At 48.2% G+C, this 66,308-nt stretch overlaps 2 protein-coding genes across 2 annotated transcripts; one reads left to right on the top strand and one right to left on the bottom strand.

The window, feature by feature from the left end:
- The first annotated feature begins 36,857 nt into the window (after positions 1-36,857).
- Positions 36,858-43,703, top strand: LOC136569132 (serine/threonine-protein kinase PAK 3-like). Its single transcript, XM_066569458.1, has 12 exons — positions 36,858-36,936; positions 37,877-37,914; positions 38,353-38,475; positions 39,429-39,573; positions 40,255-40,318; positions 40,948-40,996; positions 41,306-41,418; positions 41,678-41,795; positions 42,555-42,654; positions 42,936-43,132; positions 43,230-43,364; positions 43,602-43,703. The coding sequence occupies exons 1-12, from the start codon at positions 36,858-36,860 to the stop codon at positions 43,701-43,703; spliced, it is 1,263 nt and encodes a 420-aa protein (XP_066425555.1).
- Positions 43,704-60,902: 17,199 nt separating this feature from the next.
- On the bottom strand, positions 60,903-63,739 carry LSM5 (LSM5 homolog, U6 small nuclear RNA and mRNA degradation associated). The gene is made up of 5 exons (XM_066569006.1): positions 63,587-63,739; positions 63,033-63,128; positions 62,777-62,804; positions 62,097-62,169; positions 60,903-61,172 (listed from the first exon to the last, which is right to left on the bottom strand). Exons 1-5 carry the CDS (start codon positions 63,630-63,632, stop codon positions 61,140-61,142), a joined length of 276 nt encoding a protein of 91 aa, XP_066425103.1. The 5' UTR covers positions 63,633-63,739; the 3' UTR covers positions 60,903-61,139.
- Positions 63,740-66,308: the final 2,569 nt, after the last annotated feature.

The raw sequence follows: 66,308 nt of genomic DNA, 5'->3' as shown, positions 1-66,308 counted from the left end.
TTTCCTTTTTATCCATAACCAATTGTTACACGTATCTGAAGGGAGTAAGCTCGCATCTTTTCCAGGGTCAGGGTTGAAAGAGTCCAGCTCCCCTTCACTGCTAGAGTCAGTGTCTGTCGCATAAGCCATAAGAGCCTGGCAGCTCTGGGATGGCTGGCGGTGTGGCGGTGGGACTGGGGGTGGCGACCGGGCTCTATCCCTGGCACTCGCTGCGGAGGGCGTGCGGACGGGGGATGGGAAGCAGGATCTGGGCAGGTTTTGATCCGGCGCAGTTGCTGGGGCCGTCTCAGGGTAGTCTCATAATTTGTAGCCTCACAGTCTTCCCTGCACCCTCCCAGTTTTTAATTGCGTCCATGACCGCCTTCCAAGCAGGAAGCATTCGGAGCTCTGGCTCGTGGACAGGCAGCATAGCAAGGTCATAGAGCTTTATACCGACCTTGTCCCAGAAGTAAATACGGGGAGTAAATACGGAAGAAGGGGTAGTGTTGGGGACCATGTGTGACACCCATCGTAGAAGTGAATTAAGGTCATGCTTTGGGATGGGGGAGCCACGCCTGTCCAGAAGGGCAAGCATGGTTTCATAGATGTCTCTCTCTTTGGACATTTCCTTTCCCATTCCTTTAGATCCCCTGGCTCACCTGTCAAGTTGCAGCAGACAGGGATTGCGGGCCCAAACGCGGTTCTCTCACCGTCACAATCAGTTCCAGGGCCTCACCGACTGGCCGCCAGTCAGGCCGGGTTTTCTTCCTCACTTGGGGCACCGAATGTTGGCGATGGAAAGAGATGGGGAGACTGAATCAGTGATCAGAATCCAATTTCATTGTGGGATACAAGTACTTATATACTATTTTAGGGAGACTAGTAATGTGTACTACAATGATTAGGTTGAAGTCACATACACAAACTTATGCATATAACAACATCTCTTGCTTGCATTGTTTAATAAGATTTTCTTTTCTGGTAAACCTATCTAATTAAACCTTCTGACTATCTAGATCTAATTTTCAAACTTCTGTTTGCTTCTGCTGAGGAATTTTATCTATTGTTCTCATATGCTAATAAGGTCCAAAGTATTCTCTGTCTCGTGCACCCCAATAGCTGCTCACGGCAGCCTTTTCATTCTGCAAGTTCTGTCTGGAGAGTCAGTTCCCCCCCTGTTTGGTCCTGGAGACCAGGGCCTGTCATCTGCAGTCCCAGGTGGCACCAAGGGCTGCCCAGTGCCTCAGGCTGGTGTGACCCTAGCGCAAACAACAGGAGACAGTGGTAAGCAGTTGTTCCTAAAGTCACATTCTTCAGGGACAATGTGCTGCGTGTGTCCTTTGTCCAGCCAGCCCCAGACCTAGGGATCAGATGCAGGCACTGCTGCTGCTGCTGCTGCTGAAGTCAGCGAGGATTTGGTAGTTGGTTTCCGTCCCCACAGAACGGGTCACTTATGAAGCCAGGTGCTGATGGTGCCCTGCAGATCTTTGGGCTGCACGGCTGTGAGGGAACTGTCCCTTGTTGTTATTCTTCATCAGAGAAAGCCCTGCTGGCAAGTTTTGCGTCTATGGAATATTAATCCCAATATTTCCGGGTGGGACGTGCCTGGCCTCGTCTGACCCTTGCTGTTCGGCCAAAGGCGGCAGCTGTGCTGTTTCACCTCAGAGATACCTTTGGCCGGCTGGATGCTGCAGCTAGGCACTCGGAACAAATCCAGGCATAGTAGAAACTCAGTTTACCTCTGGTGGAAAAGGTTCAGGCGACAGTGAAGAGAAAAAGGAGAGGATTCTATCAAAGAGTTTTCATCCAGAGTTTTATTCCAGGATGATAGACCTCTGAATCTTGTAACAGCTCCCAACAGAATCCCGACTGCATAGTCCCGTCTCCTTTTAAGCCTGGGGACAGGGGGAGGGGAAAGCAGAGGTTGGCACACCTGGGGGGTTGGGATAGGTGAAACAGGAAATGGCATCACACTGAAACATGCGTCAACAGAGCAAACCGGGAGTGCGCGAGTCTCTTCCATCTGTGTCTGTGAGAGTGGTGACCTTTGAGGTTAAGTGGGACAAAGTCAATTGCTTGTGGTCCCTCTGTGTATCTCCATGTTTGGTAATGCTGCTTGTTTGGTAAATCTGCCCGTAGCACAGCAGCAGGGGAAAAAGCCTCTCAGCTCTGCAGGTGCGATAAGCTGCCACTGATGCACAGAAAAACTGCATGTTGTCTTTATGAGGAAGAGAAGAACTGGTTTAGCAGTGAGAGAAGGTGGAATGATTCTTCTGATCTTTCCTTCTGTCTCGTACAGGCAGATCTCTGTGGCTCATAGGTGTGCCCCCGACTGGCAGCAAACGGGGGAATCCCCGGTGCCACAGCCAGCTGGGGCCATGAGATGCCGGGACCCACCGGGAGCATAGCCCTGGGTGGGCTCAGCTGCAAAGTGTGGGCAGACTGTGTCTTGGAGGTAGGTGCCACAGGCAAATCCATCAGTTTTGCCTCACCAGTGGCCAGGTCACGGAGGATGCTCTCTGGTTTGATATCAGCTGCAGGACCCTACAGCTCCTGCAGTCTTGCACAGTCTGAGCACACCTGGAGGAACAGCCCCTGCACCACCTCCTCCAACACGGAGCCCCCATGCCAGAAGGAAATCAAAGTGGTCCTGTGACCGCTCAGGGCACTCCATCACCAACAAGAAGTTCTTAGGGAGCTCACATCAATCCAAGAGCTGAACAACACCATGGAACCCAGTGGACACTTTGTCCAGCAGCTCCATCTCTCTGGGTACGTGGGTTCCGTCGGGCTGCAAGAAGACCACAAAGCTGTCAGTGAGGCTGATGCCGTGCCAGGGGTCTGGAAGCCCTCACGCAGCTCAGGATGCTCTGAGCCCTCCACTGAGCTCACGCCGCTCTCCCTCCAGGCGTCCTGGCGGCTTCCACTCTGCCGGGCCTGGGCTTACCCTTCCTGTCTTGTGCCGGGTTCTGCCGCTGGCCCCGGTCACTCACCAGCTCGCCCTAATGACGGATGCGATCCCACGGCACACTTTTGATGGCCACCTGCGAGCCAAGGGGAGCAGCGGGCTGAGCTCGGATCCCGGCCTGCCGAGCCCCGCCCTCCATCTCCTCTGCCCGCCGCCATCCCCTCCACCCACCCGGGTACCGTCCGCCGTCCACGTCCCCGAGCATACGGTGCCGAAGCTGCTGTGCAGCAGCAGCAGCAGCAGCGAACCCAGCGGAATCGCTCTTGCAGGGCCTCCTGCGCTTTCCCTGCGGGTGAGACACGGCTGTCGGCGTTCGGGCCGGGGCTGGGAACGGTCCCCGGCACCCCCCTATGGCTCCCCAAGTGCCCTGGGCCGGGCTTCCCCATCTGAACGGGGCACCGGCGGCTCGGGGTGGGCGGCTGCTCTGTCCAGCTGCGGAGCTCGGTCTGGGGAAAGCGCTGCCGACTCCTCCATGGACTTCATCATTTGAGCAATGCTGCTCCAATCCGCAGACCATGAAACAAAAAGGGAAAAATCACCCACTTGCAAGAATGCCCAGAGTGTGCAGTGAAAAGAGGAAAAAAATGGACCCTTGCACAAGTAGTCCCAGACTTAGATGCAACTCAAATGGAAAAATAAAGATGCTTGCATGACTTTGCAGGCTGTGCAAAAAAAGGAGAATGGAAGGACACTTACACTAGTTCTCAGACTGTACAGCAAAACAGGGGGAAAAAAAAGGGACACCTGCACAAATCCCCAGACTGTTCAAGAGAAAGGAAGAAAAAGGGAGGCCTGCATGTGTCTGCAGACTCTACAATCGCAGAGAACAAAAAGGATGCCTGCACACACCGTGCTGGGCAAGAGACACCCCCTTTTTACCTGAAGCTTTTGGCAGGAGCTTTACCAAACATTTGGCATCTTTATGCCATTTTGGTTTCAATATGCTGCCCCAGCAGAAAACTTCTACTTACCCGTCGCACCATTAAAAACTTTGTGCGATAACACCAACAAGAAAGCCCTGCCAACTGCTCTGTGGATTCACTCCATCATTTGATCAGTGCTGCTCGAGTCTGCAGGCCAGGAAACAAAATGGAACAAGAACCCACTTGCACAAGTCCCCAGACTGTGCAAGGAAAAGGGGAAAAAGGGGACACCCGCAGCAATCGGCCGACTGTAGAAGAAGAAGGCAAAAATAAAAGACACCTGCACATATCTGAAAACCCTACAATCAGAGAGGATGGAAAAAAGGATGCCTGCATTTGTCCACAGATTTTACAACATCAGGCGACACAAAGGACTCCTTTGACAGGGCACACACTGTCCCAAAGCAGCACAAAACCTGCTTGCAGTGCATAACCCATAGCTCAAAGGATCCAAGAGTAACACAGAACAGGCACCAAGCCCACACCCCCCTGTACTTTGGCCACCAGTGCTTCTGACTAAAACTAGCTCCCTAAATTGGAATGCCTGTCATTCCTGCCCATTTCCTGCATGGACTAACATCAACCTAGGGCTCAATGAAGGAAGAACGACTTTCTACTGGGGAAAAAATGCTGACTAACAAACCACCCATATGTGTTTGCAGGACACTGGAGCAGCGTTTGTGTTGTCAATATGGCAGGGACACGTCCTCTGCATGGGGCAGTGCCCATGTCCCGTGCATGGCAATCGGTGCCCTTGGAGCAGCCCTCACATTGGGGCTGCACCCATGGGCGCATTTGCCTGTTCTCTCCACTTCCACCAGCTCCCAAGTCAGCCCTTCTCTGGAAAAAGTTCTCTATCCAACACTGAGCTCGTGGTGCCTTTGCAAAAACCCACTTCCTTTGGCTTGTGGGAAACCTGCAAGTTCAGATTCCTCCGTGGATGTGGGTTTGAAATCTCTGTCATGCCCATTTTGGATACGTGCTGCACAGTACTGCATTTTTCAGTCATTTGCTGCACTCTCATTTCTGGCCTGCAGGAGCTGAGTCAATTGATCCTGGTTTTCCTCAGCTAACTTAGTCTTTTCTTTTCTGGGCTGCACAGCTCACTGAACCCCAAACTCCACGTCTACCGAGGACAGCTGCAAGCACCAAATGGGGCAGACGATCCCAAGTGCAGGTTCTGTGGAATTCTCCTCCGTCATTTCGTTCTAGACCTCCTCAGAACGTGCCTCAGGCGCCATCCTCACGGGTAACAGGAGAAGGCCGCAAGTCAAGAGCAGGAGTTCAGCCAATGGCTACAGGAAGCAGTGGAACAAAGCCCTGTGACAGCAAGCAGCATTCTCAGGCTGCTCTCAGGGGAAACAAGCTGAAGACACCTGGGTAAAGGAGTGAATACGATTGTGAGCCATGCTGGCCTGCAATAGCAAGGTCCCAGACATGAAGGTAAGGGGCACGTAGTGTCCTCATGTCCTGTTTCTGCATCTTTCTGGGAAGCAGAGGAATCCTGCCTCCGCCTGTGAGGAATTCAGCCTGGGAACAAATAGTTCCCTTCTGGTTTGGCTTTTGCCTTTTTTCCTTTTGGACAGCATTGCTTTGTAACATCAGCTGAGCCTGTCCCCAGGGTGCCTGATTTGACCCTGTCAGCAAAGGAAGTGCAGGAAACCTGGAGAGGAGGCACCTGTGCTTGAGGAGGCTGTGTGGCCTGCTAGCTCAGCACAGGACTGGGAATGAAAACAGCTAAATCCTGCACTCCATGGGAAGGTTCCCTTGCCGGTCAGCCTGCGCTGAAGCTGTGCTTTGCCGTGGGGCTGTGCCTTGCGGACGGACAGTCCCGTTCGTGGCTGCGCAGCTGCCCGAGGCTCTCCTCCCTCACAGAGGGGCCCCGGCCCGCCCCGGGCGCCCCCTGGCGGCTGCCCCGCCCCGCCCGCCCCGCGCAGGGGCGCTCCCTTTTCATGGCGCCGCCCAGCGGCAGCTGCCCCTCACTGCAGGCACGGAGGAGGGACCGGGCCCTGCTGCTCCTCCTGTCACGTGTCTCCCTTCTTTTCCAAGACAGAAGAAGGCTCCAAAGGAAGCGTTTTCCAGCTGTGTCCCTCTGCTTTACTTGCTGCGGGCCGACAGTCTCCCCTGAAGGTGGCCCTAGTGCGTCCATAAGTGCTTGCGCAGGAAAAGGCGCCTTCCTTCTCCCACCAGCTGTCATTCCTGCCTCAAAAGCACCGCCCAGCTCTGGAAGGAGAAACAGCCCGCGGCACAGTGGTGCCATCCCTGTTCTGCCGGAGCTGTCTCGCACAGCAGCAGCAGCAGCAGCAGCAGTGGCAGCAGCAGCAGCAGCAGCAGGGCTTGCCTTGGCTTCACCTGGGAAGCCAGAAGCCTCTGTAAATCAGCACGTTCCCAGGCTGCGTCAGCTCCTGATGCTGGCTGAATCCTGCTAGCTCTGACCATTTCCAAAATGTTATAGAGGCAGAAGTGTCGACATACATGCAGAGCAACCAGCGTCCAATAAATGTGTATAACTATGGGGGTTTCTGTGGCATTATTAGGGCTTTCGTGCTGATAGTGCCTCCTGCACAGCCTGTGTGCAGTGCCATTGCTGGGCCAGCTTCCTCCCCAAGCTGTCACCCCCATTCTCTGGCTGCGGTTGCATCTCAAAGCACAGTTGCCCAAGTTCCTGAGTTCCAGCTCTCAGGCTGGAGCACCAATCCGTGCTGTTGCACATGAACAAATGATCTGTCTCCACTTCACTTTGCTGACAGAGACCACTTTTGCTAAGACATAGGATGTAGAAAGTAGAGGAAAAAATTGTTTGGAAACTCTTGGGGTGGGGGCAGGCTGCTAGAGCTTTCTGTTGCTTTCCTTTGAGGAAACGGCAGTGTTTTGTCAATGGCGGGCAGAAAACGGTATGCATGGCACTGGGGACAGTTTTAAGAGTGCTGCATAAGTGAAACTCTTCCCTGATCTCTAGCCTAGAGGAAATTGAGGTCACCCAGCAACATTTTAAAGCTTGGGGATTATGACACCAGTAAGGCGCAAATGTGCTGTCTGTGGATCCAAAGGGGTTCCTCATCTAATCAGACATTTCTTGAGAATTGTCCTGACTTTCAGTCTGACACGCAGAGGGAATCTGCATCAGGACAATATGCAGCCTCCCACATGTCACATGTGGTGCCTGACCAGCTGCTCTCTCCGCTACACTTGCTGGGCTCATGCCAGTGGTGGTCCTGGGGCTGGGAAACACCTGGACTTGTGTAGAGCCCTTCCAAAATGCTACCATGGCTGCAAAAGCAGGCAAAGAGCAAAAGCCCAGATCTTTCTCCATTCTTTTTAGTTTTTAACTAAGAAAGAAAATCACAAGTGGTTTTCCAGGCACTTGTTGCTAATGCTGAAGCAATTATTTTTAGGAGGGAGACAAAAACTGGTTTCAAGGGCAGAGGAGAGGAGGGGGAAGGAAGCTTCCGAACTTTGGAAAGCTTGTGGTGGCTCTGTTTTCCTGAGCCTGCCTTCCTCAGGTGTGCCCACCAGCTGAGCTATTTGGTCTCTGCCTCATAACTCCCTTTTAGCTGGGACTTGCCCATTTTGGTGCACTGGTTTCCTCCCCCCACCAGCTTCTACGTCGTCCCACATTGGGATTTTACGTTCTTTTCCTTCTTCCTGTGCGTCCATTAGAGTCAGATCCCTGTGACTGCCAGATGCCTACTCCAGGGAAGCTGCCAGAAGTGAGGCACAGGCCCCAAAGGCTTCTTTGAGGTGCCGTCATTGTGCAGCAGCAGTGTGCTGCGTGTGCAGCAGGTTGGTTACTTGGCTTTTTCTCCCACTCAGGTGTCATTCTTCCTTCAGCGAGCCCTACAATTTGCTGGTTGATGTTAGCCATGCAGCAAATGGGCAGGAATGACAGGCATTCCAATGGAGGGAATTCTCCGGGATAAGAGCAAAGCACAATTTCATCCACAGAATTTAAGCAATTGTTCTTGGTTTTAGTCAGAAGTGCTGCTGGGCAGAAGGGCACGTGGCCTTTGGTTTCCTCACATCCTGGCTCTTTCTCTGAGTCCAGCTTGGTGCACAAGGTGTATGGGCTTGGTGCCTGTTTTGTGTTACTCTTGGATCCTTTCAGCTGTGGGTTACGGACTGCAAGGGGGTTTTGTGCTGCTTTGGGACAGAGGAGAACTTTCCAGGCTTTTCTTTTGCGTTAGCTGTAGAGAAGGTTTGGTTGCTATGCATGGATTCACCGACCAACCCAGAGCAGCTGCTATTGTGATGTCAGCAGAGCGCTGCCATGTCACGGCCTTGTCAGCAGGAGGTTGTTCTGCTGCCTGCAAGGCCTCAGCGTCCAGAGCAGCTCTTGGCGCGCTCGGTGCAGGAGGATCACCTCAACTGAGCTGTTCTCAGCTTACAGCGGGTGTCCTTCTGCTTCTGTATTTTCTTGCACAGTCCGTGGACTCGTGCAAGTGTCCTGTTTTTCCCTTTTTCCCTTGCACGGTCTCAAGACCTGTGCAAGTGGGGTTTTGTTTCCAGTTTTGTTTCCCGGCCTACGGACTCGAGCAGCACTGCTCAAGCGATGGAGCGAGTCCGTAGAGCATTCAGCAGCGCCTTTTCATTGGCGGCTTCTCGGAAAGCTTTTCGTCATTTGACTGGTAAATAGAAGATTTTTTTCCTTGGGGCAGCGTGTTGGAAAAACAAGGGCATCAAGATGCCATAGGTTTGGTAAAGTTCCTGTCAACAGCTTCAGCTGAAAAGGGGTGTCTCTGGCCCAGCAGGGTGTAGGAACTTCCAAAATGCAGACTGGGAGAGCTTTGCAGGCGTCCTTCTAAAAACTGTGCGCTTCTCTGCAGAGCTGAGGAAAAGCATCTTTTTCTGCATTCCCTCCTTAAAGGATGTGCCTGTCTAACTGGGCCCCTCTGTGTGCTACAAGAGCCACTGGCTTTGCGCTGAAGGGCAAAGTGCCGAGCAGTTTGTGTGTGCTCCTGAAGCCCGGAGCTGGGCCTGTGCTGTGTCCCAACAGCGCTGCAAGTGCTAAGAGGGGTTTGCTGGAAGCTTTTGTGGGCAATTGTTTACAGCAACCATGAGGGACATGCTGCATGCAATGTACAAAAAGAAAAAGCAAGTCCAGGAAAGAGAGGAGAAAAAAGCTGCTTTAGCTGTACGCTGGACAATGAGCTCCCATGCAGGCACTGACTGCTAAGGAACAATTTGCATCTTCACGACCAAGTTCCTAGTTCCTTAGTGGCACAGCCGAGCAAAAGGTAGACACAGCCTAGGGTACTGGTTTGCAGTCCTGCTTGCTGTGCTAAAGAAGCGTTGCTCCTGGAGGGATGTTGTGAAAGGAAAATGCTCTCTGCTTGGGTGGACTTGTTCTGTGGGATTCCTCAGCACAAACAGTTTTCTAACAGTGCCTGGTTCATTTTCCCTTGCCCCCGGCAGGTTGCATCAGGCGTGGAAGGAGTGAAGTCCAGGGTTCGGTGAGTGGGAAGGGCACCCTTGACATTCCTGCTGTCTGAGGATTTGGAGAAAGCTGTGGGCTTGGCCTGGCAGGCCAAAGGAAAGTCCACATCAAAGTCTGCATGAACATGACCAGAAGGATTCCATCAGTTTCCTCCTTTTCCACTGAAGAGCTTTGAACTAATGAAAGTCAAGCTTTGCAGACAGGAGGCTGCATGCTAATTATAGCCTAGCTAAAGTAGCTCCTTCAGAAGCATGTGCAATCCTGTCTAAACATTCGTCTCATTAGCCCACTTGAATTGAGTTTTAATGAGTGAGCATCCCACTTTTATCCAAATTCATGACTTCTCTTCAGGACATCTGGGGATAGAGCTCAGGAGAAGTCAGGTTCCAAATGACAGGTTCCTCCCTGTCCCTCATGCTGCTGCCTGTCTGCAGAGCAGCACCGCAGCAGCAGAACCTGCTCTGGCTCGCTCTCTTCCTCCAGAGGCTAAAGGGGAGGCAAGGGACAACAAAGGTGTTGTCAGTCCAGGGCCTGAGCATACTGCAGCAATCAGTGGCAGCTTTGGTTGCTTCAGTGCAAAGCTTTGGTGCAGTGCAGGGCTGCAAGCTTCTGAGCAGGCAGCACTTGCCCTTTGTGGCTGAGGATGCTGTGGGCTGGAGTCCTGCCATGACCTAGCTCTTCAGCCCAGCCATGGACCACCCACGCGAAATGGCATCTGAACTTTCACATGCAGGCATCATTGTCCTGGCATTCTCACAGGGACTGTGAACTTCCCTTGGTGTCAGATATGCGGTAGCATGATGTCCTTTAGTGCCACTGCTGTGAAAGGCAGCCCCTTTGTGCCCAGAGTCTGTGCAGGCTCCCTGCTGTCAGCAGAGAGAGAGGTCCCAAGGCGCAGTTCACAGCCTTGTGGGGTGTGGCGGAGCCACTGTTGCCTGCAGGGACCTACCCCTCTCCACGTCCTATCTAGGTAGCTACAGGCACTGCTTCGACTGCACCCTTGACTTTGACGTGACCCAAATTGGTTGAGAAAACTCCTGAGCAGCTCTGCGTGGCAGAGACAAGGTCTGTCTGTGAAGGGCTGGAATGCAGTTCCTATTGGCTGCTCTCTAAGGCCTGAAATCCTGAGGGGAAGCCACTTGAGCAGAGCAGAGCAGGGAAATGTTCCCTGCTTCTACTCAGACACTTCCAGAGCAACTCAAGGGTTAGTTGGTTAGTTAGTGAACACCACATAAATACCACATGAACAGCCCCACACAAGAGCTTTTGCCTTCAGGTGAGCTGTGTCACTGCTTGCTGCTTCTGCCAGCTCTCAGGAGCCAACTTCCCTGCTCCTTATTGCTTGTTTGTGCTTTTTCCCTGCCCATTCCTTGCAGGCCCCGCTAGGAGAGGCTCTTGCCAGTCAGGACTCCTCGGCCCAGGCAGGAAAGGCAGAGCGGCAGGAGAGCACGGATAGAGTGTGCGGCGCCCGGGAGTTCAGGTGTGTGTTAAGCTTTTTCGCTTTCTCTCAGCAAGGGTGGGCATTGCTGGGCTTTAGGAGGCCCAGTGTCAAAGAACAAATTTGGCTTTCTCATCCTGACTTGCTCAGCACAGACGGGGGAAGGCAACCTGTGAGCAGGTCTGGCTGCTGACCCAGCTAGAGCAGAGCTGCCTGCTGGGACTCACTTCTTAAACCTTGACAAAAAGCATTCCGAACTAGACCAGAGTAAAAAGCAAGGGAGGTTCAGGCTGGGCTTAAGGACAGCAAAGCATTGAACTGCAAAGGCAGTCATGCAGCAGAACAAGCGCCTCAGAGAGCCTGTGCAGATTCCACGCCTGGAAATTCAGAAGCCCCAGGTGGATAGGGCCTTGAGCAGCCTGTCCAGATGCTGACCCCAATTGCTTGGAACTGAAGACTGGGCTAGATACTTCCTGGGGTCTCTGCCAGCCTAAACCATCCTTTGATAATTGGATTGGAAAATCATACCCACCTCCTCCCCAAGTTAAAGCTTACAGGCTCTTTCTTTGTTTCACTGGAGAAAGTAAGAGGAATTGTGGGAGTACTCATCTGGACTTCCCAAGTGTGTCTTAGCCAAAGAAAACCTTTTGCAAGTCTGGTAGCCACTGTAATCAGAACGGAGCAGGCAGGAAGCTCTGTAATCAGGAGGCAGGAAGCTGCTACGCTGAGAGTACCTGAGCTTTCTGGAAATGTTCTGTGCCTTGTGGAAGCTTGTTTGACTTCCTCAGTGGTGACTCTTTCACCTGCACAAAGGACAAAGAGAGATACTGGTCTAGGGAGGGAATTGCAGCATTCTCTTGAGGTGGAAGTAGGGGGCTGTTGGAAGCCCCTGAGACTGCCTTACGTGGGACATGGTATGTAGTCCTGGTCTTGCAAGGAGACCGTGTTGCAATTAAAGGCTTGTTTGTCTGTCTGCTTGTCCTAGATGGAAGGAGTTGGCTGCATTTGAGAGACAGTGCCACTCCTCACTAGAGACGGTGTCTGAAGTGGTGGCACAGACGGAGGAGGAATGGCAGCCTCAGAGGGATCTGCTGAAGGAAGCCGTTCCTCTGGCAGTGCCAAAGGTATGCTCCCCTTTCTCCTAGGCAGCACTTGTGGGAGAGGGATTTGTCCTAGCAAGACCCCCCGAATGCTGCTTCTGGCAGCAAGCTGAGACAGAGACTGTGCTGTTGTTGTTGCTGTTCCTCTTGGAAAATGGTGCCCCCCCACTTCCAGGTTTGCCGCCCACAGCGGCCAGCCCGCAGGGGTCTGGAGAAGCTGCTCCAGGAGTTCTCTCGCCAGGTGTGCAGAGAGAAGGCGGTGCTGGCGCAGGAGAACGCTGCCCTAGAAGCCCGACTGGCAGCCACGGAGCGGGACCTACGAGGCCTTTCAGAGCAGCTGGCAGAGGCCAGGTAAGGGCAGGGAGGAGACCCTGGGTGGGACATTATTGAAGGTCTGTAATTACAAAGGTGCTGGGCATGATGTCAGGATTTACAGCCTGCTGTGTGCTCTCCAGATGTTTCTCGGACAGAGTATCAAAGGGACACAAGCAAAAAGAAAAGGATACTGTGATCTGAATGTTATTTTTCTGCCAGCTCAAGCTCTCACAGATCTTTTTGAGTACCTGCTTGGGAGCCCTTGCACATTCCTGTGACAAGTGCAAAGCAAGCCAACTTGGCACTGCATTGAGTACCAGGGAAACCGTGCAGATGTTTGCTAAAACTGGAAGTTTCCCTCTGTTTTGCTTTCTCCTTGGGTGCATCTGACCGTCAATCTTTCCTTGCCAAGTAGTTTGACATGGGATTTTTGGAATTCAAGGCTCTTCCATGTGAATGTTGTGAGTAGGGTGCTGATGCCTCAGGTGGAGCTGGAGGGTCATGCTGAAAATCTTGAGACCCTTCAGAGCCCACTCTTGTGAAGTAATAGTGCGGGCCCTAGATCTGCTTACAAACAGCAGCAGCAGCAGAAGGGAAAGGTCTTGTGACTTCTTGACAGTGTCTGGGGATTCTTGCTGAGCACTGATTCTTGCCCACTTGTCCATCCACCTCTGAAACCTGTCAAAGTTCCTTTGGCTGCTGCTTCTTCCTTTTTAAAGAGTGCCAAGATATTTGGGCACTGCTGGTTTAGTTAGCCAAAAATAAAGGTAGCGAGTGGTCTTGTTTGTCAAATTGCAGTCATTTAAATAGCAGGAAACGGTTTCTACCCTGAGATAGTTCTTCTTCAGATAAAAACCTAATTCAGCTTCCCTACTCATGCTGCTGAAAGCCAGAGGCTTCACTGTATCGTTTGGTGAATTCCCTTAGTCCCTTTTACTCAGAGAGTGCCTGGCAAACAAAGTACCGGTCCGTACACTATGAATGGCATGAGACATTGACAAGTCAGCCAGGAGAGCACTGTTCTGTCCCCCTGCAGAGTGACTTGGAAGTGCTGATGAGCTCAGGGCTGTGAGCAGAGGCTGGGCTTTTGCTCCTTTGCAGATATACCCATGTGTGATAGGTCAGGCAACAGCAATTTGAGCTTTGGCTGCTGAGATCAAACTCAGGGGGGCGTTCTGTGCTGGTCTAGGTCACAAGGAAAGGCTGCCCCGTTACCTGAAGGGGCCTGCTTTGCTATGTGAAGTGGTAAAATAGTCTTGCTGTATCTGAATTGCCATGCAAGCCGTTTTCCATACTAAGGTGTAGGATCTTAAGGCACCTGTTACTGGAGAAACTGCCCCTGTGTGCCAGGAACAATTGCTCTTCATCTTCACACCTTGTAGGTCAGAGAAGGAGAGCCTGCAAAGCAGCCTGCTGGAGGCTCAGCAGCACATATCGGAGCTGGAGATGGCCAGGAGCCGTGTGCAAGCCCAAGTGCGCGCAGCCACGCAGGCCCAGGAGGCCACACTCGGTGAGAGCCTCGTGCGCTTTGTTTCTGCTGATGGCCCTGCCTAGTGCAGCTGCTCCCAAGCCAGCTCAGTCCGCAAGGCTCCTGAGGAGCGAAGGAGCTGAGGGCAGGTCCCTCCTTGCCTGAAACGGAAAGGGCTTCAGCTCAGCACGTTCCTCTGCTTGTGGAGTCTCTGACTCTTGCCGTGTGTCATGTTTGCAGAGGATGTGAGGGGCCTTCGTCGTGAGCTGCTGGCTGTAAGATCTCTCAGCCAGCAGCAAAGTGAAGACGCGGCTCAACAGCTCCGCTGGGCAGAGGAGCAGTGCAGGAAGGCTCTGAGACTCTGGCAACATGCTCAGAAAGTGGAAGAAAAAAAGCTCCTGCAAAAACTGGTAAGGAACAATACGCACCTGAAGGGTGCACAGAGCCTGGCACTGTGCTTCCAGGCTCCAGCCCTGAGCACCAGGAAGAAGAGCTAGGATGGAAGGGCTAGAGCTGGGTAGAGAAGCAGAAGGAAGTGGCTGAATAGAAGCGCTTTTGGGACTGGCAAAGAGGAAACCTGAGCGTGATGGCAGGTGCCAGTAAGATTTCTCTTGATGGAATATCAAGGACAAGCTGCAGGCAGAACTGCAGGAAGCTCAGAGGAAGATGAAGGCAATGGAGAAGAGGCACCAAGAAGAAATGCAAAGGATGCACAAGGTCCTGCTGCAGTACAGGCTGGCTGAACAAAAGCAGGTGAGTGAAAGAGCAGGAGGCAGTGCACTCATGCAACAAGTGGTCTCTGCCCTTGTTGCCTTTCCCCTGCAGAGCAGCAGGTGGATGGGGAAATGTCTCTGAGCGCCACGCTCTGTGGTCTCCATGGCAGCTGGTCAGAGGGACACTTACTGGGCCACTGAATCTCAGCTGCTGCCCTGGGCAGCAAGGCTGGTGCCTTGGCCGGTGGGCCAGCAATCCTGTGCATGTATTTCTGCTGGCCTCTTAGAGCTTGCTTTGTTTTTTGAGGGGTTTGCTCAGGTGAGCATGGTGATCCACACAGATTCTGAACAAGTTGTCCTTGTCCACGGTGAATGCAGTCCTCAGAACGGGGTGAAATGTAAAGCTGTTCTTTCCCTGTCACAGTCTCTCCTATGGCTGGCTGTGACAAGCTGTAGTCTCTGACTGCTCTTTGGGTTTGACTTGAGGAGGAAGAGTTGACAGCTCAGCTTGCAGCCTAACACCAGTGTTGTTCCCAAGGGCTTGCCTTTGAAATGCTGTGTCTGGGCCATCTCTGCCAGGCTCCCTTCTGACACAAACTAATTTCTTGTCCCAGAGGGCCGCAGGATCTGCCATCAAAGCTGCCGCAGCAGCAGCAGCAGCATCCTCTGAAGAAGCCTCCTCTCCGCAGCCTGAAAACCGGAGCGTAAGCAGTTCGCCCCGCTTGAGCCAGGAGAGAGAGAAGCACTTCCTGAAGCTGCTGAGTACGTCCTGGGGATTTCCTGTGCAATCCAGCAGTGTATTATAGTGTGTGTGCCTCAGCATGAGCTGTAGCACGTGCTCCTCCTCACTCTGGTGTCAGACTGACATTTTGGACTCCCTACAGAAGCCAGTGTTGTGCTTGGGGGCAGCCAGGGAGCACTTTGAGGCGTTCCTTTTGCCTTTGAGGCAAAAGCTGGGAGTGGGTGGGCTTTACCTGAGCTTCCTTGTGCAGTAAAGACAAGAGCTGGGATTGTGTCCCGAGCAGCAGAAGTCATTGACTCAGTGAAGGTCATTGAGTCAGTGAAGGTGTGTGTGCTAGTCCTGCCAAACGGATGAGACCACTTGGCTTCCTGGATTCCCTTTAGACTCCTGACTTGTCACCAGTCATTGAAGACTAAATACTTCAGAGAAATTGATTGGCTGTGCGGCTGATTTAATGCTGGTGTTATTTTTATGACTTTCAGTACTTCTACTATTCCTTCTATGGTTTGGTTTGATAAGAATTCTACATTTTGGTCAGCCTGACCTCCTTGAAGAGAACATCAGGTGACAGCACAAATAAGAGTGGAAGAGGTCTTTTTCAGTATGCACTACAAGTTAAAAAGTTCCATTCTTAGAACAATCCCAAGGTATCTGAGAGGAAGAGTTGTTTTGAAGTGCCCCAAAAGAAGAAAAGCAGGACATTTTGTTACAATCCCTGTTTGATATTTTAGTTGTGTCCTTAGGAAGACGCATCAAAGAGACACATCTATGTGGCGTGGTCAGATAAAACTGCCCTGCGGGCAATTCTCAGGAGGAAGCCTGCAGCCCCTGTGTTGCACGTTCCTCCCGTACCAGGCACTTTGTCACTGCTAATGCCCAGCTGGTAAATATTCTTGGAATATTGAGCATTGGCCTCAATCCTGGCACAGATTCACGCAGTCTAGGAAAGCACACCAAGGCTTAGTGACTCTGCAGTACAACTGAGTTGCTTCTTACAACTAGTAAGAGCTGCCGGTGCAGTGCTGTCAGAGAATAACCGGTCAGGTACAGAACAGAGCCCAGTTCACTCAAGTGTCTGCATCTCCTGGGGAAAAGCCACTTGGGTAAGCATTCAGGAAGCTAGTCAAGTCCACACACACCACACTCACCACGGCAAGCTCAGCACACAGAGGCAGAGAGGCCTTTTATAAGGTCAGTTCCAGCCAGGCTTTTTTAAACATGCCAAATGGGAACCAGAGAGAAAAGATGAGCCATGTCCTCTGCACAAGGTTTCAATAGGGGCGGGTACAAGGGCGGTACCAAGGGGAAGGGCAAAGGGAATTGGCTGTCAGGGAAGAAGGGGCCATCCACCAGGGATACCACAACCAATGAGGAAACAGGGAAAGAAGAAACCAGGGAAAGTTGGGACCTGTGGGGAAAGGAAGTGGGATGGATCAGTGTTACACAAGAGTCCATGAGGAAGACTTTTCTGTCTGCCCAGGTGGGGTGGAACTCTATTGTAAGTATTCCTCCCTTCAAGGGAGGGCTTTGGGAATTTCCCTGAGGGGCAAAGAATCAGAGGATTCCACAGTCAACAGCTTGTAACGCAGCTGGCTCTGGCTCTGGCTTCTTCACAGTGGCTGTCAGTGGCCATTCGTGGGCTTTGCCCAGCTTTTTGTCATACCTGCCCTGCCACTGACAGTGGTGTGACTGCAGAGGCTGCAGCCTTCCTTGGCTGTGAGGTTTCAGCTGCCTTCACCTGGACTCGTGAGAGGATCGGCATCTCATTTGTGCAGGTGTCTGTGTCACGGCAGCGCCTGAGGAGCGGCGCTGTCCTTGTGGCCCGTCTGGGCTGTGCCCTGTGGGAAGATGGGGCCCGTGGGTGGTTTTAGGGGGCCGAGTGCAGTGCTAGTGACTGCTGCTGCCCAGGCTGAAGACAAGGCCTTGTAGTTCTTCACTACATGGGGAACGGGCAAAGTAGTCTTCAGAACTTAGCCTGCTCATAAATGAAAAGGGTTCTAATTCCTTCAGCCATTGTTCTTGGATGTAGCACAGCATGAGCTGCTGTTCTCTAAAAATGTCAAGGCCTTCTTTAGGCAAACTGCTGAGAAGTAGAGAAAATCCCCTCTTCTCCTGGGGTTCACTTTGCAATATTCTTTCTGCTCTGCAAAAAGCAGATGTTGATAAAAATTCATCCCAGATGCCAGCGTGCATTTAATCCTTGGAAGTATGAAACCTTTTGTTGAATCTCACAAGAGAGTGTTTCTTGCCAAGAAAATGAAGGGTCCAGAGATTTCAGCCTTCCTTCCCGTTTGTAGATGACAACCATTTGCCGTGGTGTCCATTCTTTTCAGGTCTCTGTTCTGATGGTTTTTCCATGGGCTTAGTTTCCCCTCAAGGCAACCCTCCAAAGGAGTGTGGGAGAATCAGACTCTGTGCAGGCCAGAGCTGCCTGTCTTGCTGGGGCTGCTGTTGTTGTTGTTGTTCTTGTTGATGTTATTGTTAGCCAAGCGACCAGAAATTGCTCAGAGCCCCAGAGAGTGGAGCTGGGTTTCAGCTGTCCTGGAAGTCAGGATCTCTGTTTTGAAGTTTGCTTCTTGCAATTTGTTTCTTTCAGGCCGTGTTGTGAGTGTGGGAGGTCCGGAAAAGAAGTACATAGGATGGAGACGTATTGGCAGTGGGTGAGTGCAGCCAGGCTTACTTCTACAGAACCATGGGCCAGGAATTTTGGTGGTGCAAGATCACATGGGAAGTCAGGCAAGCTGCAAGCATCTTCAGACCCTAGCTTTAGATTGTCCCTGTCTCAGTGCTGAGGCAGTACAAGGCATCATCAAAGATAATTGGATGCTGACAATGTCTTGGCTGCCTCAAGGAGCAGGACCTGGAAGCCCTCCTGTCCTCCAAGATGTGCCACCAGTTTGCCTGTTTTTCCGGGAGACATGGTTTTGTATGATTCCAAGTAATACGGCCACACTCATGAAAGAAGAAAAACCTGAGAGCAGTTTCCCACCTGATAGCTGTTAGATAACAGCTCTCAGTAGCATTTCTTAGTAGTATTTTGCTGATAAAAATATTCAGTGGTTGGGAAAATAAGAGAGGCTGTGTGGTGTTGCCTGAGTTTGGCAGGTAGGATCAAAAGAGAGTGGCGAGAAGGCCTGGCAGGCCTGTGTGTTTCATTGGCTGGACAGGCACGCCACAGGCACAGACACGAGAAGGAAAAGGCAAAGAACACCCCTGCATGCATAATCTAGGGTGTACATTTGAGATTAGTAGCAGCCCTTTTTCTTCCTGTTGGACCCAGCTTTTCTCTGGGACACTCTGCATGGCAGAGGGCTGCTGGGCTGCTGGGCCATTGGCTGAAGAGCAGACAAAGCCCGGTGTTTTAGAGGCACTGCAGGCAGCAGAGAGCTCCTGCCCTGGGCTGCCTTTTGCTTCTGAGCACTGAACAACTTCTTTGTTCTTGCCACTGCTCTGTTTCTAGGGGTTTTGGAGCTGTTTATAGGGCCTTCAACGCTGCCACAGGACAAGTGGTAAGTGCCCATGCGGATTTTGCAGCTCTTGAGTGCTTTCCCTTGGGATGTGATCTGTGGCCAGAGCTTTGGGCTGCCTGTCTTTGCTGCAAAGGCTGTCCCGCAGAAGCAGCCTGTCTAGAGGCAGGCTGCAAAATGCATTTTGGACAGACTTTGTCCTTCCCACGTACCTGAATGAATGCAAGGATGGCAGTGGTGTCTTTCAGAGAAGGACACCCTAGCTTTGGACCTACTGGATAAATATGCATAGAAAAAGATAGCTGATAGAAGGAACGAGCATTCCAGCCAAATTCAAACAAAATATCAGTTCAGACACACAGATATTTTGTTTTCTATCATATGGTTCAGTTGGAAAATATAATGCAAGACCTAAAGAAGGAGAGATCTGGTGTGGAGCACAGTTTTGCCTTTCAGTCCTAGGGAACCTAGTTCACTTACTCACTCACATACGCACACGCACACACACACATGCACACACACGCATAGATCAATGAGAAGAAGTTGATGAAGAGCCTTAAATAGTACAACCTTGTGTTGATCCTGTGTCAGTGACATTCCACTAGAGAGATGCGTTTTGTACTGAACAGACATGGCATGTTTTGGAGCATCCTGCGGCTCTTTGGGGCTAAAAGTTCAGAGTTCTGAATTCTGGTTTTTGGCTCTCAGCACATACATTCCATCTTTCTTAATGGTAAGGAATTAGATAAGGTAGTTCCTTATCCACCGGCAGCGCTGGGCTCAGGAACTGCACTTGGAGGGAGGTCTAGGAGGCATCCAAAAGACCAAAGCCCTGTGCTTATAACCTGGGGCGCATCCACATTGTACCACAGAAAGGGTTATTCATTTTTAAACCCATTAAATAATTTCAAGTCTTAACCTTGTTCAGGATTGTTCTTCAGAGTTGCAAAACCCAAACTGAAGAAGTTAGGATGTTCTAGGATTGTAACTTACTTTGAGTCGCTTTGGAGTTCTTCTTTGGACAGCACTTTCCCTGTCACGTATCTGTGTGTTTACTTTGGCACACAATGGAAATGGCAGCCGTCTCTGAAAGGCTGGTCAAAGCCCCTAGAAATGCTACCGTATTTCCAGTGGTTTCCATTTGTCTTCAAAGGAGCAAAATTATTTTTGGCTTGCAAGATGTGTGTAAGTGATGATAGTAGTGCTAAACAAAGTCTCTTAGAGAAGTCTGTGGGTGCAGAGAGTGCTGTTAGTGCTTTGTGGTTGATGGTTTAGAGTCCCTTTTGACCCAGGTGTCAAGGCATCCAGGCCCGTGAGTGCACGGAGAAAGAGGCTCTGGTGATGTCTGTCCCTTATGGCTTTCAATGTCATCGTAGGTGGCCATAAAGCAACTTAATCTCCAGCGCCAGAGTTGTAAGAAAGTGTTGAAGGAAATCCTGGTCATGCGGGAAAATAGAAACCCCAACATTGTCACCTACATTGAAAGGTAAGTGGTTCTGGCAGAAAATGGATCTTTTAATTAACATCAGTCCACTCCCGTACGAGGCATGGGAGGAAATTGCATTTTGTCCCCATCAGTGGTTCCTGGCATAAACAGCTTGAAGATTGATCTCAGAAACCTGGCTCTCTTACTAAGCCAGCAGCCTGTATGTTCACTGGCTGCACATTGTTTTGCTGTTTTGGGGCGTGATTTTTTCCAAGTGTTGGAGGAGAAGTGCTGAGAAGGTATCCCAGAGATGATTTCCCTTGCACTGTTCCCACTATTTTCCATTGCCTTGCATGCCAAAAGACTAGGCTAGGAGGCACATAGTTTGCCAGGTTTGAAATTGTTTTTCCTGTTGGTGACTGTCCTTTCTGCAAAGTTTTCCAAAGGGTGTTGGCAGTGCTGCACACCCACGTGCCCTGAGTAAAAGCTGTGAAAACTGTGTCTCCTTGCTGCTGGAGTTAATGGTGCAGTTTGTGTATGAAGATGATGAAGCAGCTGCTGGCATGTGTCCACTTCCAGATTGATCTTTGCCCTCACCAAACTGCCTTTTTCCCCTTCTTGCCACCTAAGCCGTCTCATTTTCCACGGGTGTGCCTTCCTCATTGGGGCAGCACAGATGGCAGGCACTGGATAGCCTGGGTGGAGTGTGTCTTCATTTGATTCCATCTTCATTTCCCAGGGACCTGGAAACAAAACTCAGCTGCAGTCTTTTCTTCCATTCGGCAATTTAGCTGTGCACATTCAGCTCCACGCTGTTGCTTTCATCTTGCAGCTACCTTGTCAATGAGGCTGTCCTGCTGGTGTTGGAATATATGGATGGAGGCTCCTTAGCTGATGTGGTCAGCCTGGGAAGGATGGCTGTAGGACACATAGCAACAGTGTGTCGGGAGGTAAGGGGTCCTGCTTGTGCTTGGGATGGCTTGGACGGGCTTATCCTTTGAAAGTGATGCTAATTGAGCGATTCCATGTTCAGAGCTTTCTCTCTGTGTTGCTCTCATGCTTCAGAGAAGAAGGAGCATCTGCACTGAAATGCCTGCCAGTGTGCCTGTCCTTACTGTAGTCTGTTCTTTACTCTTAGCTACTGTTGTTGAATTCCCTGTCTCTTTTTCATTTTTATTTTCTGTTCTGCCCTGTGCCTCTCCAAGCCTTTGCCCAGAACCTTTCTGCATTGCCTTCTTTGCCTGTAAGTGCAAAGGTGCTGGTGTGCGAGTTTTCAACCAGCGGCAAAGCCAAAGAGAGACTCACCTGCCACAGGTCTCCACTCCAAAGGATGGCATAGCACCCAGCATGGTGCTTGCTGCTGAAAACTGACCAGTTAGCTACTTCCGGGTTCTGTCGAGGCAGCCGTATAACCCTTGTCCTCCAGTCTCCCGCCCGACAGTGATCCCCTTGGTGCCCAAGCAGGGACGTTTTCTCTTTTGGCAAACCCTTGTTTGTCCTCCAGATGGGGAGAGCGCATCCGCTGCAGCAGCGGTCATTCTGACTGCCCTTGCAGGGGACAATCTCCAGCAACGACTGATGTTTCCCCTCAAAAGCTAATATGCCTCCTTTGGAAAGATCCTGCTCTCCCAGTGTTGCAGCAGCAAGCTCTTCCTCTTGCCAGTGCTCTCTGCTCCTTTGGGATCTGTGAATCTTCAGGAGCAGCCTCCTTTTGCTTGTGATGAAATCAGATCAGGCTAACTTGGCTTCCTGTTTCTTTTTTCTCTCGCAGTGCTTGCAAGGCCTGGCTTTCCTTCATGCCAACCAGGTGATCCACAGAGACATCAAAAGTGACAACATCCTTCTGGGCCGGGATGGCTCCGTCAAGTTGGGTGGGTATTCCCGGTCAGGCACAGCGCTCCGGGGAGGCGGTGTGGGGCTGCTTGGGAGTGGCTGCCGGGTGCCCAGCAGTGGCGCTGGTGAGAGTGCAGGGAGTGCTCTGCAAGCCCAGGGCGCAGCTGGAGGGTGCCGGGTGGTCTAGAGGGCAACAAAGTGCCAAGAGTAACTTTGGTTTGTGTGTGTTCCTTCCAAAGGGAGAGAGTTACAGTGTAAACGTCCAGGGGAATGAGGAAAAGCCAGGGTGGGAATGGTGGGTGGGTTGTTAAGTGGACAATTGTTAAGTGGACAAATGTCCTTGGCTGCAGCCCTGAGGAAAGAGAGCCCAGCTGCTTTTCCAGCTCGATTCACCCACTTCATTCTGGGACGGAGAGTGCGGAACTCTTTTCCTTGGTTTCCTACTTGAAGCAGTGTTTGTTTTTCTCCTCAGCTGATTTTGGCCTCTGTGCTCTGCTCAGCCCTGAGCAGAGTAAACGGAGGTCAATGGTCGGCACCACCTGCTGGATGGCACCCGAGGTGGTGAGAGGAGAGCCCTACGGCCCCAAAGTGGACACCTGGTCCCTTGGCATCGTGGGAATTGAAATGGCCAAAGGAGAGGCTCCTTATATTCGGGAAAACAGTGACAGGGTAAGGTGCAAATACGCTCAGATAGCCGTGTCCTTCTGGTCCTTGTCTATTAAACAAAATCCCATTCCCACAGCCTGAAGTGCTTCCACCAAGGCCCACTTCTAAAACCGTCCCTGGGGCTCACATCAGCTGTCAAGGCTAGACCTGGTGCAGCTTGGAATAGCTGGGGCTGCACTGGCACCTTTCTTCCTTTGGGAGAGAAGGCTCATGTCTAACCATCTGCTAAGGCAAGAAATTGCCACTGCAGACTGCAGCTTAAAAGATGGCGTCTAGGTGAGCACTGAAGGCTATGGAAGAATCACGTAGAGTCTCCTGTTTCCTTTCACTTCAGGCCAACTACCTGATAGGCAAGCAAGGGGTACCAAATCTGCACCAGCTCAGGCTACCCCGTGGCTTGTGTGAATTTCTGGGCTGCTGCCTGCAGATGGATGTGGACAGGCGAGGCTCTGCCAAGGAACTTCTGCAGGTACAAGGCAAAGGGGCTGCAGGCCAAACAGCTGTTCCCTGTAAGAGTTTGCTCCTCGGCCAAACTCCAGGGGATCAGATGGGCCCCCACATAGTAATCTCTGCTCTGGATGCTTTTCAAATGGAAACCAAGTAGGATCCAAGACTGCTTGAGGTTAGAAGGGACCAGTGAAGGTCATCTACTCCAAAGCCATGGCCCCTGGCAAGGACATCTTCAAGTAGATCAGGTTGCTCACAGTCCCATCCAACCCTGAATGTTGCCGGGCTTGGGGCTCCTCCCAGCTCTCTGGGCAGCCTGTGCCAGTGTTCCAGCATTCTCCTCATAAACAGTTTCTTCCTTAGAGCTAATGTGAATTGAGTGTCTTTTAGCTTCAAACCGTTGCCCCTTGTCCTCTTGCAATTGGCCCTGCTAATAGATATGTCCCCATCTTTCTTAGAAGCCCCTACAACTATGGAAAGGTGTCCTTGGGGCTTGCTCTTCTCCAGGCTAAACAAGCACAACTCTCACTGCTGTTCCTTAGAGGAGAATTCCCACCTTCTGGTCTTTTCTGTGGCCCTCTTTTGCTCTCAGGTGGTGTATTCAGGTTTACCTGGTAGCAAAGGAACTGAACTATTGCAATGCCGAGGACGGGGCTTGAGGAACACAATGAAGGCAATCCCTGCCAAGTGGTTTTAGATTGGTCAGTGCGATAGCAGGGGCTGTGGGGGAGCTCACTGGGAACACCCGAGGGCACCCAGCTTGTCCATCCCAGCCCACTCTTAGAGGTTTCTGCCAGCCAAACGGGGACAGCTGTGCAGGATTTGTGCCAGCCCCATGTGCTGCCTGGCCCGGTCAAGTAGATGAGATTTGCTGTGGCTTTGCTGCCAGGTTTTGTGGCAGACAAGGAGCTGGTGATGGGGCCACTTCCTTGGCTGTGCCTGCTGTGAAGGAAGATGCCAGCTGGCACAGGATAGGGGGTGCATGCCGAGGCAGACACCGCTCTTTCTGCAAGCCAGAGCTGAGCACATCTGTGCCCTGCTGCTTGTGTCCTTGCTCCCAGCTTGCTGCTGAAAACCTGCCTGTCCAGCGGTTCTGAGAACAACACGTGGGATCAATATTTTTCAGAGCTCTTGGGAGTCTCTTGAGGAATGTCTTAGGCCCCACTTCTCTCTTGGACATTCAAATAGCCCATGTCTAGAGCAAAGAGGATCTTGAATAAGTCTGTTGGCTTTCCTGAAAGGAACAAAACCTTTGGACAGCAGGCAGCAATCCCACAGTGATACCAGGACCAAAATCCCAGAGAGTGACGACACCTTGAGGAATGGACTAGTGCAGTTCTGGGCCATGTTTCCTGCAATAGCAGCATCCTGGACATGAAGGCAGATGTGCTGCTGGTGCCCTCAGTCCAAAGTCTGTGTATTTCTGGGTGCTTGAAGAATCCAGCTTGACCCTGTTAGGAACTCAGTTTTGAAAAGAATGGCTCCTTTTTCCTTTGTCTCTTTTAATTTGGTTTGTTTTGTTTCTTTTTCCCTTTGGGCAGCATCCATTTCTTCAATCAGCAGAGCCTCTCTTAAGCCTCTTCTGACAGGCCGATTGCTGTCATCCCTGCAGCAAGGAAATGCAGGAAGCAAAGGAGATGACAAGGACCACTTCAGCACTTGGAGAACAGAGCCTCTGAGAGCAGGTAGAAATCCTGAGGAGAGAGGGGCCAGGGAACAGGCAGTCATCAGAGCAGGAAAGCAAGGTGTCATCTCCTTTTCTCCCAGCTGCTGACACTCCCTCTAACTTTTGGATTAGAACAGCATTGCTGGAGGGCACAAAGTCACTACTGATGTGCACTTTTCAGGTGGGGGGTGGTGCAAGGCATGAAGCTTCCACTGATTCTTGGGGGAGATGGCTGGGACTTCATGTGGAAGTGTCTTCCTCCCCTCACCAGGAGCTGGAAGGGGCAGCGTTTGGAGGCACAGCAGCTGCTGGCACAAGGGGCAAACCTCCTGGCAGAGGTACAGAAGGAGCAGGAGAAAAGGCTGCTTGAGACGAAGCAGGAAGTTGCCACCATGCAAGCTGAACAAGAAGAGGTACGAAGCAGAGCCAGTCAAAAGGCAAAGGCTGTGAAAAGAGAGCTTGTGTGTTGTTTTGGACTGCTCTGTGCTCCTTATGGGCACTGTTTCTCTGGACACTGTCTGTCTGGGTGGCATTGTCTCTTAGCTGGCCCTTGGTAAACAGTGCTGGAGAGACCTTGGTGCCAAGAGGGCAAGGACCGGTCAGGTGAGAGGCTACCAGAGCGCAGGTTTGAGGAAGGCAGCAATGGTGTTGCAGGCCCAAAGAGAATGGGAAAGCCAGAGCTTTGTCTCAGAAGGAGGGAGGTCCCACAGGAAGCCCCCTGCAGAGCCAGGCTAGAGCTGTGGGAGTGGGCTGCCAGTCATGCTGCTGAGGAGGTGCCTGAAGCTGCTGAGTACATCCTGTGCATCCTTTGTCTGATCGAGCAGTGTACTGTGTGGGTGCCTCAGCATGAGCTGTAGCACATGTTCCTCCTTGCTTTGGTGTTGGACAGACATTTTGGACTCCCTACAGAAGCCATTGTGGTGCTTGGATACAGGCAGGGAGCACTTGGGTCATTCCTTTTGCCTTAGAGGCAAAAGCTGGGAGTGGGTGGGCTTTGCCTGAGCTTCCCTGTGCAGTAAAGACAACAGCAGAGGTTTTTTTGCGAGCAGCAGAAGGCTGCAGCCTAGACATTAACTCATTGAAGGTGTGTGTGCTAGTCTGGCCAAACTGATGAGAATGCTTGGCTTCCTAGATTCCCTTTAGACTCCTGACTTGTCACCAGTCATTGGAGACAAAACACTTCAGAGAAAATGATTTGCTGTGCGGCTGATTTAATGCTGGTGTTGTTTCTATAACTGTTTGTACTTCTGTTATTCCTTCTCCAGATCACATGCCCCACCCCCGCCATCTAAATCCCCACTCTAAGGGCTTTTCAAATGAAAATGAAGGAAACGTGCAGTGAAGCAATCGAGGAAACAGAAGAGATGACCAGGACCACTTCAGGATTACTTTCTGCAATGGCAGCTTGGAGCTGGACTCACAATAATAGTCCCATACACCCTCATGCCTGTTGGAAGGTTCCCTTCCATGTCAGCCTGGGAATAAATAAGGCTCTACATTTTCTTCTGAATTGGTCATTCTTTCTTAAAGATGGAAAGTCCCTCCTAAGGGCATTCTGGTGTGGCTTGGAATTGGGAACGGTTTCCTTCCTTTATCAACTCCAACCTACACTGTCTTTGGAATGCTGCCCTTTGGCCAGTTTTTGCCCGGCCGAGGACTTTGGGAGGAGGAAGAAAGTGCAAATGCATTTCCAGCCAAAAGCCAGTGAAGAGCAGGGCAGCCTGTGAGAGACGGTCTGAAGTTCCCCTCATTTGCCTCACGACCGTTTCAAGGACCGACATCGGGACCCTGAGGAGCCTGATCAGAATCCTGGCCTGCCGACGGTGGATGAAAGCCAAAAATCCTGAGGCCCCTGTGTCACAGGCATCTTTTCACTGAAAATCCTTTCTTTAGGATTTTTCCTTCTGAGAAGCTATGAGTCCTCAGAGACAGAATGTAAACAATGGTTATCTGCTGCTGTGGAATGCAACAGGTGCACCTGTGATTGGCCCATCTTGGATGTTTATAATTAATGGCCAATCGAGGACCGGGCTATCTCGGACAGAGTGCGAGAGAGCTGCCTTTGTTATCATTCTTTTCTTTTCTATTCTTAGCTTAGTTAGCTTCTGAGAAAACCTTTTCCTTTCTATTTCTTTTTAGTGATTATAGTGATAATGTAATATATATACCATAAAATAATAAATCAAGCCTTCTGAACATGGAGTCAACATTCTCATCTCTTCCCTCATCCAAGAAGCCCTGTGAACACGGTCACACCCCTGAGCAGAGTTCTGGCCTGCCAGGCGATTGTTTGCAGCTGTGTCTACAGTGACTGCTTCCAGCAGGGCCTGCCAGGGGGCAAGGCCCCCCGTGTGCTTGCACCTGCTTGGCGACAATAGCCCGGGAATTTTCCCACCTCTTGGCCTGGTTGGACTTTTCTGGGGTAACCTTTGGTAGTCCAAAGAAGACCCCTCATCTGCTTTTCAACCACCGTAACGGACGGACTGAGATGGAAGAAGCCTCTCTCTCAAGGACTGAGACGTGAGACCCCTCTACGGAGAAGCTCCCCCCAGCTCCCCCTTCCCAAGGGCTGAGACTGAAACCCCCAACACAGGGGAGCTGTGTGGGGGAGCCAACCTGACCAAAGAGAGATATTTGCCTGCAGGTGTGGCCACTGGACCGAGAAGACATTGGTCCTCGCCAGCTGCTGAGAACATGGACTACCTGTTACATCTGTTCTTTATTGTATCTTTTTCCCCCTCAGCGATTTCAATAGAAGATCTGGTTCTCCCCGCTCAGCAATGGACTATAACAGAACCTCAAGTTAACCAGAACCTTTGAGATCTTCCCGACGTGACTAGACAAACTCCATCAGCTGGACTACGAGGACTTTGTCTTTCTACGCTTGCTAGCTATATCCCCTCTCTCTCTTTCTCTCTCCCCCTTTCTCTATCTTTTTCTTCTCCCTTAATCCCTCTATTGCATTTGCTGTGCTCATTCAATAAAGGTGCATTTGTTTGGATTAATACTGAAATCCCCACTGTGCTGTGTTTTGCACTCTGAGATCAGGAAAATGAACCATCACAACTCCCCACTCGCGTGAGCGGATCGTGACACAGCCAGAACATCCTGTGCAGATCCAGGCTTTCAGCTGTGCCCATAGATGCTTTTGGTTCCTGCTCGGTGTAGCCGGCACATCTCCACAGCTCCCACAGCTCCCGCTTCCCAGGTGGCCGTGGCTAATAGGTATGAGGCTCTGAGAGTACAACCAAGAAGGTGGGCACATCTGCTGGCAGTACAGGAGAACGGAGAGGAAAGTGCCTGGCAGGACCCTGGCCAGCGAGGCAAAACACCCGCTGTACCTGCTCTTTGTCAACAGTACAGGACTGGTGGGTGACATCACTCTTGGGGTTGTCTGGGGCTCAGCAATCATGAAAAGTCTGTGTGCTTGAGTGGTTTGTCCCTCCTTCTGTGCCTTCTGTTGTCCCTGTGCTCCGCGGTGTCTGCCCAGGGCTGTGTAGCTGCGTGGCACAGCTGAAGTGCAGGAGAGCCTCATTTGTCTGCCCTTTGAGATGGCTGCTTGTTGTCGATGGAGAGAGATGGGGACACTGACTGGGTGATCAGAATCCGATTTTCTTGTGGGATACAAGCACCTATAGACTATTTTAGGGAGACTAGTAAGGTGTACTACAATGTTTAGGTTGAATTCACATACACAAACATGCATATAACAACATCTCTTGCTTGCATTGTTCTATAGGGTTTTCTTTTTCTAGTAAACCTGTCTAATTAAATCTTCTTGCTATCTAGATCAAGTTTTCAAAGTTCCATTTGCTTTTGCCAAGGCATTTTATCTATCAATTCTCTCATGCTAATAAGGTCCAAAGTACTCTCTGTCTCGTGCACCCCAATATCTCCCCCTTCTGTGTCAACCAAAACCACTCCTTTAATGGTCTTATTAATTAATCTCTGCACACATTGAAGCAAGCAAGGTATCAGGATTCATATAATTATTATCACAATTACCACATACATACCTATCCTAAAAAGAATCTTTAAAACTCCAGCTACTAAAAGGCTCAGGCTTGATGTTTATAAACTAAAGGCAATCCCAATGGCAGCTGCATTACTGGATTTAGAAAGGCTGCCAGAAGTGTAATTGTGCTAAAAGTTTTGATTCTTATACACAAGGTGATAGGGAGAAGCATTTTTAGACTGATTCCTTCCCATGTATTTAAAATGAACACAAAAATCCAATTTCACAGAACCCAGGAATTCTAATTCTCAGGGTTCCACGTATGGTGTTTCAGGAAGGTAAGAGATCCAATTTGATGTGTTTTGATCTACTTTCAAAAAAAATGTTTTAGTGTAAAGTTCTGGAGGAGCTATATTCTCCCCTCTTTTTTTGGTTTTTAATAACATGTGTGTTTCTCATGATGAACATGAAGGTAACATCAAGGCAAAACAATATGTAACATACCAATAAACTTAGACTAAGTCAAAATAAATCAGATAATAGATAGGATTAGTAGCACATGAAAAATAGAATGGTGATTTAAAACAATACATTATCAATTTCTTTAATATTGTACCATGACTTAGAGTCTGTAGTAATCGGCAAGCTTTATTTTTTTAAAGTGAGGGCTTGGAAAATCATTCTCAGGTAAGATTTCTATGTTCACCTTAAAAGGAGGTTTAGCTGTTATAGCTCTAAATTTGGTAAGTCAAAATTACTTGAATATAATTTTTGTGCAGAAAATTTTCTCTACTAGTTAAAGCTAGGACTTGGCTAGGGTCTAGGCTTTTAACTGGATGAGTCTTTTTAATAGATTTTAGAAACCTCTTAGTAATAGTAGTTAGAAAAATAATATATGTCTTATAAATAGTTAGAGAACAATAAGTGAAGGTTTGTAAAGTAGCTGGCTTTCTCATTTATCGTTAGTTAAATAGTTAGTTAAGGGTACCATAGACAAATAGCAAATAAATAATGTTTGTAATAAAAGACAGGGAATTCACATCACAAAATCAACACCATAGTCAGGGTTACTTACTATATCAGTAAAAATGGTCTTAAGAAATCGAGGTTATATTTCCCTAGACATATCACAGAAAATCACAGAAATTCTAGGTTGGAAGAGACCTTTAAGATCATCGAGTCCAACCCATGTTCTAATACCTCAACTAGATCATGGCACCAAGTGCCACATCCAGTCTTTTTTTAAACTCTTCGAGGGATGGTGACTCCACGACCTCCCTGGGTAGATGATTCCAGTATTTGACTACTCTTTCTGTAAAATACTTCCTCCTTATTTCTAGCTTGCATCTCCCTTGGCGCAGCTTGAGACTGTGTCCTCTTGTTCTGTCTGTTGTTGCCCGGAGAAAGAGACCGACCCCCAGCTCACCACAGCTACCCTTCGGGAAGTTGAAGAGGGTGATAAGGTCACCCCTGAGTCTCCTTTTCTCCAGGCTGAACAACCCCAGCTCCCTCAGTCGCTCTTCATATGGCTTGTGTTCCAAGCCCCTCACCAGCCTCGTTGCTCTCCTTTGGACACGCTCAAGCATCTCAACGTCCCTCCTAAAGTGAGGGGCCCAGAATTGGACGCAATATTCAAGGTGTGGCCTCACCAGTGCTGAGTACAGGGGAAGAATGACCTCCCTGCTCCTGCTGGCCACACTGTTCATGATACTGGCCAGGATGCCATTGGCCTTCTTGGCCACCTGGGCACACTGCTGGCTCATGTTCAGCCGATTGTCAACCAGCACCCCCAGGTCCCTTTGCTCCTGAGCACTGTCCAGCCACACTGTCCCCAGCTTATAATGTTGCAGGGGGTTATTGTGGCCAAAGTGCAGGACTCGGCACTTGGACTTATTGAACTTCATCCCATTGGATTCTGCCCATCCCTCCAACCGTTCCAAGTCCCTCTGCAAAGCCCTACGTCCTTCTAACAGATCCACACACGCTCCCAGCTTAGTGTCATCTGCAAATTTGCTAATAAAGGACTCTAAACCCTCATCCATGTCATCAATAAAAACATTAAATAGAACTGGCCCCAGCACAGAACCCTGAGGAACACCACTGGTGACTGGCTGCCAGCTGGATGCAGCACCATTCACCAACACTCTCTGGGCCCGGCCATGCAGCCAGTTCCTGACCCAGCACAGAGCACTCCTGTCCAAGCCACGGGCTGCCAGCTTGTCTAGGAGTGTGCTGTGGGAGACAGTGTCAAAGGCCTTGCTGAAATCCAAGTAAACAACATCTACAGCCTTACCTGCATCGACTAGGCGGGTTACCAGGTCATAAAAGGTGACCAGGTTGGTTAAACATGACCTACCCCTCCTAAACCCATGCTGGCTGGGTCTGATACCCTGGCCATCCTGTAAATTTTGCGTGATGGCACTTAATATAAACTGTTCCATTATTTTACCAGGTACTGAGGTCAGACTGACTGGTCTATAATTACCAGGATCTTCCTTTGCACCCTTTTTGTGAATGGGTATCACATTGGCCAGCTTCCAGTCATCCGGAACCTCGCCAGTGAGCCAGGACTGATGGTAAATGATGGAGAGTGGCTTTGCAAGCTCATTTGCCAGCTCTCTCATCACCCTGGGGTGGATTCCATCTGGTCCCATAGATTTATGAGTATCCAAGCATTTCAATAGTTCTATGACTGCCCCCTCTTGGATAAAGGGGGGACCATTCTGCTTCCTGTCGCCATCAACCAGCCCAGGTGGGCAGGTGTCTTGAGGGCAAGTCATCTTCCCACTAAATCTGAGGCAAAATAGGCATTAAGCACTTCTGCCTTTTCCTCATCTTCAGATACTAAGTTCCCTCCTTTGTCCAATAAAGAACAAGGGCTGGTCATACCTTTCCTTCTACCATTAATGTATTTGTAAAAACATTTTTTATTATCCTTTACAGAAGTTGCCATTCTAAGTTCAAACTGAGCTTTGGCCTTCCTAATTTTTTTTCTGCATATATGACATTAAAGCAAAAAAGTAGAAGAAGGCATTAAATAACTCATAACTAATTACAGTCATAATATGGAATTGTTTCTCACTCTTCAGTATTACTTATAAAAAATAAAATAGCAAAAACTGTTCTTATTTCTATAGCAAAATTGTGTTATCTTGTAATTTAAATGAGCAAATTTTGACAAAAATTCATTCAGACTTTATGTCATTCACTTGTATAGCAAAGGAATTATGTCTTATAACTCAAAGAGGTATACTTCAACAAAAGTTAAAATCAACTTCACTAAGACTTAATAAAGTATCTCTAAAAGAACTTAAAGTTAACATCACTGAAACTAAACAAAAATCAATCTTAACAAGAATTAACTTTTTTAAACTCTATTATTACAAAAATGTTACTGAAATTTTGTCATATAAGAGTTAAACATCAAAGTGAACAACAGGTGAGTAAACAACTGTACTGAAATCTTTACAATAAAATTACCTTGTTAGAACTATGGAGTAAAAAGCAAGCACTTAACAAAGCTGACAGTGGAATTAAATCTCAGAAAATCACTACAGATAAAGTTCAAGATTTGTCTTGAATGTCAGCCAAAGAATCTTGAATTTATCACTTACCTAATTACTCTCAGTGAACCATGCAGTTTTGCTATGTTATTAATAGGTAAAAAGACACCACCTCTATACCAACACCTTTGAATTTTTCTAGTAACAATCCTGTTAAAAATCACAAGTTGGAAGATAAATCTCAACACTGGCTGGTGCCAGGCCGGCGGGGCTGCAAGCCCTGCAGCAGCTTTTAAAGATTTCTTGTAGGATAGATTTAAGTTTGGCTTAGTAACAGTAATGGCATATAAACATTGAAGGCTAAACTAAAGAGATTTATTAATATAGTACTAAATAGCTATACCAAAGAATTCACAACGAATACCTTGTTACAAAAAAAGGCAAGTAACTGGAACATTGACCAGGGCTAGGTGTCCTTCAGGGCTTTCGATCTGTATGAACTGTGGCTTTTGATAGCTGGGCTGCTCCTTCCAATGCCTGAAAGTGCCTGGGGCACTTCAGCTGGGGCCGCTGTGGGGGTGTCGAGTGTCCCAAATGACTCCTGTACAAAATCTAAATGCATCAAAATTCTCCACTGTGTTAAAAAATCTTACCCCCACAAAACCAGGGGGACAGACATCACAAAAGGTTTAACTGTGGCCATCAGGCGCTGGTATTTGCACCAAGTGTTGGTTCTGCAAGCTTTCTCTCCTTCCACCAACGCCGGAGAGTCCCCGAGTCGTTAATGGGCACTCATTGGGCTACTGGCTCCTTCAGATAACAGTCACACCAGCTCCTGTATCAATGAATCCTGTTAGGAGTGTCTCTGCCTTTCAGAGTCCCCTTGCATTGGCATGTTGGACGCTCAGAGGTAATACATTGTGTCCCTAAAATCTGTGGGACCCCTGTAGAACCGAAACCCCCCTCCCTTCATTCAGCTACCGGGGGTGCAGGCAGGGGTGCTGCAGGAAAGGGTTTAAGTTGAGCTATATTGCTCCTACACAGGATGGATGGGGGGGGTCCAAGCCATGATCTTTATTTCCCCAAGGGAATCAGAATCTATAGCCCCAGGGAGAACAAACAACCCTGTTATCGAGGTGGAAGATCTGCCTATAATCAAAGTGTGCATATTCTGTCCTGGCGGTCCGAAAACTCCTGTGGGAAGCAAATGGACAGATGAATCAAGCAATGTTACTGTGTCGGAGGTTGCCAGGTCCGTTCCTGCGCTGCCTGGGGTGGCTGGTTGTGAGTCAGCCACAGTTGCTCGGCGGGCGGAGGCAGGGCCGATTGGAAGTTCACGGTTGCTCCCAGCTGCTGGTCGGCTGCGGAATTTGTGTCCTCGGGCGTCGCCGTCCCGCCCGGCGAGAGAAGTTTCCCTGCAAAGGCTGGCCATTCTGGTGGAACTTGGAGCGACATCTATTAGCAAGGGGAGGGCCTTTCCAGCAGCAAGGGCATACGCCCGGAGCTTTAGGTTTCTGCGTTCTTTGGCAGTCTCTGCGGATATGTCCACATTCCCCGCAGCCAAAACAAGCCAGCTGTTTCCCAGGGGTTAATTTCATGGTGGCAAAAGCATCCACTATGCCTTGCCCCACAGCTTGATTTGTGACTGCTGTGGTGTGTTGTAATGTCCCCAAGCGGTTGCACGCTTGTATCATTTGGAGTAAAGTGGGTTCAGGTTCAGGGGGTAAAGATTTTAAAAGCTGCTTACAGTCCAGGTTGGTGTTCTCGACAGCCAGCTTGAGGAGTATAATCTCCCTGGCTTGCTCGCTATCGATTTGTCTCTCCAATATTTGTTTCCATTTGTCCACACACTGCACGTAAGGCTTCTCTCGGTAAGGTACCTTGGCCATTAGGGCTCCCAGCTGAAATAAACAGGGCAGAAGACTTTTCTCCTTTTAATGTCTTTATTAAAAGTGATCAGCTCAAGACTGGGAAGCTGGACAGGTCTGCTGTCTCCGTCGTCTCTCCAAGGGTGACTTGGAGGAGGAGGATATGCACAGCTTTGTCAACTAGGAGCAAAGCTAAGAGTCCAGTCCTCGTGGGAGCCGTCATGGGCATGAGCTAGATGTAGACCTTTCTGACTTTTTTCTCTGGCTCCTGGTTTCGCAATGACTTTTCCGGGTGAGGGGCCACGAAGGTCTCCAGCATCTCTGCAGGCTCAGCACTTTGTTCCTCACGTTCAGACATCACTCTAATTTCTCAACTCTATATTGGCTCGTTGTTTTGGGGGTCTTTTCAGTACCTTTGGAGTAGTAGCCTCTCATGGCATGCTGGTCCTATTTTGCATGCTCCCCCTCCTACGTCTTGTCGCTTCTCCTCACTGTCTGGGAGGTCCCTGCCCTTCACTGTCTCGGGAGAAGAGCCAGCGGGCCCTTTACTGATACAAAAAAAAAAAAAAACATTAACGACAACGACTCTTAATTATCGTAACATACAGGTAGTGCGTTAGCAGCCACAGTGGTCTGACTAGTTTTTGTAACCTTTTTCTCACAAAAATAATTGGCAGATTTTTTTTTTATAACATTATGTGCCCCCTCCTCCACAAGGTGGTCAACAGGTAAGGCAGCCAGGGCTTGGCTTGCATGCCCTGCATACGTTGCAATTAAATTTTCCAGTCCTTTTTTCCATTGCGGCATAAATATAGCATATTGTGTTGGTGTGAGCAACAGATTTGCAAAAAACTTAACATCATGAGGAGTCATGAGGTGAGTAGTAAAGGTTGCTCTTAACAAATTACTAAAATATGGGCACTTCAGTCCATATTCCACAGCGGTATGGTGCAGTTCCTTAATTTTCTGAGTGATCTAGGAGCACCCACTGTGCATTTACACCCGTCGGGCCAAAGTGCGCAAGGGCCACAAAGATTTCTGCAGCAGTGTCAAAGTCTCTGTCCTTAAGGGCTTTCCTTTTTATCCATAACCAATTGTTACGCGTATCTGAAGGGAGTAAGCTCGCATCTTTTCCAGGGTCAGGGTTGAAAGAGTCCAGCTCCCCTTCACTGCTAGAGTCAGTGTCTGTCGCATAAGCCATAAGAGCCTGGCGTCTCTGGGATGGCTGGTGGTGTGGCGGTGGGACTCGGGGTGGCAACCGGGCTCTATCCCTGGCACTCGCTGGGGAGGGCGTGCAGACGGAGGATGGGGAGCAGGATCTGGGCAGGTTTTGATCCGGCGCAGTTGCCGGGGCCGTCTCAGGGTAGCCTCATAATCTGTAGCCTCACAGTCTTCCCCGTTCCCTCCCAGTTTTTAATTGCGTCCATGACCGCCTTCCAAGCAGGAAGCATTCGGAGCTCTGGCTCGTGGACAGGCAGCATAGCAAGGTCATAGAGCTTTATACCGACCTTGTCCCAGAAGTGGGGAGTAAATACGGAAGAAGGGGTAGTGTTGGGGACCATGCGTGACACCCATCATAGAAGTGACTTAAGGTCATGCTTTGGAATGGGGGAGCCACGCCTGTCCAGAAGGGCAAGCATGGTTTCATAGACGTCTCTCTCTTTGGACATTTCCTTTCCCATTCCTTTAGATCCCCTGGCTCACCTGTCAAGTTGCAGCAGACAGGGATTGCGGGCCCAAACGCAGTTCTCTCACTGTCACGATCGGTTCCAGGGCCTCACCGACTGGCCGCCAATCAGGCCAATTCATTTCCTCAAACAGGGCACCAATTTTTGGCAATGGAGAGAGATGGGGAGACTGATTTGGTGATCAGAATCTGATTTCATTGTGGGATACAAATACTTATATACTATTTTAGGGAGAGTAGTAAGGTGTACTACAATGATTAGGTTGAAATCACATACAAAACTTATGCATATAGCAACATGCTTTCAAGGCATTTTACCAAGGCATTTTATCTATCAGTTCTCTATGCTAATAAAGTCCAAAGTACTGTCTGTCTCATGCACCCCAATATACCACTGCAGCTTTGGACTGTTCCAAGGGGGCCTCCATTAGGCTCAACATCTGCAGGCCATTGCAGAGCAGTGGGCCGCAGGCTGCTGCCTGAGCTCCAACTCGCCACAAGTGTGGCAGCCCAAGAATCAGTGCACATCTCTTCCAGATGTTCCGAGACTTTCAGCTGCCAGAGAAACAGCAAGCAGGACCAGAGAAGCTTTGCGTCAAGAGCTAAGCCAGGGTCTCCCTCCACAAAGGGAGGTCAGCCTCCAAAGCAAGTCAGAGCAAAGGTCAGCATGCTCCCGCATCTCAAGAAGTGACTGCAGCCAACAATGTCCTGGAAATTTATTATCTTTGCTTCTTTTGCCCCCCAAATGTCATTGAAGAAGTTAGGCTTTTCAGAACCAGCTAGGATGCCATCTAAAAGAAGCAGACTTGCTTTCAGTCAAAGCTTTTGGGACCAAAAGTCTTGTTTGCTTGGTTTCCTTGGATGCTGCTTGGGTTGGTGCATTTTCTGAGTTGCCCTGGGATGCTTTGAGCACTGCCTTATGGGCTGGGAGGACATTTGCTGCTGCTTTATGAGTGAGGAGAACTTCCCAGGCTTTTCTTCCGCATCAGCTGTACAGAAGGTTGGCTTGCTGGGCACAAGAAAGCCACAGAGCAGCTGCTATTGTGAGGTCAAAGGAGCGGTGCCATGTCACAGTGCTGTCAGCACAGTGTTGTCCCGGTGCGCACAAGGCCTGGTCGTCCAGAGCAGCTCTTCTGCTCGCTCCCTGCAGGAGGATCCTCGTGCGCAAGGAGTTCTCAGCAGACGGCTTGCACCCCGAGAGGAGTCTTGGCTTTCCCTTGGGTGGCATTCAGCGTGCAAACCCGCACAGTGCTGCCAAAATGATCGGGCAAGTCTGTGCCGCGGTTTGCACAGTCTTTTCCGTTGTCTATTCTGGCTACTACCTGACCCAGCTGACTCGTAAGTAAAGGTTTCTCCTGGGGCTGGCATCGCCCAGCTTTTGCTTCACTCTGCTCCTGATGCCGCACCAGTGACCGAGTTTATTTGGGAACAAAATGGCCATGAAGGTGCCTCTGCTTTGGTCAATGTCCCACCAGCAGCATCAGCTAAAAAGCGGGAATCTGTAGAGGGTGGTGGGTGCAGAGTATTTGCCGTGCAACCTGCAGCGGTTGCCTTCCCTCCCCGAGAGAGTGTGTGGCAGCAGAGTCCGTCATTTCCTCAGCTTGCTGCTTCAAGCGAGACAAGCTGCAAATTGCAGACACTGAGGGGAGATCCTCAGAAGTACTTCCACCAACTCAGTGGTTCTCTCCAGGAGCAAAGGAAAGCGCCTTTCCCTCCAACTTCTGCCCTTAGAGGCCTTGGCTGCGTGACTTGACCCTTTGATGGTGTGCCAAGACTGCGATTCCCTCGGCAATGCAGCACAAACTCCAATGCAGGGAGGGTTTGCTGCTGAGCCCAGCAGCTGTTCCTGGGCTGCTTCAGCAGGGAGCTGCCACAGGGAAGGGGCCCTTTGTGGAAGCTTTGCTGGGCTATCATCTTCAGCCAACGAATGGGAATTAGGGCATGCAATTTAAAAGAATAGAGATCTAAAATGCAGGAAAGAGAAGAGGAAAATGCTGCTTGAGCTGTTGGGCACAAGAGAAGCTCAAACTTTTGAAGAGCAGCGGGCATTTCCACCACCGTGTTTCTATTTCTCTCTTGGCAAAAGAGGCCCAAATGTAGACAGAGCCTACTATAGCGTCCTTGTTGTTCTCTTGCTGGCTGTGGGAAAGAGCTGTTGCTCCTGGAGTCATGTTGGGAAAGGGAAATGCTCTGTGTTGGGACTGCCTTGTGCTGTGGGAGTCGCCAGCACGGGCACTTTTCTAAGGGCCTCTGGTTCCTTTTGCCTTGCTCGCTGCAGGTCACCTGACACGCGGATGGAGACAAGCTTGTCCTTTGGTGAGTGGCAAAGGAAGCTGAGACGTTGCTGGCGTGTGAGAATTGTGCAGCAATTCTGCCAGCTTGGCCTGTTGCAGTCGAGTGTGGAGTGCCAGCGTGGGAGGCTGAAAGGAAGGCCAGCTGCCCGGTGGCATCAGCAGTAGCAAAGGGAGCCCTGGTTGTTTGCTGATTTTCCAGTGAAGAGCCTTTCAAGAGATGAAAGGCAAATGGGACAGCTCCAAGGCATCTTGCTGCTTCTAGGCAGCAGGGAAGTTCAAATGCACAGCAAGATGGAGTAGCAGCTCGTTCAGCCAACTTCCTCGGGTTTTCGTGACTCAGAGTCCCACTTGTATCAAAGTCTATGATTTCCCCTTCTTCTGGGTCCTTTCCCAGCTCAGTAGAAAGCAGCTCCTAAGGGATTGGCTTTTGCCCATCTCTCTCACTTCTGTCTGTCTGCAGGGCTCAACAGCAAGGTCAGCTGCTCCTCTGGCTGCCTCTGTCATTGAGAAAGAGGCTGAAGAGCAGCAAAGGAACATCAAGCCTCCAGCTGCTGTCCCTCCACAGCCTGAACTTGCAGAGCCAGTAAGTGGCAGCTGAGCTTGGCACTGCCTTTGGTGCAGGGCCAGGCTTCCCGTTTTGGAGCAGCCCTTGTTGCTCTTGGCTGAAAATTCTGACGGTCTGTCTTCCTGCCATGACATAGTGCTGCTTCAGGCAAGCCAGGGAGCCCCGGCCAATGGGTTCTGAAGTTTGACATTTAAGCTGGGGTGCTGAGAGGGCCCGACAATGTCTCTTGGGATCAGACAGGAGGCAGCATTCAATGATTCTCAGTGTAGGAGTCAGCCCCTTGTCAGTGCAGGCTGCCCATGGTCAGCGGACAGAGCGGCCCAAAGACACAATTGACAGCCTTGCAGGATACCTGGGAGACACTGGGCCCTGGAAGGGACCTGCCCTCTCCTAATGGACTCATTGGCTTCAGGCTGTGCTTCGCTTCCAGCCGGTCAGAGCAGAGTTTGGAGAGGAGAATCCTTGGCAGCCCTGCATTGTAAAGGGCGAGTGGGTCTGGGCAGGGCTGGAAGGCGGCTCCAAAGGGCCGCTCCCTAAAGGCTGCCATAGAGAGGGGAAATCCGTGAAACAGATCAGAGAAGGGACACACTGCGGGCTTCTGAGCAGACCGTGGCATGCCAGCTCCGGGCTGATTTCATTGCCCAGGGAAAGACAGGAGGAGGAAAGCAACAAGGCTCTGGGGCCCTGCTCTGATCTCTTTCTGGATCTTGGCAGCCCCAGCAATACCTTGTTGCCAGTGTCTTGCAGAAAAGCTGAAAACATGGAGCATGGAGGTGGCTGTGAGGGGCTGGATCCAAGTAGCCTTTGGGCTTTTCCCAAAGTTGCCTTTGAGAAGGGGACGTGGGAAACGCCCTAGCTGGAGAGGCCTGGCAGTGGCTGACAGCACCTTCCCAATGCCTTGCTTTTGCCGTGCGCTCCGCGGGGCATGTGTGCCAGCCACCCTTCTGATGGGCAATCCTTTCTTGTCCCAGCTCAAGACGGGCTCTGCAATTCAACCTGGTGCCGCTGGACCAGCATGGCCTGCAGCAGCCAGCTCGCCCCCCGCTGCTGGCACTTCCTGCAGCAGCGCAGCCCAGCAGCCCGAGATGAGGGAGGAGCAGGGCCTGAAGACACTGAGTACGTCCCGTGCATTTCTTGTCTGCCAGAGCAGTGTGTTGTGTGCGTGTCTGGGTGTAGGCTGCGCCAGAAGTTGCCCCTCGGTCTCAGAGGCACTTAGGCCTCTCTGGAGAAGCTGTTGTTGTGCTCTGAGGCAGCGCGGCAGCGCTCAGGGAGTCCCTGCTGCCTGTGAGGGCGGCTGGGCCTGGCTTGGCTGTGCCTGGGCTGCCTTCTGGGCCAAAGACAAAAGCCGAGCTTGTTTCTGCTTGAGCAGAAGGCTGGCACCTAGCAAGTGACTAGGCCCCAGGGAGCTCTCTGGCCCCAGCTGTTTTCTGGCTCTCCTTCTTACTCCTCCTCCGGCTCAGACACTTTGTGCCCCTGGCAGTGGACCTGCCAGTGATGGTGGGTGTGACTGCAGAGGCTGCAAAGGCCCTTGCTTACCTCTTAGGGCCCCCTTCTTAAGGGCTCATCATTTTGGCTTATCGCATGGGATGCTGCGCTTGAAAGAAATAAAGGCCTTCTTGGAAAGGCCACCTGATGAAAGGTCGAGAAGATGGCCCTCCCACGTGTTGGTCTCAGCCGCTGGAGGCCAAGGGACCGCAAAGGGCCCAGAGCTGCCGGCAGTGGGGCTGTCTTTTGGATGCTCTGGGGAGTGGCGTCTCTGTGTGCGAGTGAGCGCCCTGCACTGCTTCTGTCTTTCAGGGAGCATCGCGAGTCTGGGCCAGCCAATGAGCAAATACACGGCATTTGAAGAACTCGGACGAGGGTAAGCGTGACATCGGCTCATTTTACAAAAGTGTGGGCCAGGTCTTTGGTCAGTGCAATATCAAGTGTGAAGTCAGGGAAGCTCCAATCATGGTCAGGCTCTGGCTTGACCTCCTGTCGCCTGCCTGGACTGCTCGGTCAGAGCAATCCAAAGGCCTCATCAAAGACAGGTTGATGCTGGCAGTGTCTTGCTTGCAGCAATGAGGAGCAAGAGCTGGGAAACCCCCTGCCCTGCAGCTTTCTGGCCTGAAAGAGCACCTTGCCATTCAAGAAATGTCAGATTCTCAAGGACAGTCTTCTGACTCTAATTGTTCTCACTTTTTTGACACACACATGCATGCACACCTGCACAAGGAGAGAGTTCCCCCTTAGGTTTGGAAATTACCTGGCTGGGTGTGGGCCTTGGAGATTTCCAGCGGCCCTTGGTCTTCATGCTGGACCTTAGTGTTCCCTTGGACAGCCTGCCCTGCATGGCAGAGGGCTCATGGGCTGACGTGCTGCTGGCCGGAGAGACGCCGCAGCCAGGCATTTTCTAAGGAAGGCGTCCAGGCAGCCTGGGGAGATCTGCTGCCTGGGCTTGCTTTCACTGCCAAGGGATAAAGGGCTCTTTCTGCTGCTTTGACTTTCTAGGGGGTTTGGAGCTGTTTATAAAGCCCTTGACACCAGCAGCGGACAACAGGTAAAGTGCCAACAGCCCCACGCCATTTTGCAGCTCTGGAGTGCTTTCCCCGCTGCTGTGAGCTCTGCCTGGAGGTTTGGATGGCTGCTCCATGTCTGTAGCAGAGGCTGTTCCTCTGAAGTGCAGTCTAGGCTCAGGGGGCAGAATGCATTTGGGATGGCCTTTGGTGCTTCTGCTAAGCTCTGCTGTCTAGTGACAAGGCACTTTGGCACAGCCCGCTGCCTCATTGCACCAGCACTCGCTCCGTGCTCCTTGTGATCTCCAGCAGGGTGCGTCTTCTCAAGGTAACGGTCGCCAATGTCATTTCAGGTGGCAATCAAGATCATGTCACTCGAGGAGGAGATGTCCGAGGAGCTGGCTGCCAATGAAATCCTGGCCATGAGGGACAATAGGAATCCCAATATCGTTACCTACTTAGACAGGTTGGCGTATTCTCATGTCAATGTAGCTTTAGCTCGTGCAAGCCAGAAGAGGCGATGCCCTTTGGTCACTGGCAGAGAACGGAGCTGGTGATGATTTCTCTGCTCGTCTCCAGAGCGTGGGAGGAGGTGGAGCTGGTGTTCAATAATCTCTTGTGGCACATGTAGCTTGGAGAGCAGTTGCAAAAACCTGGCTCAGGCCCTGGGGTGACTGAGGCTGTGCCCATTGCTGTCTCTCCATGCCGTGGTTTTCTTCTTTCAGCTACCTGGTGGATGCGGAGCTCTGGCTGGCCATGGAGTTCATGGACGGCGGCACCTTGTTTGATGTGCTCAGGGCAGTGTACCTGGAGGAAGGACAGATAGGCGCTGTCTGTCGGGAGGTGAGGGATCCTGCTTGTGCTTCCCCAGGCCTGCCCAGGATGCTGCTTGTCAGCTGGAGGTTAAGGAGAGCTGAGATTTCTTGCTCTCACCTTTCTTTTGCTGCTGCTGCTGCTGCTGCTGCTGTCACAACACACAGGAGAAGAAAGAGCATGGGAAGTGAACTGCCTGCCGGTGTCCCCGCACTCCTCAGGCTCTGTTCTTGCACTCTTCCATCCTGTCTGTCCTCTGGCGCTGGTGCTCGCTCTGTCGCTTGGTTTCACTTGCTTCCTCTTCTCAGCTGTGCCTGGGAATGTTTGCCTGGAGCCTGTCTGTCTGTCCTACATTGCTTGCCACTGGAAGGCAGCATGCAGGTGGCAGAATTTCAAGCTGAGGGCAAAGAGCTGTCCTCAGCTTCAAAGGCTAGCATTGCAGCCCAGATGGCGAGGGATTCTGGAACAGCTCGAAGGTGCTGCTTCCTCCTCTGCTGCCACTAGGCTTCCCCAAAAATCTTTGCCGTGCCGCCTCCCAGCCAAAGGTGACGCGCTTCCTACCGAAGGCTGGTGGAACTTCTGGGAGATCAGATGCCTTTGCTTGGAAATCTAGAAAAAACTTCCAAGAGTGTTGAAGCAGCAAGCTCTTCTTGGTGACAGCACCATGGTGCTGCACCCTCACTCACAATTCCCTGAGAAAGCCGTCAATCCCGTTGAGCTCTTTCCTTGCTGGTGGCATGAAATCAGATCCTGCACGTTAACTTTCCCTCCCTCCTTTTTCTCTCTCAGTGCCTGCAAGGACTGCATTTCCTTCATTCCCGCCAAGTCATCCATAGGGACATCAAAAGCAGCAACGTTCTTGTGGGCATGGATGGATCTGTCAAGTTGGGTGGGTATCCCTGCTGGGCTGCAGCATTTCCAGCATATGCCTTGCGCTCACATTTTGATGACTGCCACTTGGGCAGAAGCGCCGCTTGGCCAGTGCGTGAATCGTCAGGGTGTTTTTGAAGTGACCAATGCCTTATTTGCCTGGCTCCAGCCACATGGCAGGAGAGCTCAGCTGCTTTTTCAGCTAGATTCAGCATGGCCTGGTCAGGCTTGGAGTGGGCAATGGTTTTGGCCCCTTTGCCAGTGGTAGCTGGCTTTGACAGGCTTTGTTTTTGTCCTCAGGTGACTTTGGCCTCTGTGCTCAGCTCAGCCCTGAGCGCAGCAAGCGCAGCTCCAGCGTCGGCACTCCCAGCTGGATGGCACCGGAGGTGGTGAGAGGAGAAGCCTACGGCCCCAAAGTGGACATCTGGTCCCTGGGGATCATGGGGCTGGAAATGGTGGAAGGGGAAGCTCCTTACCAGCGGGAAGCCCGTCTCAGGGTAAGGTGCAGCTTAGCAAGAGGGCTCTGTGTGGAGAGAGCTCTGTGTGGCTAGCAAAGGAGCAGGTGGAGTGTCCTCTTGCATCCATGTGCTGTAGGTTGAGCTGATAGAAAGGAACGGGCCCCCAAAACTGCAGCACCCCAGGCACCACTCGGCTCTCCTGCGCGACTTCCTCCGCTGCTGCCTGCAGGCAGACGAGGACAGGCGCTGGTCTGCCCAGGAACTCCTGCAGGTAAGAAAAAGCAAAGGGGCCAAAAGCCCTGGGAGCTGAGGACACCTGCAGGGAGGGATGAGGAGGAGTGTGGGCCACGTGGCACAGACAGCTCCCAGCACAGGAAGGCGCAGGGGGACATGCTGCCCTTGGTGCTCTTTGTGTGTCTTCCTGGTAGCCAGGGAATCCTGCTTGAGCCCGTGAGGATGGGATCCTGGAAAGTAAGAGTTCCTTTCTTTGTTCTTTTCCTCTGGGCAGCATCCCTTTGTGACCTCAGGCAATCCTGCCTCCAGCCTGGCTGCTCTGATCATCTCAGCCAAGCAAGTGCAGGAAGACTGGAGAGGAGACACCTGCGCCTGAGGAGGTCCTTGTGCCCCGCCAGCCGAGAGGAGGGAAAAGGGGATGTGTCATCTCTCGGCAGAGCTCCAGCCATCCCCCGAGTATTAAGAGGAGCTGTGCCGTACATAGGAAATGTGATAGTTTTGATATTTGCTCAGTTTAGCTGTTAGGTTTGGTTAGGTTTGGTTAGGTTCGGTTAGGTGTGTTGTTAGGTTCAATTTAAAGCTCTGTTGTTCTTCTTTCTCAAAAAGATGAAAGTTTAAAAAAATTAGGAAATATAGGGATCAGCTTTTAAGGACTATAGAATGTGGATAGCTTAGATAATAGAGGATAATTGTTTAGCTTAGAATAGAGTGTTGTTAATTTAGGGAAGCTCTGAGGTATCTTTTAAGTAGAAATGAAAGAATTTTCATAATAAGAATTAAGCTGTGAGAGGAAAAGCTGGGCTGCAGCAGAGCTGGACCCTGCAGGCATTCCAAGCTGTCAGCCTGAACAAGCCACCTGCAGGACAGAATGATGAAGATGGAGAAGTAGTGAGGGGATACTTTGTTTCAGCCAGAGAGGCAATAAAAGTCTAAAATATCCAGAGTGTTGTAAGACTCCCTTCCTTGCCAGGCTGTAGCTAAGTGGACAGTCCCTTTCAGAGGCCCAAAGAACATAGTGAGGTAGGCAGCTTTGCTTACCTGAAGTGTGGAATGCCCATGGGAAGCTGCGAGTCTTCTGGGTAATGAACACCAGGTAATGAGCTCACATTCAGGACAACACTAGGAGGCAGATGTGCAGTCCTTACTGGGCCTCTTGTCCTGAAGATGTCAGGGTGATCACCTGGAATCACCATTGTGTTCCCACCTTCCTCTCACTATGTCACCTATGGGATGGAATGGCATTCTCACAGCAGCATCTGGCCCTTCCTCCCTGCTTCTCTTTTCCCCCCTTTTCACCCCAGACCTCCAGGGACCCTCTGGGCCAGCCTCATCCCCCACGGGTGTGTTCAACTCCTGCAGAGCCCCATTCCCACTCTGCTGCCTCCTTGGCCTTTTCCCACATCTGGGCCAGCCTGCTGTTGCCAGGTGTTGGAGACACACAGAACATATCACACCTGTCAGTGACCAATTTGATGGAGGAGCTAACCACATCTCACCACCCCGGCACTTTTCCCACCAAGCTGTGGCTCCATTTCAACTCCATCTGCTGGGATACCCACAGTGAGAGACTGCTCAGGGACTGGATGCTCCTTGAATGGTGCCCACAGGCCTGATTTCCACGCCTCCCCATTCCTCCTACCCCTAAGGCTGCCTCAGCCTTCTAAACACAATTTTTCTTACTCTAATGGCTTCCTGTGCTTTACTTCATGTAAGCAGGACTACATAGTTTTGATTGTCTTTTTTCTAGAATTAATAAAAATAAGTTGGAAATACTCCTAGATTTTGCCATTTAAAACTTGAAGCAACTGCAAAAAGTAGAGAAGCTTTCTGTGCAGCTTTTCAGTTAATTTGAAGTCTCCTTCCTCTTCACTCAGTTTCAGCATATCTGTTGATTTTCCTTTGCTGTCATCTTTTAAGCTTCATCACTTGTCTGTAGATCTGTTAAAAAAACCCAGTAAACCCGACACAAATTTACTGTACTTTGTGTTTTAACTCTTCTGGAAAAGCTGAGGCTTGTGTGATCTTCTCCTGTGATCTAGACTTTGATTCCCATCTTGGCTCTGGCTAAGAGCAGAACAAATGTAATTTATTACCTGCTAGTAAGATCTACTAGCAAAGGTCACAGTTAGAGCCAAGCATGATGCTTCTCTCCCTCCGTTGAATACACATCTTTGTGTCTAGGCCTGCTGATTGCCAGGAGCACCTGGAAGCTACTGCCAAGGACAAAAGTCGTCACTATTGCTGGTTTTGACACTGATTTTTTGGTAGGATTTTGATCTACATCTACAGTGATCTACAGGAACTGGATCTTTGACACAAAGTGCCTTCAAGCAACATTTCTAAGCATAGTGGGCAATGAAGTCCAGATACTAATGAGTTGTGGTTTAACTCTATGTAACATATGGTACAATATCCCAAAACATGTTATTTTTGAGTGATTCAGGCATTTAAAACTTAGGCTTATTCTTGTCAACACTTTTCTTTCTTCCCTTCAGAAATCTGCATGTCCAGGTTCTAATTTCTTTCTCTATTGAAAAGTTACCTGTCAGACAATACTTGTTTCTTGACCCAGAGATGATGCAATTGAGAGGCATTTTAAAAACTTTTATTCTATTTTTAGTGTCATGAGAAGGGTAAGACAATACATACATTATAATTCATGCTATCACAACTAGAAGCTAACTATTTCTTAATTACAATACACTATAAGCTTTTCTTGGCCTATTTTGCTTTTTGATATGCCATGCTATAGATGCCTTAAAGCTAATCATCTAAAACTACTCCTCATGGATCCCAATATAATACAATACATATTTCATAGTTCTATTTCTCTAAATTATCTAGTCTTATTTGCAAGGCTATCTTTTGAAACTTTTTTCTAGCTCCATTTCTCTCTCAACAATATCTGTCCTATTCCATGGCATTTCTAATTCAGCATTTCTTGTCTCACGGTATGCATATGGATGCATACTATGTAGGCCTTCTGTCAGGCCCTGAGAACTGTCTTCCGTTTCCCGCATTTACCAATATACAAGTTTTTTGCTTTAGAGGCAGCCACTGAAATAAAAAATGAACACATATAATGAAATTTCAAGATCTGAAGGGTAGTGTATGTTGGGATGGGGAGAGAGGGAAGAAGGGAAATTATTTAAAAATAAACTAAATTTTAAAATGGAGCCCTCATCTAATATTCCAGTACTTGGATATGAAACTAACTCTCCTCCTTTCTTTGATCACAGCCCAAAAAAATTTTGATTCTTTCATGTTATGAGCTACACAGAGGATTCCTGGAACTTATCTGTGAATTTGCCAAGGCTTGCTACTTCCTTGAGGTCCCTTGTCTTCCTGAGAATGTGGTACCTTTGCGAGTATAAATGTAGCAGCTGGAAAAATTCTCTTTCTTCCTTGTTTTCCCTCTAGGAATTCTGTGGAGTATCTACAAGTCAATCTCTGAGAATCCTCTTTAGTTTTGGATTGAACAGGCCCAGCCTTGGATAATAAGATGCCTATTGTTAATATCTTGGTATTAGGGAGTTGTGACTGTGTTCACAGGGGTCCAAGGATGAGGGAAGAGACGAGGATCTGACTCCATGTTTCAGAAGGCTTGATTAATTATTTTATGATATATATTATATTAAAACTATACTAAAACAATAGGAGAAAGGATTTCATCAGAAGGCTAGCTAAGAATAGGAAAAGAAAGAATCATAACAAAGGTATGTGTCTTGGACAGAAAGTCTGAGCCAGCTGACTGTGATTGGCCATTAATTAGAAACAACTAACATGGGCCAATCAAAGATCCACCTGTTGCATTCCACAGAAGCAGATAACCATTGTTTACCTTTTGGTCCTGAGGCCTCTCAGCTTCTCAGGAGGAAAAATCCTAAGGAAAGGATTTTTCATAAAAGCTGTCTGTGACAGGGAGTAGTGTTTGTTTTGTATCATTCTGATCTAAAATAGAAGCCTTGAACTGAAAAAGAATTTTAAAAAAATTTTTAGTACAAAGTCAGTGACTTGAAAGTTAGTGACTTCAAGTGGGTTAGCCACCCCAAATACCCACTTTGCTGACACTCAGGCTCAGAAGTGTTTATTTTTATTACCTGGCCACACTTTATCTAGTTGTAAGAATTTATTTTGTTAAATTTTTAAGGTATATATATGAAGTATATATACCTTATATATATACTCTATCTATAGTATATATAGTATATATACTATATATCTCTCTAGTAGAGATCCACAATCCATCTGAATTTTCATTTGGGTGGTGTGTTTTACCTGTGACTCTACTGTTCAGTGCTGACTGGAAAAAACACACCTTTTCCTCTTACTTGCCAGTGTAATAAAGCCTTCATCCTCTGTGTCCCAACACATGGAGAATTGAATCCTAGCTGAAACTTAGCAGATTGAAAAGTACACAAATGACTGCTTTATTAAAATCCAAATTCCATTTTATATGGCTCCTGATTTTCTTTTTTTTTCCTACTAAGTTCTCTTACAAATGTCATAATTGCTGCTAAAAACCATGAAGATGTACAATTTAGTTTTGCATTTAGGTATGATGAATGATTAAGGCAGACCAAAGGAAAGTACCAGAAATTAGAATAAAAGAAAATAAAGGTAGTTTCACTCCCTTTTATGCCCTTGTTGCTCCCGATATTGGCTCGATACATTTTTAAGTACACCCCATTCTGCTTCCTTTTGATTGGTGTATAAATTTTCCTGTAAATGACAGGAAAAGTGGTTTCCCAGCCTTTTAGGTATGAAAACTTTTCCCATAAAGATTTTGGGATTTTCACTTTTTCTTTTCTCTTTTCTTTTCTTTTCTTTTCTTTTCTTTTCTTTTCTTTTCTTTTCTTTTCTTTTCTTTTCTTTTCTTTTCTTTTCTTTTCTTTTCTTTTCTTTTCTTTTCTTGTTATGCATGACTTAATAGAAAACCAATGAGAAGAATCCATTTCATCAGTGTTGGAAGCCAACTTGATGGGGTGAAATCTGGGAGCTCCCTTTGCTGATTCTGAAGAGCAAACAGGACTTGTGTGTATCCATATAATTTTATTTCAGAGCCTTTTCTTCAAAATTCTTTTTTTTTTAACTGATATTTAGGCATAGGTTAGGTTCCTCAGGTGGTGGGCTACAAGGAAGAATTTCCTTCTGCTACAGGAGTCAGTGCTCCTGCTGCCCCACCTTCTCCCCTCCTTCCCCTGCAGCATGGTGGAACCTCTGGAACCGCTGTGCCAAGGAACAGCCCAACTGCCCAACGGCCACAAACTGCCCAACTGCCCAACGGCTGCTGTGCTGTGCCTGTCACCCTGCGGCCCCACTGCTCCGACAGCACTCTAGGGCTGTGTTTGCTCTCACATCTCTCTGGGTGTTGACAAAGTTCGTGTCTTCAATAGAAAGGTCTCAGCATGGACCATAGGAAGGTACTTGTAGACTTTTAAGTAAAGAGGAGAGCTTTCCTCTACACATCGAATGTTTAACAAATTGCAAGCACTGCATAATTTTAAGATGGCAATCTTGTAATTGCTCAAATGAGAAAAGTTTTTCATCTGTTCTTTCACCTAGAATAAAAATGATGGAGAGAAGGAAGAGAAGTTTTTAGTGCAAAACAGTGCTCCAACTCTTGAGTCACCTTCCACTTTAGCTGTAGCAGAGCACAGTAACCATCAATCCACTGTCATTGTCTCTGAGAGTCTGCCACCAAATCAAGAAGGGAAACAAAGCATCACAAGTGAAATGCATGGCACGGCAGAGGCACAGAATACTGCAGGGCAGATGCAAGATCTCCAGTCTCACCAAAATATTTCTTCAAAAGGTTTTGATGCCAGTGTCAGCTCCAGTAGTGGTAATCAATCAGAGCCAGAGCATGCTGAAAATGGTAAAGGAAAGGGCAAAAAGAACTGTCTTCAACCTAAGCAACTTTCATTTTACCATTGCACATATATCTTCATTCTGTTATAGTTTTGCTGCTGGGAAGTGAATTTTTGTAGGAAATAGTAGCCTACTGTCTACTTCAGATGTGTAATCATCTAGTGAAAAAAATACAACTGCCAGGAAGTTTCTTGGCCTTTTGTTAGGAATTGTGATGGTTTCAATGAGGAAAAAACTATATAAGAATGATGTTTTATACTGGACTTGAAAAGAAAGGCCCAGAACAATCTGTAATACAGTGTAAGGAATATTTCTTGTAGCAAGAGGAAAGCATTTTGAGTGCCCTGCTTATAAGTAGAAGATGCTGTTTCTTGCATAAAACTTGATTCTCTGTAAGCTATTTAATTTGTGGGAGAAAGTGCCAGTTATTGCATGTTTGGGAAACCATTGCCCCTTGTGAAGTTAATGTTCTGAAAAATGGAAGTCAAGCTATCAAACATTGACCTTCTTAGCTGGGTTTCACATTCATGTGATTTTGAGATTCATCCTGAGACCACCAGAGAGAAGAGGATAATAAACACAGCCAACACTTGTGCACATGATGTCAGTGTACTGCTGCCTGCATTTTAGCTGTTGGCAAGGCTGGATCCAAAAGGTTTTTTGTGAAAGTGACAGGCTCTTTTGCAGTTCATCAAAAATACAGTGCTTTCACTATGCTGTAGTGCCAGAAAAATTTTTAACGCTGAGGAAGAAAATGCTTGTCTGACTATACTCCTTGTTTTTTTCATTGCAACAGACTTCAGTTAACAATTAACTGAATTTCCTCAAAATGCCCTTAAGGTGTGTTACTATAATTCATCTGGAAATGTTGTTCTAAAAGAATGCAATAAAATGTGTTTCGTTCAACAAAGGTGAGAGTTTGAACGAGGTCAATAGGCAGCCCTCAAAAAATATATCTCTATTGATTTGTTAATCACAGATGTACATACTTTGAGAAAAATGCAGAGAAATGCAGGCTTTATTTAAATTGTTGTTGTTATTTCCATTTCTTTCTACTTTTTGGGGTATTTTTCCTCCTTTATAGTGTTTAGAGGCCAAAAAAACCTTCAAAATGCTCAGGGAAGAGACAGCTCCTCCAAAAAGCAGAAAACAAGCCTCAAAATATCTGTGAACATCAAAAAGAAGAATAAAAGTAGTAAGTACAGCAGCTCAGTGTGAAATAAAATGTGTGAAAGTACCATGTCATTTGTTTGAAATGAATATAAAAAAAGGTGAATAGGAGCTAGGATGTAATAATCACTCTTGCAAAGTCTTTTAAAGACTATATAGCTCCATAAGTAGAAACATGTGGATAATTTTGGCACCTGCATGAACACATTACAGTGCATCTTTGCCTTATTTTCTGATGCAGGCAATTTATTTATGGCTGTGATTCTAAAGCAATAAGTGCACTGCTGTCGTGATCCAGTTGGAGAGTAGAGTGGACTATGGCTATATGAACCTTGAGCAGCTGGATCGTATTCAAGAATCTCCTTCCAGGAAGTGTGTCCCTACCCTACCTCCTTATGTTCATGCACACACACATTCAGTTAAATACCTGCCAGTTTTTGGGATGGATTGTGGAGCCACAGTCTCTTACTTTTATCAACCTTCTAGGTCTGTAAGACTATGGTTCCCATAAATCCACAGAACAAATCTGAGTCTACGTGCACAACAACTAACTGGCCCGTGTTTCCAGTGCAAGGTTTCCCTTTCCCAGCATGCCAGAATTAGAGGGGCCCCATTACAGACCTGGTTTGTGGTCCTGTATCTGGGCACCCGTGGTGCAGAGAGCTGTGTGCCAAGCTGCTACACCAGGATGGATTCTGTCATGTTAGAGTGAGACAGCTCCTGGTAAGCTTTGGGTTGGGTGGGAAAGTTGCTTAGTTTTGTAACAATCTACCTTCCCACAGGAAAATGTGGGCAAAGTGGAGAGAGGGAGTCTGATCTAAAAGAACATGATAGTCATTTGCCCAAAGGTTGCAAATGGAGTTTTCAAGTGTGTAAGTATCTTTTTCGAAACATGCCTCTTGTGGTCTTGTGGTATACTATAAGAAGGCTTTTGGAATTTTCTGGTTGTGAGGATTTTTTGCTTCTAAAATCACTCCATCCCCAGTTTGCTTAATTTTGCCATACATCCTGATAGTTTTCCTTTCTTGCTGTTTTACTCCTTGTTCTCTGTTTCTTACTCAGCCTCTAAGATTTTAAATTTTTAAATCTTCCCCTTCCATTTTGCCATAATGAACCAGGACTTGTTTAGTATTTCTTGTAAGAAGAAGTTTCAGTGTGTTTGTGTCAGGCAAGATAGTGATAATAAACAGCAGTTGCTGTTTCTCAGCTTTGCTGCCTACAACCTCAAAGCACGTCACTAAGATTTGAGTACCTCCCCCTTCATCGAAGCCTCAGAAGGCTTGGGAACTCCTGCAGTGCAATAATTAACAGAAATTGCTTAACTTGCAGCTGACTTGCAAAATTTGAGTAGCACCGAGCGCATAACAGTTCTCCAAGCAAAAATGCAGGAAATCCGGAAACGCTACCGGCTGCTGAAAGCTGAGTTGGCTGCCATTGACCGGACAAAGCGTTTAAAGAAAAAAAAAGAGCTGGAAAGTAAGTGCTGGGAACTAAAATATACCTTTAGAGAGCTAACTTGCATGTCATCTTACTAACGTTTTAACAAGATTGGGTAATCTTTAGGGAGATTACTGCTGTTATTGTGTTTATGCTTACTGTTTTTCTGAAAACAGTGGATACAGTTATTTATGACCTTTAGAAGGTCCAGATCAGATACCCAATGATGACGTAAGGGGAGAAACATGAACAAGGCACTCAATTCAGTTAATTCTGTTACAGCATAACTATTTTATACAGGAAACAATATACAGAAAATAAACTTTTCTAAGCAGCAAAGAAAGAATGGGTTTTAATAACTTCTCATTTTTTGTCAAATTAGATACATTTCCTGTAGCATTGCCTGTGTGCTTACTTAGTGCTTTCCACTTAGGATTAGGGATTTATTTCAAGAGTGTAAGGGACACAATCAATAAAATGTCTAATTTTTCTGAAGCTGCCACATGTCTTACTGCAGGAAATGTTCTAGTGTACCTTGTGCCAAGAGTGTTAAAAGGTGTTAAATTTTCTCCATGTCTTGTTCATGCATGCATTTAAGAGTTCACTGAGTAATGAAGAATGAGTGAAATCACAGTAAGATTTTATGGCTGCAGCCATTGCAATGGAACTGCAGTTGCTACTTGGTTGCCAGAGGAGGTACAGATTCAGTGGTGGGACAAGGTCTATCTGTGCTGACTCCCAGAAGAAAGAAAGAGAATAGCTGACTTGCTGGTGGGTCAGGAATAGGTTCTGGCATCCTCTGGCTGGACTCTTGACCTGCATGGCTGGTCAGTCAGGGCTTTAAGGGGCAACAGTGCCAAAACTGGGGGAAAGAGGCTTTTTTCATCACTAGGCATTAAATACTGAAGTCAGTATATATGTCCTCATTTTAGCCAGGAGAGGGTTCATCTTTTGCAGTAGCCAGGAGAAAGCATGGCTAGGTTATTCCATACTGCCTCACATCACTGCCAGAAGCAAGGAAAAGGGACTCTGTTCTGGAGAGAAGGAGTTCTTCTAGTCAAGAAAATGTGGCAAAGGGAGCTGTCTAATATTGTTTATTATCTGGGTTGTTTTTTTTCCCATGTGAACTGTTTCTTTTCATATGCCCTCTGACATTAGTATTTTTGCTGTTACCATTTGGTTTTGTATCTCATTGCTGTTTCAAGTAAGTTGTTCTTAGCTTAACCAATGACTATTGTCTTTCATGCCTCTCCAATACTCCTCTCCAGCATGCTGCAGCAGCCTGGGGGAGCAAGAGAGGACAGTGTGTAGTTTGGTAAAGTCTCAGTGGGGGCACTGAACTGGAGAGTATCATTCCTAAACCACAAAAGCCTTATTTGTCTCACAGTGTAGGGCTTGAAGGGTTGAGATAATAACAGGTCTGGCCAGTGTGAGCTGGAAACTATTTGATCTAAGTATTAGTTGTATTAGGTACAGAGCCAGTGGTCACAATGCTGCTTGGTCTACTCATGTGGGTGTGCTACCTAACCCCATGGTGAGTGGACCCTGACTGGATGCCAGACATCCAGCAAAGCCTCTCTATCATTCCCTCTGCAGCTAGACAGGAGAGAGAAAATATAACAAAGGGTTCATGAGCTGAGAACCGGGAGAGATCACACACCAAATACTGTCACAGACAAAACCAGCTAGAATTAGGGATATTAATTGAATTTATTACTAACAAAATCAGAGAAGGATAATAAGAAATAAAACAAAAACACCTTCCCCCTACCTCTTCCACCTTCCCAGCTCTACCTCCTTCCCTTCAGCTTCACAGGGAGACAGGGGATGGACAGGCAGTTAGGTCATTGTGTGTTTCTGCTGCTGCTCAGGGAGAGGCATCCTTCTTCTGCTCCAGCATGGGGTCCCTCCCACTGGAGTCAGTTCTCCATGAACTCCTCCAATGTGAGTCTATCCCATCAGCAACAGTTCTTCACAAACTGCTGCAACAGTTGTGAAGTGCTTCAAGAACAGGCTGCTCCAACATGGATCTTCCAAAGGGTCATAAGTCCTACCAGGAAATCTGCTCCAGCATGGGCTTCTCTCTCCATGGGTCTGCAGGTCTCTGCCAGGGACCTGCTTCAGCAGAGGCCTCCCAGAATTCACAGCCTCTTCTTGGCATTCACCTGAGCCTGGCTCTCCTCCGCAGACTGCAGATGGATCACAACTCCCCACCTCCTTCCCGACTACTTTGGTGTCTGCAGAGTTGTTCCTCTCAAATATTCTTCTGCTCTTCTCTGGCCACAGTTGCATCTGTGCAAAAATATTTTTTTTCCTTCTTCTTGAATATGTTGTTGCAGAGGCATTACTGCAATTTCTGATTGGCCCAGCCTTGCCTAGTGACACACCTGTCCTGGATCTAGCTGGCATTGGCCCTGCCGGACAGCGAGGAAGGTTCCAGCAGCCTCTCACAGAAGCCATCCCTGTACCCCCCCCAGAACCAAAATCTGGCCAATATAAACTAAATACATTTCCATATATGTACTGTGTGCCCATTGTGTTTCTTTTTTGAAGCATGGAGAGGGATCAGGATTGCTCCGTTGCACTCTCTGATATCAGCTCTTAACATGATAATATCAAGGGTCATTTGGGATGTGGATTCAGTGTTGCTCTCCTACCCTTAACTAAGGTGCTACCCTTGGGAGCCAATCATTAAAAGCATCCAGTCTATGGGGAAGAAAGAGAGGAAAGAGGAGGATGATTTTCCCCAACCTTTCACCTCCTTTACCCCTTCATGCCTATTACAACAGCTTTTAAGAATTCTGAATTCCCTTTAGATGTTAAGGAAAGTATGTTCTTGTTGCTAGGTCTGCTAGGTCTCCTCAGTGCAGTGCACACCATATTTAGAGCCAAGAAAGATTTCTAGGGAGGTTTTTCAGAGATCTGCCCTGAAGTGGGATAGTAATGAGTGGCATGGAATGTAGGAGGACACAAGCCAGTGTTGGGAGAACTTCTCCAATAGTTTAGCAGTTCACCTGTGAACAGCTACATCACTTTAACAACCTGATAAAGTGGTGAAATATGTCAAAGCTATAGAGAGGCATGAACTTACACAACGTGTTCTGTCCTGGCTACTGTTTACTGGACACTGCTCAACAGTAGACATCATTCCCAGGGGTGGAGAAAGGAAGCAGACCAGCAGGGACCATGGCCACTCAAACTGCTGCTGAACCAGAGGAACAACCAGTAGCAGTCAACCCTATACAGAAAAATAAATCCTACATATAATCAGTTGACTGCATGAGGGATGAAGAGGAAGCAGAGCCCTCAAAACAAGAGGAAGAGGCAGGGCCAGAGATAATCACCCAATCCCAATCCTCAGGTGAGCTATGAGATATAAAAATAGATTTCAGCCTCTAGTCAGGAGAGCCCCTGGTGACCTGGCTGCTCTAATTCTGGAATGTCATGGCCCGTGATATGAAACTGGACAGCAGTGAAGCCAAGCAGCTGGGATCTCTGTCCTGGAATATGGGTATTGACAAGATGATTGGGAAGAGCACAGAAACTCTCAGCCACTGGAGACAGTTTGTGTCAAGTGTGAGGGAAAGGTATTCTCTCAAGGATGATCTTACCTGGTCTCTCAGAGGACCCTTTGCTGTGGGACTGCTGAGAATTGAAGAACAACAGGTACTGATGGCTACTACAACAGTGCATTGTTGGCAATATCACACCAACCAGGACTCTGTGACCCCCATCCAGGGGATGATTTGAGAGCTGGAGAGCCAGGGAGTGGTCAGCAAGATTCGCTGGCCCTTTACTAGTCCTATATGGCCAATGTGTAAGCCCAATGGAGAGTGGAGACTGACAATAGACTGTTGCCCCAGGGGTGGAAACACAGCCCCACTGTTTGCCATGGGCTGATCCAGGCTGCACTAGAAAAGGGCGGGGCTCCAGAACACTTGCAGTACATCAATGATATTGTATGGGACAACACAGCAAAGGAGGTTCTTGAGAAAGGGGAGAAGAAAATCCAGATCCTCCTGAAGGCTGGTTTTGCCATAAAGCAAAGCAAACTCAAGGGATCTGCCCAGGAAATTCAGCTTTTAGAAGTAAAATGGCAAGAGGGATGTCATCAGATTCCAATGGATGTGGTAAAGAAACAAGCAGCTATGTACCCACCAACCAGCAGAAAGCAAGCACAGGTTTTCCTAGCCCCTACAGGTTTCTGGAGGATGCATGTTATAGATTACAGTCAGATTGTAAGCCCTCTCAATATTATGTGACATGGAAGAAGAATAATTTAAAGTGGGGTCCTGAAAAATAACAGGCTTTTGAATGATCTAAACAGGAGATTCTTCATGCGGTAACCTTTGGGCCAGTCAGGATAGGAACACATGCGAAAAATTTGCTCTACACTGCAGATAGGGAGAATAGTCTTTCCTGGAGTCTCTGGCAAAAAGTACCCAGGGAGACTTCAGGATGACCAGCGGGGTTCTGGACTCAGAGACACAAGAGATCTAAGGCATGTTATACCCCACCTGAAAAAGAGATCCTGGCAGCTTATGAAGGGTTCTGAAGTGCTTTGGAAATGATTGGCATCCAAGCACAGTTCCTCCTGGCACCCTGACTGCCAGTGCTGGGCTGGATGTTCAAAAGAAAGTCCCTGCCACACATCATGGCACTGATGCTACATGGAGTAAGTGAGTTGTGATGATCACTCAGCAAGCTCAATAGGAAATACCAGTCACCCAGGAATCTTGGAAATCAAGGAAGCCAAACATTTTGGACTATCATCATCAGAGGAGGACTAAAAGTTGACGTACTGAGGAGGCCCCATCATATAATCAGCTACCAGAAAAAGGCCTCACCATTGACAGTTCCTGCCATATTGTTGCGGTGTGATGTCATGGTTTGCCACAGATACCCCAGGTTCCTCCCTGATACTTCCCTGCCAGGGGTGTCAATCATCTCTCCTTTCCACACCCTGACCCCTGCTGAGTGCTGTCTGTCAGTCCTGGCATTCCAGAAGGGCGTCCAGTGATTGGCAGAGTTCAAAAGATACCTCCACCCCTGGAGGACATTGGGCCATCCAGGTGCCATTTGTCCCTTAAGACTTCCCCCCCTTACCTGGTTGGTGGGATCCCTACCCCTTCCCACCCCCTCTCCCCGGGGTTAAAAGGAACAGCAAGGACACAGTTCAGGGAGTTCTGTTGGAGCTGTTGCTGGCTTCAGAGGCCTGTGGACCAGGAATAAAGCTCTGGATCAAAACCCTCCAGCAGACCCGACTCCTTTTCCTTCACCATCACCTTGAAGCTTCTCTGCCAAAGGTAAACCTGAGCTCCTGCATGCCTGGACTTGCCTCCAAGCGCCCAGCTGCAGCATCCAGCCAGCCAAAGGTGTCTCTGAGGTGAAACCACCACAGTTGCTGCCTTTTGGTCAAGCAGCAAGGGCCAGACAAGGTCAGGCACGTCCTATTTGGTTATATTGGTATTATTCCAATACTGTATCTTGGGGATAAATCAAAAATAGGAAGCTGCTATATGGAGTACTACATGGCAAGTTGCAGAGGCTACTACAGGACAAGGTGGATCAAGTCAATTTGCAGACCTGAAAGCCATCCAGATGGCTTTAGATATCACTAAACAAGAGAAATGGTCAGTGCCCTTCCTCTGGTATGATCAAAAAACTGTGCACAGTTTGGGAGAGCCTCAGTGGGGCACTGAACTGAGGAGTAACATTGCTAAATCATGACAATATACCAGTGCTTACTGAATGGAAAAAACATTTTAACTGCTTATTTATAAATCCTTATAACCTCTGTTTTCCTCTTCCTGTGCAGGGGCTGCTGCCGCATCAAGTTCTTCACCAAATGGAATGCCAGGGGAATGCAGGTGACAGGAGGACTTGCCAAATCCCTTTGCTCTTAATGGCTACTGCAGGCCACTTTTTTTAATCAGTACTGAAAACAAAATATGAGGATCCATTAAAAGAAGCACACAAAACCAACCAACCACCCAAACCAAATACTGACTAATGTTTACAGGTTTGAATTAGATTTAAAAAGGTTACTCTGGGTTTTGAGAACTCGTTAATTGGAATAAAACTGCAGTACTTTGCCATATTTAAATGTATTTTTAAATTTTGATTAAATACATTATAAAAAAAAGAAAACAGCTAACAAATTAAGTATCAGTATTAAGTACTGATGTATGAAGATTGCATTCAATCTGCTTGAAGTATTTTTTATAATGGATTAAATAGGTATATTTTTGTGTTTTCTTGTCACTGTTTTCCTGTGAAAACAACAAATACTTCATTTGTAATGCTTATTTTGAGCTTCTAGAAGGCTTCAAGAGAATGTGACCTCATATAAGTTTATAGAAAAAAGTAATGAAAGATATATTAGGTTTTGCAGAAAATAGAGAGCTATTCAATATATTGTACAAATATAAGCAAGGACTTCTGAAATAAAATGGCGTGGTTTTTGAATTCCTGATTTTGTTTCTAACAGTTTAATTAACCAAACATAGTGTTGTCATGAAAATGACATCAAGCTGCAGAATCTGTTGATAAATTATTAATTCAGATCCATTCTCTCTTTTTGCAGAAAGCAAAAGTGTGGCCCAGCATTAATGCAACACCTGTCAAAACAAAGCTGAATTTTGATTCTTGTTCATTATGGTAGTTCGAAAATGTCAAAGCAAGCTCCTAAAAATATTTGCTGACTCCTTGAATCAACTGTCTTGAGGTCAGATTCATTGGAATTGAAACCGGAATAAATATTCTAGTGTTCTCTGCTTACATTGTGTCTGACTGTATTTTAATTGACCAAAATATTGTTACACCTGCAAAATGACACGTTACTGATGAGACTGCTAAATCACAATGATAAGCTTTAGAAGCACTGTCTGTGTTAAGAATTACCAGTGACCTGGGACAGACGGGAATCATTGTAATAAATTCAGTGAGGGTATTATACCCAAAACAGAATGAGCAAGTATTCTCAGAAGGGAACTTTCTCCATGCTAAGACAGCCAGGTAGTAGAACTAAAGATCACTGCAACCAGTGCTATCCTTAAGAAAAACAGAAAGCAACGCAAACATAAATCTGAAGAGAATCACTACTGTGCGTGTCATAACCACAAAGTTATTTAACCTGACAATTATCTTTCCCTAAACTTAAAGCCTCATTCAGTTTTCCACCTTTTTAAAGTCTAAGGTTATTATTTTAAATTACCTACATGTGGTGGCACCCTGAATAGTATTCTGGAGAAGATCAGTGTCGACAAGAAGGCAGTGCAGTATAATTAAGTGCTTGGATTTCTAGGGGAGGAAGAACAAAAACCACCACTACTTACTTACTGACTGGACAAGCTTATTAGCTCCACTTCCAAAGCAACAGGCTACAGGAATAATGAATGCAAAGCAAACTAGATGCACCTGGAATACTTTGTATTCTCAGCTGACAGTGGAAAAATGTTTCATCTTAGAAAGGACTAACAGTGTTTTGCATGCCCAAACTGTCTTTAGGAGGATCTCTGCAGACTTGAGTCAGGAATTAAAATGTCTTCTGAAAGTCTAAGCACTCCTCTGGAGTGAGTAGAACAAAACACAGCTAATCAAGCAAAAACTAAGGCAGTGTCAAGTTGTTTGAGTTTTTTCAAGGCAACAAACAAGATGTTTGTGCTGTCAGAGTAAAAGCTGCTTTTGAGTCAAGATCTTCTCTTCTTCTCTCAGCAGCATGACTGTTTTCAAAACACTGAGTGAAGTAGAAATCAAGTGCATACAAACTGGAAAACTGGAATAAAACCAAAATTTTATTCAACTATAGCCCAACACAGTAGTTCTGATCTGACTAGAAATCTTTGAAGTGTTCTCATTTCTTATTTCTAGGAAAGTGACACAAACACCCACAGATGATGCTTCAATCAAATTAAGTTTAAAAAAGAAGTATCTTTTTTTAATGCATGTATTTAAAAAAGCTGGAGGAAGAAATGGAGACAGAAAGGAAAAAAGCAAACACATTCAGGGAGTAATGGTATAGATTGCCAGGACACAATCCAAACACAGATCACTTATTCAGAACACGTGAGCCAGAAGCCGCACTCTCCCTGTGAGAGAGCAGGGACTCCCTCTCCCTTTTAACAGGCTACAGCAAGAGATTGTCACTGCTTTCTGAGCTCACACCCAGCTAGCAGAAGGCAGCTTTTCTGTCAGATTAAGGCAGAAAGATCTAGTACAGCAGCTTCCTTGCAGAATCTTGCTCTTGAGCCCCCTTCTTCAACTCTTCTCACTTCTGGTCATGGGAAGGAAAAGCACATCCTGTCCACATAAGCCCATGCTGCATCCACCTTGTCTACAGTGACAGCAGGCACCTGTGATTCCTCTCCAAAGACGTTTACATATAGAAGCCAGCTGAGAGGTGTACTATGGAACCATAAGCTACACTGGGAGCATGGCATCATAACAAAACAGCAATTACTTACAGAAATTATCCTAAAATAGTAGCTTGCAATACTGTCACACTTTTATATCACAGGACAACAGATGGAGACACAAGACTCCTGTTTGCTCTAAAATGAGTGTTCCAAACTATGCAAGCAGCCACAGGCACCTGGTGAAAGCAGAGTCACCAGTGACACCAGTGAGAAATTTTAACACCAGCCTTGGGGATTTTTAACCCCAGAACATGAAACAAGTCAGGTCTGTCTGTTCTGACGTGCCAAATGCCATTGCAGGGGCTGTGCTGTAAGGAAGGATATCAGCTGACAAAATGGTCCACAAGAGCTGAACCTCAAGGCCAGCAGAACCAAAGGCTTGCTGAGCATCAAACAGATGCACCCAGTCTGAAGGGCTTTCAGAACTCTAAAGAACTCTGCCACATGGTTTCCAGTCACAGACTTCGAACAAAACATCCAGCTCGGTATCTGCAGGTATGCCAAACCACAGCAACATCCTGGCTCATGACTTGTATATTATACAAACTTGGGCCAGAAACAAATGCAACAGATGTAGAAAAAATGATGACTGATGGGAACCGAAACACAACTGTCATTTTTCTACTCCATTAAGTAGTTATACAATTATCAAACTTGTGCACTCACATAACAGAACACAGTGACCAACGAAGAAAAAGCCTTTTATTCAGAAGAGGTTCAGGTGTCTTTACAAGAAAGTCATGATTTCAATTTACAAAATCAACATTACCACCAGCACTCTTCCTTAAGAGTTGTCTTTTGTACAATGTCAATTGTGTCAGCAAAGCAAACGATCCATACCCGAACATTTCTACCCCAAAATCTCTATTTAGATTTTGCATATATATATATAAAAAGTACTTATGAATATCATGTCTTCATACTTCAGGTCCTTCTCCCCCAGGAACCAGCTATAAAAGAGTAAGACATTTTTGCATTAGTTCCATAGAGTTAAGCTTTACAAACCCATACACGACAGCTCTTACTTTACAACAAACATTTTAGGACATGGAGACTTCATGCTAGACCACAAAAGTGGCTTTCAGACTCTCCCAACAGATGAAGTCAGTTATTGCCAGAGACACACAAACCAAAAAGGCAGCAGAGAGTAAATCAGCATAGCACCTCCTTGTGAAGAAAGCAAAGAACTGAAGAACAGAAAAAGAAATACAAAAGGTAAAACATGAGGGGAAAAAAAAGGATTAACCACTACTTTTACTGGTATCTTTTTCATTATCAGCTAAGCACTTCTAAAGAGAAAGACCTTCACTGGTTTTGGGATCAAAATAAGAAAAAGTCTAAATCATGGACTTCCTGATATGGGAAGATACATTACCAAAAGACACACGAGATCTAATGCAGAAATGTATCTATGTCTTGCTGAAAATTCACCAGGTTCTTCTTCAAGGGCAACACACGCCCAGCCTAACTGGATGGTAGAAATTTTACCCCATACAAGGAGTCAGAACATATGCTGTCCTTTCAACATGCAGAACAATAACCAAAGCAGAAAAAAGGCTTAGAAATTAACACAGAATGGCACCTGCTCCGACACACAATGCAGAGATACAAGATAGGTAAAACAACACAGTGGAGACTATTCCTCATTCATACAGAGCCAAATTAGACTCAGATCTTTCCACTTCAGCTTTCCTCTTCCCACAAAATTAGGAATGCCCTTGTATTGGAAGTCCAGGCTTTGTGGCCAGCTATGCAGGCAAGCTACTTGAAACTTCCTGATGTAGTAGAACTGTCAGGAAAGCTCGGCTTAAAGGAGTTGAATACAATCACTGATCGATTTACAGGCACAGAAAGTCAACACATGCATGACTCACCATAGTTATGTTATTTCCATTGAGCAGAATCTGGTCCAGCTTTGTGATTCTTCTGCCCTCAGGTGTGATCTCACTGAAGGAGCATTAGAAACAGTAAGTAAGAACACAGAACCAGGGACAATGGCTCCAGATTTGACCACAGAATGGACAGAAATCTCTGCATTAAGGTGGCCATTGCTGGAAATAACAAATAAATCAGCTACACAGCAGCATAACGTGGATAAATGGAGCACCTAGGTACAGAAAGCTAACTGAAAAGGTCTCTTCTACTCAGTACATGGAGATGTGTATTCACCCTCTAAAGCTTAACAATTTCTTGACTGTGATATATCAACATGTTATGACAAAGTAAAAATATTTAAGTTTGCTACCTTGTTGAATCTTAGCCTAGGTCTTAAAGAAGTGTAAAAAGAAATTAACTACTGGAAAGTTTCCCACACAACCCGTGCAAAATTAAGACTACAAATAGGATCCCCATACAAGTATAAACCACACAATAGCTACTCTATGACATGGCTGTCCTGAACAGATCACTTTCTATTGTTTTAAGTCCAATGTTAAACTACTCAGCTGGTAAGTATTCCATAGATGTAAAAACACTTTTTTTGCAGATCTTACACAGTACTTTGTCTCAGTGACCCAAACAATAAATACCAACAAGAGGCAGAAAACATACTTACAATTCCGTAACATCTTCCAGCACCATATCTGAAAATCTAGTTTCAAGGAAAATAAGGCCCAGATTTTACAACTAGACTATTTAATGCTATTTTCATTTTATGCCAAAATGTGATTTTACCTGAAAGTTGAAAATATCAGAATACAGCCGATCCATAAAAAAAAAGTTCTATTCAGTGAACCCAAAACTCTCAAGAGCTATAAATTACTTAGGCCAGAGCATAAAGCAGGCAGCCTTAGACGTCCATCAAAGGATACTGACAAAGTCATCAAATCCTAGAAGTGTCCCAACAATTTCTTTGTCACTCTTCATCACGATGTGAATACGTGAACCAATGCACTTGTCCACAAGTTCTGTAGATACACAGAAAAGCATACGTTCTACAAAGCAAGGGTTTCGTGCCTTTCGGGTTTTTTTGTGTTTATTTACACAAACAGAGACACATTCCACACAACCTTACACATCCCCCCTCCGCTCTCCCACACAAACCAGCACACCCCCCCGACATCCTTACATCCATCCCCACTACCACCGGCCTCCCTCAGACAGTGCAACAGCCCCACACCTCATCCCCCAGACCCCAACACCCCCACACCTATCCCCTTCTCACACTCCCCTTTCCACTGTCCCCAGACCCCGATATCCTCGCGGGCCGTGCGCGGGCCCCGCCGCCTGGCGCTCCCGCCCTCCCGCTTCCCGCCAGGCGCCGGCACAGCTCGACCCCTGGAGGGGCCCGCAGCCGCCCCGACCCCCCGGACAGGGACCCCGCCCTGGGCCCCGACTGGGAATCCCGGGAATCCCCCATCGTTACCGAGCGGCAGGAGCTGGGACGGGTTGGACACCGCGCTGGCCGCCATGTCGGAACCGGCCCTGGCCAATGGCCGCCGCCACACGGGAAGGGCCGGGCCGGCAGCCCCGCCGCCCGCAGCGCCGCCCACACGGGAAGGGCCGGGCCGGCAGCCGCTCTGCCCCGCTCCGCCCGCCCGCAGCACCGCCCACACGGGAAGGGCCGGGCCGGCAGCCGCTCCGCCCCGCTCCGCCCGCCCGCAGCACCGCCCACACGGGAAGGGCCGGGCCGGCAGCCGCTCCGCCCCGCGCAGCGCCGCCCGCGTTCCCCTCGCAGTGCGGACGTGTTCTGGGAATCGCGCTCTGCGCTGCCTCCACGTAGAGACGAGACTTGAAGGAAATCCCCCCTTTTCCCCCTTCCTTCTCGTCCTGCCGGCCCAGCCGAGCAGCTCCGGCGGGGCTGCCGCCGGTACCGATGTGCCTCCGCGCCAGGACCGCGGACTGTGTAGTGTGCGCTGTGATGGCTCAGCTGCTACAGCATCACGGAAGAAGGCAGGTTGGAAAAGATCTCTGAGATCACCGAGGCCGACCCCACGAATCCCACCATGTAAACCAAAACATAGCACTGAGTGCCACATCCAGTCTTTCCTTAAACAACGCCAGGGACACTGACTTTACCACCCCCTTGGGCAGCTCTTCTGTGAAGAAATTCTTTCTAATGTCCAACATAAACCTCCCCAGCACAGCTTGAGGCTGTCCTCTTGTCCTGACACTTACTACCTGGGAGAAAGAGACCAACCCCTGCCTGTCTACAACCTGCTTTTGGGCAGGTGTGGAGAGTGGTAAGTCCCCCGAATGTCCTTTTCTTGACACTAAACAACCCAGCTCCTCAGGGCAGTTGAGCTCCAGGCCCTTCATCAGCTCTGTTGCCCTTCTCTGGACTCACTCTAGCACTTCAATATTCTTCTTGCAGAGAGGGGCCTGTTGCCAGATGAGGAATTGTTTGCACAGTGGGTGGGTTAATACAATGCTTATTCTTCAAAAACCATTGACCTGTGGAACTGCACAATGCTTATTCTGTAGGAAGAAGAATTGGAAAGCAAATAGCCCAGTTTTGCCAACTTTTGCTAGTTCACAAGGCTGTCAGCTATGACTTTGGAGTCCCTCACCACCAGGGATCACCAAAGAGACCTCCAAGACAGAAGAACACATGGAGAGAGGGGAGGGAACATATGTTAATGACTTCAGAGAAATGATTCTCATATATATGTTTCTTCTAGGAAATCCTATCAATGTGTATGTAAAATACAGTGCATAAACTAGAGCTCTGTACTCAGCGTGAATGAGATTTTGGAGAAGCTACCCCCTCATGCATCCAGCTCAATAAAGAATGCTGCCTTCTTAATGCTACATTAGTGTTAAGGAGCTTTTATATTTACTGACTTTTGGTAACAGGCCCACAGCTGAACACAGGACTTGATTGTGGTCTCACCAGTGCTGAGCATAGGGGGGCAATCACTGCCTGCTGCTGCTGGCCCCAGTCTTTTATGTGAAGATTTTAATTTCCCACATTTGTCAATTGACTCACTAGAGGTGGGTGTGTGGGAGGTTTTTGAAGCCTTTCAGTAACTTCATCCCACCACCATTCCCAGCTGGCTTCATCTGTGTGCAGTAGGCACCAGGGCCAGAGACAGCCCTCTGGGCCTCCTGGGCATGGGGAATGCTGCACAAGGGAGGCACTGGCTACCACCTGGCATCACAGGAAGCCCCCAGACCTGCTCAGAGAAGGAGATGCTTGCTGGAACTGTGGTCACTGGGGTCACTGGCACTTACCCCTTCTCCACCTGCTGGGCACAGGCACCAGCTGGCATCACAGGAGCTGTGCCAGGGGGAATGGGCCTTGAAGGCCCAGGCAGCGCTCCTGTAGGGGCAGAACAGCACTCAGTGGATATGGGGAGTATTCTGCTGGTACTGGGGGAGATAGGACGGCATTGGCCACAGCTTTGCAGAGGGGAGGGAGGGCACTGACTCCTTCCTTGCCATGAAAACTGTCAGCAAGGTAACACTGAATACCATTGTCCTCCATATCCCAGCTGCTGAGGTGGCCATTGTTCTGTGAAGGTAACCATTTCAGCATCCCTAACTTGTTTCCCCAGGCTCCATGCAAGGATGTGCCAGTTTTGCCCTGACACCAACATTTAATTTTGCATGTGAAAATGAACTGGCATTGATGGTCTAACTTGCTGTCCTTACTTATTGCAATTCTTATTTTCATTTCCTTTCTGGTGTTTCACAAGAGGCATTGAACCCTAGATGTATCCACTTTTTAACATCACATCATCTACCCTACATGTTCATCTGTGCCTGTTTGCTTTCTCCCAGCTTCTACTTTCAATATTACTTTGGGAGCCTTTGAATTTTTAGGGCCAAAAACCTCACTTCATTAAGATCAAAGTGCAGCCTTTTCCTCTTGTTCAAACTCCTCTTGTCCCAGAAGTCTCCCTACTTCTGCTCCATGGACCTTGCTCTCTGTATCTCATTTGGGCACTAAGACTCTTTTTTAGAGCTAGGATTTCTATGTATTCCTGTCTTCATGCATGCAATTGACAATGTTGCATAGAGTGCCACGTCCTCATCCTCAGCTACCTGTCTGACAGCTGAAACTTGGCCCCTTCCATTGACCTGCATCAATGGAACAAAGATGGACCAAAATACTAATTTGTGACCCTGGAGCCCCGCATCTTGAT

The sequence above is a fragment of the Molothrus aeneus genome, chromosome Z (assembly GCF_037042795.1).
Source record: "Molothrus aeneus isolate 106 chromosome Z, BPBGC_Maene_1.0, whole genome shotgun sequence".
NCBI classification, from domain to species: Eukaryota; Metazoa; Chordata; class Aves; order Passeriformes; family Icteridae; genus Molothrus; species Molothrus aeneus.
The sequence above is the reverse complement of the archived record's forward strand: the minus strand, read 5'-3'. Positions and strand labels throughout refer to the sequence as shown.

What these genes read in the sequence shown, in the direction of transcription:
- LOC136569132 (XM_066569458.1), top strand. Translation starts at nt 36,858, where the DNA reads ATGATCGGGCAAGTCTGTGCCGCGGTTTGCACAGTCTTTTCCGTTGTC. An exon ending in AGCCTGAACTTGCAGAGCCA is followed by an intron (nt 38,476 to 39,428) that starts GTAAGTGGCAGC and finishes TTCTTGTCCCAG; the next exon opens with CTCAAGACGGGCTCTGCAAT. An exon ending in TAGGCGCTGTCTGTCGGGAG is followed by an intron (nt 41,796 to 42,554) that starts GTGAGGGATCCT and finishes TTTCTCTCTCAG; the next exon opens with TGCCTGCAAGGACTGCATTT.
- LSM5 (XM_066569006.1), bottom strand. Translation starts at nt 63,632, where the DNA reads ATGGCGGCCAGCGCGGTGTCCAACCCGTCCCAGCTCCTGCCGCTCG. An exon ending in CTGGAAGATGTTACGGAATT is followed by an intron (nt 62,170 to 62,776) that starts GTAAGTATGTTT and finishes ATGCTCCTTCAG; the next exon opens with TGAGATCACACCTGAGGGCA. An exon ending in ATGGAAATAACATAACTATG is followed by an intron (nt 61,173 to 62,096) that starts GTGAGTCATGCA and finishes ACTCTTTTATAG; the next exon opens with CTGGTTCCTGGGGGAGAAGG.